The sequence below is a fragment of the Lontra canadensis genome, unplaced genomic scaffold (genome assembly GCF_010015895.1).
Source record: "Lontra canadensis isolate GAN:19392208 unplaced genomic scaffold, GSC_riverotter_1.0 scaffold56, whole genome shotgun sequence".
Taxonomy (NCBI): Eukaryota; Metazoa; Chordata; class Mammalia; order Carnivora; family Mustelidae; genus Lontra; species Lontra canadensis.
In genome coordinates this window covers 8352491-8405317 of record NW_022631050.1, presented here as the reverse complement: position 1 = coordinate 8405317, position 52827 = coordinate 8352491, and the positions used below count along the sequence as shown (strand labels likewise).

Here is a 52827-nt window from a genome sequence, read left to right as displayed (position 1 = left end):
ATACATACCTGGAGTCTAGAGTCCAGCAGCTTTATCAACATTCCCCATCAGTAACTTCTAATGACATCCAATTTATTTTCTAATGATACCACTTTTCCTTTTGTCGCTGCACTTTCATCTTGGTTGGACAATTTTCTTTCCATCACCCATTTTTGTAAAATGTTCTGTGGGTTTATTGCTGGGAATGTCCACTGTGATGTGTCCAGATCGGATGGGGGCCACCAAATATAGGGTGACCCCATCAGGTAGAAGCCAGCAGCAGGGTGATGAAAGGATTCATCCAAGGCCATGGTGGAGGGTTGGGAACAAAGGAGAGACCGTGTGCAATAAGGCAGGCAAGGGTGGGATGGGGGTGATATAGTCAAGCGGGGAGGGTGAGGAGGTATGGGAATGTGTGGAATTCTTTTTTGGTCAGGTGAAGTAACCCATTGGTTAGCTAGGGTTTATGGATATTTCGCAGTGGATCACCTAACAGGCCCATTTGTATTCTGCCAGGGAGCTGGGGGTCACTGTGGACACTTCTTTGTAAGGTTTCTTTTGTTCAAGTTGGTTGGCTAAAAAGAGCCTCTACAGCAACTACATGCTTGGCAGATTGCGTGAACTGCATAACAGACACACACTGACAACTTAGCAATAGACTCTGAAGGAAGATATTTGATTGGCCACTCATCAAGATGACTCTGATGGAAGAGATCTGATTGGCCATTCATCAGGATGCATATCTGTTATTTCCCTAGTGTTTCCAGGACCGCGAAATTTGCACTATGTGGTAACTGAAATTTGTACTACATTGTTGCAGTGCTGGTCTTCATTTAACTAAATTTGTAGAAAACAGAACCGAAATTTGTAGATACCAGAACCGTGCCAAGTAAGGATTGCCGGTACTCATTTTGGGTCCAGAAAGTGATCAAAGTGGTTTCTGGAAGAAGAGGTTATCAATAGAGAAGTTCTATGTTAATTACTTTGTCATCTTTGGAATCAGTTCACTCAGGTCAAAAGGTGGCTAAGGTCCAACCTTGGTGCATGGGAAGGTGAGTCAGTACTTACGAGAGACAAAGTACAAGGGCGCCTGGCTGGCTCAGTCTGTAGAGCATGGGACTCCTGGTCTTGGGGTTGTGAGCTTGAGTTCCCACTGGGCATGGACAGTACTTAAAAAAAAAAAAAATAGAATAAAGTTTGGATTTAAAAAAAGAAACAAAGTACATACAATCGAATTCCTGAGAAACAAGTCTGAAGAAAGACCTTTCTGTTAACAAACAGGCTGAATTGCCCATTGGGAATTTCTCTATTAGTTCTGTCTTTCCTTCTCTCCTCTCCCTTTAGTATCAAAACAATTCTTTTAATCAGATTCTTAATGTTTCCCCTTCAGCATTACCCAGGGCTCGCTCAAACACAGATTGCTGGATATTTCCATTTCCAGCAGGTTCCTAGGTAATGCTGACTTGCTGGTCCGAGGACCACACTTTGAGAACCACTGCTTTTGGTAGTAGACTCGGGAGTGGAATTGAATTTTTTTTCATAAATTGGATAATTAACAAAATATTTGACTAGTAAAATGTTGTGATCAAGTGATGAAACAGATGAACAGCTCCCTCAGGCCATAATTTAGGCAGTCCTTTAAGACAAACCCTCAATTCTCTAGCATGCCGCTTTTTACATTACAAATGCAAATGTACCTTCTCATACATACTTATGAAAATTTTAAAAATTTCAGAATACAACCTAGCTATTTTGAACATTTGCAAAAATACATGTGACAAAATGTTAAGACCTGAAGACAAACAAACAAACAAACAAAAAAGGAAAGAAAGAAAGAAAGAAAAAAAGACCAAAGTTTTGCTGTGAACAGAAAGAAACAGTATGGGGACTCCTGGGTGACTCAGTGGGTTAAGCCACTGCCTTCGGGTCAGGTCATGATCCAAGGATCCTGGAATCGAGTTCTGCATCAGGCTCTCTGCTCAGTGGGAAGCCTGCTTCTCTCTCTCTGCCTCTGCCTGCCACTCTGCCGGCTTGTGCTCTCTCTCTTTCTGGCAAATAAATAAATAAATAAAATCTTAAAAAAAAAAAAAAAAGAAAGAAAGAAACAGTATGTTCAGGTTCCTACTTATGGCTTGCTTTTTGAATCGAGGTTTTGAAACATCATTTAAAAGCTCACAGGAAATCAGAATAATGTGATAGTGTGGTTTGTAGTATTATATTATGTATTATACTGTATTATAGTCTATTATGTCCTCTATTGTATTATAGTATACAATGTTAATTTCTTAGTTTTATTAATTGCACTGTGATTATGTAAGATGTTAACATCAGGGGAAGCTGGGTGAAAGGTGGTATACAAGAGCCATCTTATTTTTGTAACTCCTCTGTCAGTCTAAAATCAGGCCACAATTTAAAAAATTTGGAGAAACTCATTGGAAGAAGAGAACTCTGATGTATGGATACTTGCACATTAAAAACAGTTTGTATCTGTGAAAAACTATAGGGTTTCCTCATTTATCTCTACAAAAGAGTTCAGTTACATGTTCTTTCTACTTCACACAATCTCAGGATACTTTCTGAGACAGTCTGAATGGACTTTACTGGGACACCAAGAGAACTTTGGTGGAGGTGTGGAAAGCATATACCACTGAGTTTTTTCGAAATCGGTAACATCTCACAATTATCTTTCTCTTCTAAAAATTTTTATTTCTATTTTGTGAATAGGTAACACATTTATAAGATTTAAAGTTTAGGGGCGCCTGGGTAGTTCAGTTGGTTAAGCATCTGACTCTTGGTTTTGGCTCAGGTCATGATCTCAGGATTGTGAGATAGAGCCCCATGTGAGGTTTTACAGTGAGCATGGAATCTGCTTGAAATTCTCTCTCTCCCTCTCCTTCTGTGCTTCCCCCTGCTCCCATGTGCACTCTAAATAAACACATAAATAAAATCCTTTTAAAAAGGATTTACAGTAAGTATATACAGTAAATAGTCACCTTCTCACTCTTGTCTCACTGCCACCTAATTATTCTCTTCAGAGTCAACCAACGATATTAATCCCTTCTGTGTTCTTTAGATATATACGTTAATGCATAAGCAAGGAAATCATGTCTAATTTACAGAAATGAGAGATACTTTATTTTTCTGAATCCCTCTCTCTCTCTTTTTTTTTTCTCTTAATATATTTTGAGATACCATTTCCATATGAGTACATAATCTTGATCCTTCCTTAGGTCTGCCTTGCATTCTACTGTACGGTTACACAGCTCCTTTCACAGATCCCCTTAATGGACATTTAGACATTTAGACATTTCCCATCTTTTGCTATTACACACAGCATTGCCATGAACAGCTTTGTACCATGATCATTTGCACATGTGCAGATATAACCGTAAGAAGTGTAATTCAAGGATTGGATATGTAAAATTGTGATTTAGAAGAGGGTTATTTTGTAATATGCACTTTTGGATAAGCAATGATACACACTGTACCAAATGCAAAGGAAAAGGGTAAGTGGTTAAAAGGAAGTCTTTCTCATACCCCTTTCCCCTCCGGCTGCTCTCCCCATAGGTAACCACTGCTACTTGCTTCCTTGCTATAAACAGTATTTCTGGCCACTTGAGTACAGTTTTTCCAAGATCCTTGGCCAGTGAGTGGGACAGCCTTTAGGGGCCTAAAGCTTCTGAATTTGGTGTCAAATTGTAGAAATGGATAATATATGAAAAAATAGCCTGAAGAGACTGCACAGTTGATAAAAATAATAGAAAAGGTGACCAAAAATTTTAAAAGAGTATTTTATAATAGCCATACAGAGGTTAACAGTGGAAAAAAATTCCTTTAAGCAGTGAAGAAATAGTGCTGTTTTTATGCTTGTGATTAATTATGAAGTACTCAAAAACATCACAAGGATCAGGATAAATATTGGCACACTTGTGAAAAGTGAGAGTATACATCCAGAGCCATGACAATTTTTGCCACCATGTCGGAACGTAGTTTAGGCAAAGAACTTTCACCTGCTTCACACTGACAGCAGACAACATATCCAGAGACCAATTTTCTTTTCCCAAACTGCAAGTCATCTCTCCTTTGTTAAACATAATTTAAAAAATTTGTTAACTTTGCTCTAGCTCTGATATGTACACATGCATACATATATACTTATGTAGTCAGCTAAATTTAAATGACAATACTTAAAGCTTTAAAACTCTAGGTTTTAAAACAGCTTTACCAAGTCTACCATAATTTGATGTTTATATTTATTTTGCCTTAATTGAGTATTCTGAAGGGAAAAAAGTATTCATGCATAAATAAGAATACATTCATGAAAACAAGCTTCAGTGCTGTGTAGGAACTGTACATTTTATTTTTTTATTTCTCTTTGTGTTGGGAGACAAGCCTCCATGGGTTTCTCATAATTCTACACATCTTTTTTTTTTTTAAGATTCCACTTATTTATTTGACAGACAAAGATCACAAGTAGGCAGAGAGGCAGGCAGAGAGAGAGAGGAAGGTAAGCAGACTCCCTGCTGAGCAGAGAGCCCTATGCGGGGCTCAATCCCAGGACCCTGGGATCATGACCTGAGCCAAAGGCAGAGGCTTTAACACACTGAGCCACCCAGGTGCCCCAATTCTGCACATCTTAAGAGGAGAGGCAATGGCTAACTTTGTTCTGCACTATCTTTCAAGGATGTTTGTACAATGAATAGCCCTGGGAGTAGAGATTGTGTCTCCTTTCTGAGTAAAGGACAATTTTATTTACTGTCCCTTATAATAAAGATAATGTCTCCTTCCAGCCCAAAGGTCAGGCAGGCTTATTGCTCATTAGAAAATATCTGTTTTCTTAAAACTCGGGGTTCCTCTCCTGCTATGCAATCCACCATGTGTGCAGTACAGGTCTTGGCTGACCCCCCGCCTTGGGTCACCCCGTGAAATGCTGGGATTGCAATATGCAATGTTGTCTTGGACTCAGGTGTCTTGTGTCTTCTGCCAGGATCATGAAACTGTGGGAGGCTAACTTGTTAGCTTGAGACTAGAGTAAAATATTAGATTATTCTTGGCACTCTGAACTTCAATAGTTCTAAAAGTCCCTAGGTAAATGTTGATTATTAACTAAGTATTAGTTACTAATCTATTAGTTCAAGGTTCCAAAGACAACTGTGGATTACAAAATATTAAGTTGGTATTAAAGTTCAATATAGGGGCACCTGAGTGGCTCAGTGGGTTAAAGCCTTTGCCTTCAGCTCAGGTCGTGATCCCAGGGTCCTGGGATCAAGCCCCAAATCTGGCTATGCACTCAGCAGGGAGACTGCTTCCTCCTCTCTCTCTGCCTGCTTCTCTGCCTACTTGTGATCTCTGTCTGTCAAATAAACAAATAAAATCTTTTTAAAAATTTTTTTAAAAGTTCAATATAATCCTGGGTTTCAACTTTTATCACAGAGACTTCACCTTTTCTAAGTTTACTCAGTGGGGCAAATGGAAGAACTCTGCAGGTTCTCCTAAGTTACAGTGTTATCCAAGGTTTATGAGACTAGTTTCCAATGACACTTGTTATTCAAGTAAAAACTAAATCCAGTTGTATGCCCATATTCATGTTTATAGACTTTAAAATATTAGTGTAAATCAATAATATGTTACATGTCAAGTGTTTAGAATCTTGAAACTTGCATTTAACATTTTGTAAAATACTAAACTTATCACATGAAATTACATGTTATATTTTTGAATTTTCATTTCTTGAATGGCAAAACCAGGACAAAATATATAGCTATCTTTCACAGCCAGAATATATAAAATGATTTATCAAAGTATTTGAGCAGTATCACATAAACTTGGCTTATATTTACTTTTTATTCATACATTTTAAAGGTAATATGAAAACACTATAAATCATGGTTAAAGGATTTCTTTTTTTTTTTTAAGATCTATTTATTTATTTTAGAGGGGGAGGAAGAGAGAATCTTAAGCAGACTCCCCACTGAGCACCTGAGCACAGAGCCCAATAGGTGCTCGATCTCAGGACCCTGAGATCACAATCTGAACTGAAACCAAGAGTCTAATGCTTAACCTACTGTGCCACACAGGTGCCTCTAAAAGAATTTCTTCTTTTTTAAAAAAGATTTTATTTATTTATTTGACAGACAGAGATCACAAGTAGGCAGAGAGGCAGGCAGAGAGAGAGAGGGAAGCAGGCTCCCCGCTGAGCAGAAAGCCTGATGCGGGACTTGATCCCAGGACCCTGAGATCATGACCTGAGGTGAAGGCAATGGCTTAACGCACTGAGCCACCACGTGCCCTCTAAAAGAATTTCTTAGAGTCTTTTCAATAGGAAGCTGTTTCTTTATAATTAATCATTTAACAAATGAATGGGCTCTCCTTCATTTGTCTCTTCATTTCCTTTTTATAACTATAAATTATGGGTAAGATGTCAATTTGCCTATCTCTACTTTTTATTTTAGAATTAAAAGGACATTCAATGAAAGCTAAATTTTCCTTTTCCTCATCTAAAAACATTTTTGAGAATGTTTATAAGAGAAAACACTAGCTATACTGTTTAAATTTTTATTAATACTTTAGTTATCTTAATATCATAATTGGTATATTTTAACTTTATTTTAATTATAGTATTAATTCTCATATAAATCTAAACTTTTCCTCTTGGAAGTCCCTAGGAGGAAAAAGTCCCTTTTTAAAAAAAGTTTTTTGTTTGTTTTGTTTGTTTTTATTTATTTGACAGAGATCACAAGTAGGTAGAGAGGCAGGCAGAGAGAGAGAGAGAGAGAGGAGGAAGCAGGTTCCTTGCAGAGCAGAGAGCCCGATGTGGGGCTTGATCCCAGGACACTGGGATCATTACCTGAACCAAAGGCAGAGGCTTTAACCCACTGAGCCACCCAGGTGCCCCGAAAAAGTCCCTTTTAAGTTGCTCTCTTCCATAGACTAACTTCAACATACTTGATGCATTTCTACAAGCTGCATGTGGTAATTTTTCTGCTGGGCACCCAGACATGGTGACAACATAGCATTTATTTGCCTTTCCTCCCAGCCTGGAGGACTTTTTTTTCTTCAGGCCTACTGTCTCACTTTTCTGGAGAAACTTTATGATTCTTTCTTTCAGATTCATATAAAGTCTAGTGGTCTTTTTTTTTTTAATTAAAGATTTTATTTATTTATTTGTGAGAGACAGAGAGAGAGGCGAAGGCAGAGGGAGAAGCAGGATCCCAGCAGAGCAGGGAACCTGATGTAGGACTTGATCCCAGAACCCCGGGATCATGACCTAAGTCCAAGGCAGATGGTTAACCAACTGAACCTCCCAAGCATCCCTTTGGTGGTCTTTTGAAACCAACTCTAGGAGCCCCACTAAACTTGAGGTATTTTACTGGACTTTATTTTTTAATTTCCTCCATGGCTAAGTTATCCTATATAATTCAAAGTCTTCTGCCATGGGAGGTTCTTGTTCTCTGGTGTTTGTTGCAGATCCACACTAGTTTCCTCCAGGAACAGAAAGCTTTCCCTGCCAAAGCTTCAGAAAGGCTGTGAATCCCACATCCTCCTGGGTACATAAGAACTTTCATACAGGAAAAAAAAAAAACCCACAGCCAGATAACAAAGAGTTAGTAAACTCTCAGGCAAATGGAAATTGTACAGCAACTCCATAAGAGCAAGGAAAAGAAAGGATGGAAATGTATTCATTAGGAAAAGAAAGTGGGACCTTGGGTAGTTCAGTTGGTTGGACAACGGGCTCTTGGTTTCCGCTCATGTTGTGATCTCATGAGTCATAATCTCTTGGGTGGTGATCTCATGAGTGGAGATCTCACGGGTCCTGAGATCCAGCCCTGCCTTGGGGCTCTGAGCTCCACAGGGAGTCTACTTGAAGAGTCTCTCCCTCTGCCCCTCTCCCCACTCGTGCAAGCACATGCATGTGCTCTCTTTCTCTCTCTCTCTCTCTCACAAATAAACAAATCTTAAAAAGAAGAAGAAGAAGAAGGAGAAGAGGAGGAGGAGGAGGAGGAGGAGGTGGAGGAGGAGAGAATTTTCTCCCAGCAGCTTTGAGTTTCCCAGAGAGACCTTCCCCTAAGCATTTATCCTCTGGGGGGCAGCAGTTCCCTGTAAAGGAGGAAAGATAACCTTGGAAAAGGAGCTTGGCCCCTCGCCCTCATTCATTCCACTTCTCATTTTATTAGTGAAGAGAAACTTGCTTCCTACCAAGGCTGGAATTTCACAAAAAATCCTCACTCACTGGACTAAGATTGAAGCTGAATCTCCTCTCAAGTGTAGAAACACGTATTCTAGAAGTAAAGACTGTTGGTCCTCCTTCTGGGTCATCTACTGACAGATGGCTCCCCACCTACTTCATGGACCCACCTTTTGTACTATGAGTCAAAGGGCAGGACAGTAAAAACAACAACAAATATCATGCTTACAAATTCTCTTAGCCACTTCAATGTTTTGGAAGGGCATCACAGTTAAAATGTATCCATAGGGACCTATATCAGCTCAGTCAGTTAAGCCTCCGACACTTGATTTCACCTCAGGTCTCAGGGTCCGGCATTCAAGCCCCACATGGGCTCCTTGCTGGGTGTTGAGCCTTCTTAAAAAACAAAGAACAAACAAAAAAAAAGGTATTCATATATTTGGGGTGCCTGGCTGGCTCAGTGGGTTGTGACTCACATGCTCAGTGGGCATGTGACTCCTGATCTTGGGGTTGTGAGTAGAGATTGATTGGGGTTGGGCATAGAAATTACTTAAAAATAAAAATTCTTTAAAAGGCATTCATATATTTATTATAATTATGAAAGAATTTATGGGAATCAAATCTAAGGACATAAAAAATGGTCATGATTTATGTTGAGGAAAAAAAATAGAGCTTATATACTACATTTATAGCATAAGTCCCTTTTTGGAATATGCACACCTAAAGATATTTGGAGAAAACATTTCTAGAAAGTTATAACCAAAATTTCCACAGTAGTTTCATTTGGCTAGTGAGATTACAATAGCTTTTATTTTCTGCTTTACATTATTCTGTATTTTCTAAAGTTCCCACATAAAACACTAAAGGATTATGTACTATAAAATACATAAAAAGAAAGAACACGGGGCGCCTAGGTGTCTAAGTTGGTTGAGCATCTGAATCTTGATTTTGGCTCAGGTCATGATCTCAGGATGGTGGGATGGAGGTGTCAGGCTCTGTGCTCAGCACGGAGTCTGCTTGAGATTCCCTCTCTCCCTCTCCTTCTGCCCCTCCCCTGCCTCAAGTAAATAGATAAATCTTGGGGCACCTGCGAGGCTCTGTCAGTTGAGTGTCTGACTCTTGATTTCAGCTCAGGTCATGACCTCAGGGTCATGTGATTGAGCCCCATGTCAGGTTCTGTGCTGGGTGCAGAGCCTGCATGAGATTCTCTCTCTCCGTCTCTATAAAAATAAAATAAATAAAATAAAATAAATCACCTTGAAAAAGTGGTTCATTAAAAAAAAGAAAGAACACACATACTAAGAACGTGAGAGAAACATTAATAAGGAATTTCACCATTTAAATGAATATTTAAATATAAATAACCTCAATCTTAGTCCTACATTTTCATGCCGAATGTTCGGGCTTTTACTTATTCATATTTATCTCGCCTGTATATGGAGCATAAAGTTGTTTTGGGATGGATACGTTTTCCAAACTAAGCAGTAGCAAATGTCCAAAATAGAGAGACTAAATGCAGGAAAGAGGCATCTGCTAAATAAACTTTTAGGGCAACTCTAAGCAAATTATTGCCCGTATGTTTTTCCTTCTCCTCTTGGTCTATCAGGTTCTAGATTGCTTCATCACATAATTCTAGACTCTTTGAGGAGGATGGGCCACAGCTTTCCTCTTGTCCTGTCCTTTTACCAACCTAGAAATCCTTCCCAGAATACCTCTGACTTCTGGCCTTGACATCTGTGCTTCTTTTCTTTCTTTTTTTTTTTTTTTAAAGATTTTATTTATTTATTTGACAGAGAGTGAGATCACAAGTAGGCAGAGAGGCAGGCAGAAAGAGAGGAGGAAACAGGCTCCCCACTGAGCAGAGAGCGAGCAGGGGGGAGGGGCAGAGGGAGAGAGAGAATCCTCAAGCTGACTCCCTGCTGAGCAGAAAGCCCAATGCAGGGCCCGATCCCAGGACCCTGACATCATGACCTGAGCTGAAACCAAGAGTCAGACGTTTAACTGACTGAGCCACCCAGCTGCCCCTATTTCATTATTTTTAATAGCCATGATAAAATAGTGTTATTTCCACCCACTCAATATGATACCATCTCCACATGCCAGATAAAGAAGACAAAAGTTAGGAAAACTGTTGTAACAAAGGTCTTTTGCTAGATTCAGGCTTCTGGCTCACTAGTAGAAATAGAAGCTGAGATTACTTTCAGAGAACAATTTCTTCCCTTTCAGTTCTTCCTGTTTTTTCTAATCCCTTCTTGTGATTACAGCGGCCACAAGCTTAATCCAGATATAGCTAATGATACTCACCTGGGTGTATGGTGGAGGTCACAGATAGCAGAAGAAATGAAATATTGAGTTGAGACAGAGGAGGGATGTATACTCCACTTGTACATTGATTTCCTATGTTCATCCAGCTATTGAAATATATGAAATGATGTGCCTTTTGGGTCAGTTTCTTTGCGAGTCACTGGAAAGCACAGACCAGCCCCCCCATTTCCTTGCTCATGTCACTCCATCCCCTTAGGCACACTAGACTGGAACACTTTCTGTCGTTTTTTATTTATTCCTGTCCTTCATTCTTCAAATGTAGTCATTTGTTTTTAAGTCTTTGAAATGCCATTTATACCCATTTTGTACTCTCGGTTCTTATTGGGACAATCCTGGTGCATATAATACTCACAGTCTCCGTCTGACCATCTATCCATCTTTTGTGAGTTTCATAACCTTCCTGTTTTCGAAAAGATTTAAAAGAGTTAATACAGTGGAACAATGTAAATCTGGATAATTAAGATTAAAAAGAGAACAGAGAGGGCCTAAATCAATTGTTCTCACTATTGGATGCATTACAAACAATGGAGAACTTAACGAAAAATAGTGATACTTGGGAGATTTGGATCTATATTTTCTAGAGCACCGTAGGTGATTTGAATGTGCAGCCAAGGTTCAGAACCTGTGGAATTGGACATGAAGGAGTAGACACTACCAGCCACTTTATGAGCTGATTACAACTTTTGAATCCTGAGTATGGCTGCAAAGGCAAAAAGGGACAGATGCTGTGTTCAACACCTCTCGTTATCTGACAAAACATTTTTTCCCCAGAGTTAGACTCTAAAAATAATATATTGTGTATGTCCTAATAATGCAATAGTTATCCTTTATTTTTTTTTATAGCAATCTCCACGCCCAATGTGAGGCTCAAACCCATGACCCTGAGGCCCGAGGACCGAGCCAGCCAGGAGCCCCTCATAGCTACCCATTGTTGACTGTTTGCCAAGGGCTAAACATTATGCCCATTGAAGGAATTAGCTGTTTTAAGTCTCAAACACGTCTATGATGTGAGCGCATTATCAACCTTATATTTCAGGTGAGGAAACTTGGGTCTTGAGGAATTAAATAAATTGCAGCTTTTGGATTAACTGTAGAATCTGATTCTTGACCACCTCCTATACTGCCTCTGGTAAGAATGCCCTGGGCAAAATCTCCAGTTAAAGTTGTGCAAAAGACAGAATGGTGTTCAAATGGAGATTCTTGTAAAATAAAGGCTGAAGGAAAATAATTTAACAAAAGACTCTGTGTAAGGTGTTGAGAAAATATTTGGCTTTCTGGTGGACTTATAGGGAAAGACACTGGGACTCCTCAAAGAGTGGGTTGATATCATGTCTGCATTTTCTCACAGGGGTCTTAGGGAGGTCTGGCCTGTCCCACAAGGCTAGCGCATGGAGCAGCAGCAGAAGGGAGCCAAGCTTGGGTGCAAGAGATCAGCAAGGATGATGAGATCAGCAAGCCTTAAGTCCCTTGGAACCAGGATTAGAGACAGGTAATGGTATATAGGGTAAAAAGCCAAGAAGGGCATCCTGCTTGAGCTGCCAGGCCTAGACAACGTGAGGAATGTCGGTTGGACTGGGCAAGAGGAAATTCCCACGCTGAAGAGAAGCATGAAGGGATCTAATGCGTGGTTCGAGAGCCAAATAAAAAATGTGGGTGTGCCTTTGGCTTAGGGGGAGAATATAGATATTAAAAAGAAAAAAGGAGTAAAATGTGGGTGCTGAGTGATAGGAAACTCATGATTATTTTACCTTAAAAAGGTCCGAAGTGGACCAAATCTTCATGTTCATGAACAACAACTTCATGTTGTTGAGTAAAGTGAGAACCGTAGGCTTTGGAGGCCAGACTCACGTAGTCATTCTTCCGTTAAGGTGTGATGGACCAGATATGCCTGGGACACTGCCTTGAGTCCAGTCGGTCTCATCTGACCCGTGCTCCCCAGAATCTTTCGAGTAATGGGTCTTAACACTCCTCCAGCACATCTTAGCTCAAGAAATGTAAAAGGCACTCCATGGCTTACTCTGATCTCAATTCCCAGCTGGGCTTCATTTTTTCTCTCCACCTTGGTCCCTCCACCTCTTCACATCTTCCTATCACATCAGACAGGTTCACTCACTGCTCCACAAGTGACCGTGGCTTGGATTAAATGTCTGTTCTATGTGCTTTAGTTCTTGACTGCCCAATGAGATTGCAAGTTCTTTGAGGGAAAGGATTTATGGCTTTTAAAATTTCTCTTCTACTCCGGATCTTGTACTAAGCAAATGGAAAAGAGCCAATCCTGCACCTGACTCAGGTACCCTGGGTAGTACCTAGGACAGCACCAGCCTCAATGAGCTATTTAACAAGGGTTTTCGGATTGAGAAAATGATTATCTTGGAATGATTATCTTGGAATTATCTTGATGTGTTTTTTGGTAATGACAACTTTGATAACAAAGCCTCATTATTATATGGCATAGTGTAGTTCAAAAGGTTTGAATTTCAGCTCTGTCCCATATTAATTCTGTGACTCTGGGCAGGGCACTGAGGGCTACAGTTTCCTCATTGTAAAAGAAAGGTGATCGTGGGGGACCTCTGAATGGTTGTGAGGATTAAGTTACACACCAAAAGGAAATTGTCTAGCACAGCAAATGGCTATCATATGCATTCAATACCTGTGTTTTGCTACAGAAAATTTAAAATCTCTATCACTTTCTCTTCTACTGGATTTCTAGTTTCTCCTCTACCCAGATCAGAAAGATATTTTAAAAAATTTTAAAGAACTTTGTTGTGGTTAGGTATTTTCTAATAATGGGAAGTTGGTAGGCATCCCATTAACAGAAGATTTTTTTCTCTTTGGTAAATATCTGGACCATAAAAAATAAGTATAAGACAAATTATTCTTCAGTTTAGGCTGGAATCAGAAGGAGAGAGAAGGAAAGGTGGAGAGTCCTTAGATTGCTGGTAGAAACATGACCCACTAAGTGTTAATGTAGACCCCATGATGCAGTCTTGATGGTAAGGTAGCCTTGCCCAAGGGACTCCTGCCTTGGTTAGGATGAACACTCTAGAGCTGGGCTAGGAGTTTCCATGACAGAGCCACAGCACCACCATGAATTCACCAGGAATGAGAGCATCAAGACTGAACTTTATTTCACCCAGCAACAGAACAGTAGAATGGCATTCTTCTTTTTAACTTTTATCCCATCTTCTTGTCCTTCGAGCCAGGGCTGGTGATAGAGGTTGCTGGGGTTATTGTGCCAGGCGTGACGATTCTGCCCACTGGTCAAGAGACCTCGCTCTCAGATGCTGGCTCTGCCCCTGCCTCCTGAGCTCGGCCCTTGTACTCGCAGGGCCTTAGGTGCCTCTGTAAGTATAGTAAAACTCTGTTAATCTGTTGTTATCATTCAACAAAAGAAGAGTGAAGCAACCATTTGACAAGATGAGACTTTTTCCTGACATCATTGGTTCTTTATTTAAAAGTGCAGATAATATCGGAAATGAAATAAAAACCCAGAGGTTCAAATGCATCCCATACACTGAAGTAGCGGTGGCATTCATCCGCAGGGAAGTGTAGCTGTTTAAAGCCCTATCTTATTTCCCTGGGCCACAAGCACAGCAAGGGTTGTAAAATATATGCCTCCCGCATGTTATAAGGCAATTAAAGACAATCGTATTATTCTCTCTTGCAAAAACCAGTGCTCTTCAGCGTCACAGCAAAAAGATGAGGTGATCATAAAGTGAGGCTAGAGGGGAATTCCCTCATGAAATTTCTGAATGAACTTTGCATCCCATCTCAGGATATACCCTTGTCAATTATTGAAAAAACATCTTCCTTGGCAAGACTGCCTCGATATTACTTCCTCTGCTTTCTGTCCTTATCGTTAAACTCAGAGTTGCTGAAAGCCCAGGATTACTCAGTGTAGCCAAGGCAACAAATAAACAAACAAAACTTCCATGTGAAAGCCCTGTTGCAGAGGGTACTTCATGAGCAAACAGAAATGACTGACTTACAAGAAACCCTCTCACCCAGAAAGAGAATTACCAGGATGGCTTTGTCAAGTGGGAGTGACTATTTGACATACTAGTCATTCTGGAAACTGAAAGTCAATCAATTTACTTCCCCCTGTCCTCTCTTGGGCAGATCTGTCTTTCTTTCTTGTCCCTTTAACCTCTGGAGGTTTTATTGTTATTTTTTTTCCCATTAAGAAGTGCAGCATTTAGTCTCTTGACTTCCCTTATTTTCACACGTGTTCAGGGACCACATGCCACAGTTTATTCAGAATGTCAAGAATCTTTGTATGAAAGTCGATGACATACATTTTAAGGTACACATTTGTTAAGGTACACATTTGTTGTACCAATTGCGGTAGGCCATAAGGCACATGAGTTTGTCCATTTTCGGTGTTAGTAAAGAAGTCTTGGGAGGAAGACCCAGAGGGGATTTCGGATTCTGTACACAGCTTTATGTTGTCCACAGAGATTGACAGTATCCCACTGGGCATCTCACCCCTTCTCTCTAGGCTGTTCTGAAGCTTCGGGGCTTTTGGTGCATCATATCAGGGTATTTAGATAATGGGGAGGAGGAATGATCAAGTGACTCATGTCAAATAGACTCATGTCTACATAAATTAATACAAAGCATCAGTGAGATCGAAATCATGAAATTCTTTCACTTCCACAGCTGGATTCAATCCATTAACTGGCTTCCAAGGGCGTCCAGGACATTTGGGGGAGGTTTTTTCTGGCAAGTCAGATATCAGGTTAAATGAAAGGCTATTTGGGTGTATCTGAATGTCAGGGATCCAATCATCATCTGTCTCTGTGGGAGATGGTGGGTTAGGCATCAGGGCTGCAGTGAGATCTGAGTTCTGAAAGTCAGGCACGGTAATTGCTATCCCTGGCTGGGCTAGGGAAGGGAGGGGTTTCGGCTCTTCTGTCTTCTCTTGTGTCTCTGCAGAAGAGGTGGTACGATCTTCAGAAGAACTTGCCAAATGCTCTGTTTTCCAACCATTATGCTTTCCATTGTCTTTTCTTTTATTTTTATGTTTTCCATGGCCTTGGCCATGCTCATGTGTATGTCCCTGGGCTAGGCCATGTGCCCTGTGATGTCCATGGCCAAGGCCATGTCTCCCTTGGTGTTCAGGGTCATAGTCAAGTTCCCGTTGATGTCCATGACCAAGGCCATGTTGCTTTTGTTGTCCATGGCCATGACCATGTTGCTTCTGATGTCCATGGCCAAGGTCATGTCCCCTGTGGTACCCATGGCCTTGGTCATGCTCATGTTTATGCGCATGGCCAAAGCCATGTTTTATTTGCTTTCTATGGCCCCAGCCATGCCCCTGGGTAGGTCCTTGTTCTTTTCCTGAATCCCGCTCTTCATCTTGTACAGATGCCATGGAAGTGTGGGGTGGACTTACAGTTGTTCCTTCTTCTATTTTCTTCATGGGTACTGATCGGAAAGGTGAAAAACCTGGAGGCCTTTTCATCAATATGATCTAAACAGGAAATATTAAGATGAATGCGTTACTGTGAAAACCATACTATCCATGAAGAAAGAAGGGACTGAGTCCTGGCAATGCTATCTTAGTTTACAATGGGACCTATCTACCAGACTTTAAATACTCCATTAATATTCCAGAGAGGATGATAATGAATATCTTTTCCTCTTTTGATTGATTTTATAATTTGTGGGTATAGATTATTGTTCTTAGTACTCTAAACTGGAGAGTTTTTTCCTTTGTGGGGAAACATTGGGTGGTGGTACTGAACAATGTATAGGGTACCTTCTAAGTCAATGGTTACATAAAACCATGACATATTATTTATTCATTGATACTGTTTCTATTAGCACAATTATTGTTTTTATCCTAAAAGGCCCTAAATGGCTTTATGAGCTGAATATCTAGGGAGCGTATATCCGCAACTACTTAGTTGGATTAAAACACATTAGCAGTGCAGTGTTACCAGCTTGAAACTCAGTCTTTGTATAATGTTTCAGCTGGACTATAACATACTGACACATGGCAAAATCCTAAATCAGAAAAAAGTAAAAAGAGGCAAATTGCACTGAAGATATGATCTTGTGGGTTATTTCCTCTACACTTTCACTACTGTGAGAATGTGCTGGTCAGAGGCAGTGTTTGGTGGCACAAAGGGCATGGTTTGGGGAGGCAAACAAGTCAGAACCTGCTAGGAATCAGCATCATAGTGAACAGGGTGGGCTCTGATTTGATCTAGATTTGAATCCAAGCATCACCAGCTTCACTTTTCTTATCTGTAAATAGGATAACAACAGCACCTGCCTCACAGAGGGGTCATGAGAGAAATATGTGTGAAGCTCTCAGTACAGGGCCTGTGATAGAGAGTGCACTTGGTGCACTCTTAGCATCTTTGTAATTTTTAGTATGCCATCCTTGAAAACGGGGAAAGTCTTACTTACCTCCCAGGGATCTTTTAAAAATTAAAAAAAAAAAAAGATGCAAAGTAATGCTTCCTGAATTTGAACATGGGTATGACTTCCCCCCACCCAGCGATCATGTCAAAAATGCAGATTTTGAGTCAATAGATGTGGAGAGGGGGCTGAGATCTGCATTTCTCCAGAGCTCCTTGGCTGTAAGCAGTGGGCATGGGAGAGCTGGGGCTCCTCTCAGGCACACCTTGAAAGTGCACAACTATGGCATAACCCCTCCACAGTAGCATCTGCCCTTCCCCAAAAGAGGGCCCCCTGGCTGTGGGATGCTGACAAGGCACGGCAAGTAATTATGAGGACAGCTGCTCTCATGTCTCAGGCCATAAAGAGGTCAGCACAGAAATGTGAACCTTCTCCCTCATTTTAAGAAGATAGTCTCCCAGTTCATTTAAATAATGGTTCATATTCAACATCTATATATGACTTTTCAGAATGAGAAAAATTGACCTGAGCTGACTGTGATTAGAATCATACCTTTGTCAGAGGCCGACAGTTGACAGTAGGGTAAATTTTTTTCTCCCAAGGTATCACAAAAATTTCAGCTTTACACTCTAGGGTTTGCTATCCATGAAAACAGAAGCCAAAAGGGAGAACAGTGTTATTCATGAGATGCTTAAACAAGTATAAAACATCAAAAAGTTTTCCAGGGAACAGGTATATAGTTGCATTATTACTCACTCCATATTTATTGATCTGGCAACTTTCTGTCAACTCTTCATTACTTTCCTTGGAACACATGGTTTCCCTGGCTGTGAACTCAACTGAAAATTTCTCTCCAGCTACCACCTGGATAATTAATTAGCACAAAGTAGGAGCTTAATTAATACTATATAATAAATCATATGTTTTCACCCTAAGAACTTTTGGGGGAGAATATTGACATTTTAATTATATACTGAACAAATGAGAGTTACACAGAAAAGTACAAATGCTTGACAACAGAACTTTCAATTTGTATGCATGTGAAAAATATTTGGCTAATGACTGGTCTCATTTCCCTTTCTAAATGGGGAGGTGGGGAAGCAAGCTATAATTTCTATTTTTATATTTTCCTGAGTTTTATTGACAGCTGCAAAATTCATGAATAATTCAAGGGCTCAAGTTGTAATAGAATCTAAGAAAAGTAGGAAGAAAAACTTAAATATTTTCTTTGAAATGCCTTATCATCCTGCCAAATCTTATGTCAGAGAAATACTGAGTTGTTATCACTATAGAATTATTTGATTAGAAAAATATTTGGATTTTCGAGCTTTCTTCTCTTCCTTTTTTATGTTAAGAATATATTTTAATCTCTAGCAACAACTTTAATCATTTGTCTTTAATCATGTTGTCTTCCTTTAAGCAGTTTGTGTGGGGGTTTTTTTGTTTGTTTTGGTCTAGAAGAGGCACACCTCATTTATTTATTTAAGAAATGAATCTCATGTTTTTTAACTACTCTGACTTCAATAAAAATCCCAGGGATGGCTTTTTAAGTCATTTTAAAATGCCATATCTTATATTTCTTCTACCCTGAGAAATACACTTGATAAAAATGTTTCTAAATTATATGTTAAGAAGTTGATGTGGTTTCTAGACCAAGTTATTTGGTATTTAATTCTAGGATTTAAGTGTGTGTGTATGTCATGAACTGACTATGTCCCCCACCAAACTTGTATATTGAAGTCCTGACCTCCAATGTGATGGTATTAGAAGGTAGATATTTTGGGAGGCAGTTAGATTTAGATGAGGTCATGTTGGTACCCTCATAATGGGCTTAGTATCCTTAAAGAAGTGTCTTTAGAAGGGTCTCATAAGACCAGAGCTCACTCGCTCTCTCTGAAGTTGACACAGCAAGAAGGTGGCCATCTGCAAGCCAGGAAGAGAGCCCTCACCAGGGAACCGAATTGGTTGACTTTTAGACTCCTAAGCTCCTAGCACTATGAGAAACAAACTCCTATTGTTTAAATCACCCAAACTTTGCTATTTTTCTATGGTAGTCTAAGCAGACTATGTGCATGTGCATGCATGTGTGTGTGTTTGTGTGTGTGTGTGTGTGTGTGTGTGTGTGAGAGAGAGAGAGAGAGAGAGATTATGTAGCTGTCAAGAGAATACATTATACATATCTGTTGACCTAGAAGAAAGACCAGTTTTGGAAAAAATAAAGTTATAGGGTGATAGTACAATCCCATCTTTGTAAAAGCAAAACTTAACATCTTCTCTATCTCTTTATATTTTGTAGAAACATGGGAAAAGCAAGATGGGAGGCAAGTGAGGAAGGCAGAGTTGTAGGAAGAACTAAGCTCCTCTTCCTTCTTTCTTGGCATTGTCTCACTGGGTAAGTATAGTTAAAATTTTAAGAGAAATATAATAATTAACTTTTAAAACTCCAAATGTATGTGTAAGTAAGGAGGAAGTTTCAAAGAGGGTTTTAACATCTATACTTTGGTGATCATAAATTTTCTGGCTCATTTCAGGGAATACTTTAATCCAGTTTTTTGGCCTTAGAGTTGATCAATATGATGTTGCCTAAGAAAGTTGACAACACATAATTAAATGACAGCTGGAAGCTTAGTTGTATTCAGGGTCCAGAGGAGAGGAATGGAGACCTAATGCCATCTTCTGTTTGAGGGCCTCAAGGTCACGTCCTTTATCACCATCATCACCAGGTATCATTCTTACCAGTAGTCTTCCCTGCTAAAATCCATCCTGTCCAAGTTTTATTTGTTTTTAAAATAGAGAATGCTATATACATAGCAATATAAGTTCTAGTGATGTTTGAAAATTAAAATTAATGAGCTGAATGGATATAAATATTCATCATATCTAGGGATGAGGAAGCCCTTTCTTAGGTGAAGAGCAGAAGAAGGAAACCTAAAGGAAGGGGAAAATGTCTAAATTTGACTCAACAAAAATGAAAACTGATTCTCAAAATTACAGTAAGCAAAGTAGCAAGGCAATTGGGGAAAAACATAATGTAGGATCAATAAAAAGCCCAATGCCAAAACAAATGTGGAAAGGACATGAACAGGTATTTCAGGGAAGAAGTTAAAATGATCATTTATCCTGGAAAAAAAAAGTTTACTTCATTAATAACCAAGGATATGCACATTTAAAAAGCAATGCAACATCCTTTTTAATCTTCCATGTTGGCAGAGATGGAAGCCAGTGATGATGCCTGCTGTTGGCCAGGGCTGGGGAACATGCAGCTTCGATCACCAGTGGGAGAAGTAGAATTCGAGATCATCAGTGTCTTATACCCAGTTGGTGTGAATGTCCTTTAGCATCATTGCAAATAATTTTGTAATTCGGCCATTTGCATTCAGTCTTAGACATATACCTATACCTATTCCTTGACGTTTCCAAGATTTGTCCAAGGAGAACCTCCTCAGTGTACACACACGGATCCTTGAGGTATATTCATCTGAGCAGAGGCAGGGAGGAATGCTGATGGGGCGGTGGGGTGGGGGTGGTGGTCAGCAGCAGCAGAGTGAGGCAAAATAAGGGGCATGTGACAGAAATCACAACCATTCACAAGCGAAAAATGGAGGATTTAAGAAGTTCTCGGTTTCTGAAATATGAATAGATATGCACCCACACAGGACTAAACATGCAAAGCCAAGGCAAGACTAAAACTGTAAAAGAAATCTCTAGCAATCTGGCAGATTGGTCATATGGAGCTTGGCTCTTAACAAAATCATCTTATGATAAATTGAGTTTTTTAGTAAAGGGGCTGCTTCCACCAACGCTGCCCTGCATATCTATCCTCGAGCAGTTAAATTGCTCTCTCTTTAAACACAGGCATCAGTAAAGATCCATCCCTGAAAAGTACGTTTGAAATCTTCACAATATTCCAGCTCGATCTGGCAATGGAGGGCTGTCAGTTGCTTTCCATTCACACAGCATTACCTACGGTGGTTCCCTGGCATTCTTAGCGTAAACAAACACGCATACACGCTGGAGAGCGCATTGGCTACCTTACAGACAGAACTAGAGCGACCGAGAGGACTAGACCGTCACGCTTGGGAATGAGCGGTTCTCCTCCTGACAGCAAATCTTGGACCCGAAAGAAATGGCGGGCACTGCACGACTCCTGCAAAGGGATGGTCCGAGCAACGCGGAGAGGTGGAGCGCCAGAGAGAGCTGACAAACAGAAATGGCCGGGATTCTCTCTCGTCTTCCCGGAGCGAACCTGGTGCCAGGCACGTGCTGGTGAGACCAGGAGGAGGGGGCCGGCCTTGGGGACAGGAGCAAGCGCCTGAGTAGGGGACAAAGGGTCAGGTTTGGTTTACTTTCATGCTGTTTGTTTAGAGGTTTTTCTTTCAGTCTTAAAATTGGAATAGGAGGGGCGCCTGGGTGGCTCAGTGGGTTAAGCCTCTGCCTTCCGCTCCGGTCATGATCTCAGGGTCCTAGGATCGAGCCCCGCATTGGGCTCTCTGCTCAGCAGGGAGCCTGCTTACCCCTCTCTCTCTGCCTGCCTCTCTGCCTACTTGTGATAAATAAAATCTTTTACAAAGCAAAACAAAAAAACTAGAACAGGAAATTGGAAAGATGAACATAAATAGCCCATTGTCCTGGCACCTAAAAAAAAAAAAAACCAGAAAAACAAAAAAACTACCACTGTGAATAGTCTGCGAGCTTTGTCTCTTTTCAGTATTGTCTTCTGTACTTTTTAATAACACAGTTGAGGACAGAATGTATGTTCAGTTTATGGCCTCTTGTTTTTCCCTGCATATTTTAGCACTAGTCATTGCCCACACCAAGAATGCCTCACAAAGATGCTTTCAAATTGCTGCTAAAAAATACTCTATTGTAAGGATATGTCAGACATAGTGAATCATTTCTAGATTATTGATCGTTTTGACAGTTTATCTTTTTTGGGGGGGTGTTACTGTTAAAGCTACCATGAATATCGCTGTATATAAATACTCCTAGTTTATATTTCTAGAAATTAGAAATTTGGCTTAGTACTGAGCCAAAGTATGAATTTTTTTAGAGCTATTTCTTTCACCAGATTATAAAGATCATGTTGGCTTGCTCTAACAGTTTGGTTCTATTTTGATTATTTTTCTTTAGCTTGCATTTAGGGAAGCCAGTTTTGAGGTGTATCATAGGACTCTCTCCCGGAATACATTGGTTATAGACTTCTGGAGTGGAAGGAATCTGTGTTCTATTAATCCAGCCACTCATTTTTTCAGATGGGGCCATAGGGCTGAGTGAGTCTGGGTGACTCCAGGGTCACCCAGGACAGTGGTGGTGCTGTGGTAGAGCTGGGTCTCTCCTGACCCCTGGAATAGGACACCCCTCAGCCTCTCCTGACAGGGCATGGAAAGAGAGATGAATCCCCAGAGAGTACATCTGAAAGAGGGAAGGGTACCCAAGGCAGGGGAGAAATGACATGCAGATGAGTCTGAAGAATCTGGACAAAGACAGAACAATGGGGCCAAGCCCAAGGCATTAAGTGATGCTACAAGAATGAATCTAGAAAGGCAGAGAGTAAGTCTTGCTTTTCCAGGCACTGCATTTTGCTAATTATGTAATAGTTGCAAATATTCATAGAGCACTTTGGAGTTTGAAAACTGATTGACATATGTTCGTATTTGATCCTCACCCCATCCTTTACAGACAGAAAATGGAGAACATGTTATAAATGGCTTTTCCAAGATCATCACAAAGAATGCAGGGAGGTTGGCACTTGAAATCCAGATCTCCCAAATCCTATTTCCTGGGTATACTGGTTCCCAATGCAGATCCAAGGACAATGGCAAAATTAGTGAGCAAGTCACACTTAGGCTATAATATAACTCTTTTTGTAGCATACTTTACAGACCTGTACAGTTGCACTTTTCACTCTGTCAACCTTGAAATAGAAAGTTCCGTTATTCTCTGCATTAAGCTTTGCGATGGAATGATTCAGAGGCACCTCCAGCTCCGGGCTGTTGACAGGTATGTCTTTGGGGCAGCCAGCGCAAATCTTGGAAGGTTGTACAAAATCCTCCCCTGAAAGAAACAGGTTTTAAATTAGCGTGTGCAGAAGAAGGAAAAGTCTAGCTGAGTAGCTCTCCTGCACATGACCTAGCATCTATTTGTAGAGGGCCACGTGTCAGCCTGAGGCTCAGCAGTGAGCGTGCTGAAGTTGTCTGCACACCTTCTGGCCTCTCCTCTTTTTCTCTTCTCAGAGCCAAGTGTGTTTAGGAAAACATTCAACCAGTAGGTGTTAGTGGCGCAATCAATATGCTATATTTTTCCCAAGTTTTTGCATCTTGGATGGAACCACCTATGAAGAACAATCCTTAACTTAAAGGAATGACTCTCTAAGGGGGAAACTTTAAGTCCTATGATTCTGGTGAGCAGGCAGTTTCTGTAATGCTTCTCACCATGAAATGCACGCGACTAACTTCCAAGAGTGAGAAAAGCCAACTCTTGCTATTGTACCCAGAGGCCACACATTTCCCCTTGTCATCACCATATTCCCTCTGGCTACTTACAGAGCAGTGTCACCTGCACCTGTCGCTGCCCAACTGGGCAGAGACAGGGTTAGTTGTTCTTGGGAAGGTCTGCTGATCTTACAGACTTGGTGGCAGATCATGGAAACCAAAACACAATTCCTGTGAGACGACCTAGCCCGTTGTCAGGGGCCAACAGGCACTAGTAGAGCACTAACATGTATCCTGTCATACCTGGATAGAGGTCACACTTCTGCGAGAAAGAAGCAATTCTCAGCTGAGGGTCCACGTGTGCCTCGTCTGTACATTCACCGATATCCTGGTTTTTAGAAAAAGTATATGGGTCCAGAAAGTAAGAACATTTTTAAGAACCTTTAAAGTAATCGACTAGTAAAACTAAAGATAGGATGTTGACTATACAAATCATCATGTAGAAAATGAAAACAAAACATAGTCTGATTGTGAAGAGGGAATAGAAGACAGCTAAGAGCATCAACAACAAACACAGAGGCACAAACCCACAGAAACATGAAACAAGATGAGAATACCCAGTGTAGAAATAATAACCATAAAAGTGAACAGATAAAATTTTCTTTAAGAAAGGTAATGAATTTTAGATTAAGCTAAAAACAAAATTAAGGTATTACATCTTCAAATATGCTATCTTCTAATAAAAAAGATAAAGTTTAAATATAATGGGTGAGCAAAGCTATATGAGGCAAATACGACAAAAAAGTTATACTGGAAAAAGTAAAATTCAAGGTAACAAAAACTCATAAAGGTAGTATGAAGATTATTTTATTTATATAAAAGATATAGTCTAGAAGCCCAGAATCAAGATACATAAAGCAGGAAACATACAGGAATAGAAATGGATAGAAATCATTGTGGTGGGAAATAAAACATACAACTATAAATTGAAGATAGGCCAGATGGATTAAAAAATAAATAAGGTAATTTGAATAATGAACAGTCTTCAGGAATGTCAGAAGGAGAAAACAATGAAGGTAAAAGCAATACTGAGAAGTTAGAAAACAGCATTAGCACTAAAAAATAAACTCAAAAGATCGCTCTTGGGGTGAGGAAAAAATCAAGCACAAAAAAAGGCAACAGAGCAAAGTGTACAGAGAAGTATAAAAATAGAATATTATGAACAAGTGTGTAATAATTTAAATTCCAAAGAAATAGATAATTTTCTGAAAATTATAATTAACCAACTGACTTAAAAATAAGAAAACCTGAATAGATGAATGACTGGAAGGAGAGGATGTTATTCCTCTAAACTTCATTCCACTTCTCACCTCCAAACAATATAAATTTTTATGGATGGATCTTTAAAAATTAAAGAAGTATATATATTTCCATGTTGTATAAGCTGTTTCTGAATATAGAAAATAGTGGCAGAAGTGCCTGGTTGGCTCAGTGGGTAGAACATGTGACTCTTGATTTCAGGGTCTTGGGTTTGAGCCCCATGTTGAATGTAGAGATTACTAAAAAAATAAACTTAAAAAACTAAAATACTGGCAAACTGTTTTCATTCTATAAAATTTTAATCCTGATATCAAAACCTGAAAAAATAGAATGCACATACACACACCGAGAAAACTGTTAAAGCCCTTTCACTTATAAATATAGTTGTCAAATTCCTAAATTAGAAATAGAATCCAAACATATATCTAAAGAATAATTAAACTAAACAAATAGAGTTTAGTTTGGGAACCCAAATATTACTTTAGGAAAGCTGTCAAAACAACATAACAGATTAAATTAGGAAAATAGGGGCTTCTGGGTGGCTCAGATGGTTAAGCTTCTGCCTTTGGCTCAAGTCATGATCTCAGGGTCCTGGGACTGAGCCCCTGTGTCGGACTCCATACTCAGCAGGGAGTCTGCTTCTCCCACTCCCACTGCCTCTCCCTTTGCTTGTGCGCATGCTCTCTCTCTCTCTCTCAAATGAATAAAAAATCTTTAAAAAATAAATTAGGAAAACATAATATGACGTTTTAATATCTGTTCTAAACCATTTGCTGAATTCAATACCAATTCCTTATATAAGAACAAAACTCTTTAAAGAACAGGAATGTAAGGATGCTTCCTTAACATGACAAAGAATGTCTACCTGGAACCCACAGCACATATAATACATAATGACAAACACTTTGAGGCTTTCCCAATAAAATCAGGAATAAAACATGATGGTGTGGGATCACTGTTACTTCAAAAATTATGTCTGTCTGTTTGGGTCAATTCATTAAGACATCGAACAAAAAAATGAGCATCAGAAAAGAAAATAAAAGTATTTTTTGCATAAGATATTATTGTATATCTAGAACAATCAAAAGAATCAATGAAAAGCTCTTAAAGCTAGTGAGAATTCAGCGGAGTTGCTGGATGTAAGAAAAATGCATAAATGTGTACATTTCTTTCTAACAATAATTTATTTAAAAGAGAAGAAAATAAAAACAAAAGGATCTAATTCCTCATTGCAATAACCAAAAACAAAAAAAACCCAAAATGAAAGCTAGAAATAGCCTTAGTGAGCAATATTCTGGAGATATATATATATATATATGTATATATATATATATATACATAGAAAATCCCACAACTTTAGAAATATAAAATGAAACTTTGTCTAAATAGAGATGTATACCAAATTCTGGACTAAAAAGACTAAATGAGAGTACATATGGGTCCTTCTCAAATTAATTTAGACAAATAATGGAATCCCAATCTATGTGACAATGTAAGTTTTTCTCACAAATTTTTTCTAAGGTTGGTTTTGAAGATATAAACACTGGATAATAAATCACATATTTAAACTTTCTATGAACCTATAGCTGTTTAAACATGGTAGTTTGGTACAAAAACAGAGAACACATTTTTTTGGACAAGACTATTATGGAATAAAAGTTGTCATTAATTTATGTAGCAGGAAAGACTGTTGCAACATCTAGTTATTCTCTTAAAAAATTGAAAAAAAATCACGAGATACATCAAAATTAATTCCAGATAGGACTGAAAGTTACATTATAAAATACTGACCATAGACAAACTAGAAGAAAAAAAATAAAGTGACTGCTGTGCAAATAGTGGAAAATTTCAAATGAAAATATTGGTAGATTTGGCCAACTGTAAAAAAAATCTATTTATAAGTCAGAAATACTATAATGAAAACTAAAAAGTAAACACCTGAGAAGATATGACAAAGCACTGATACATTTACTATAGAAATATGATTTTCCAAATCTTTAAGATTTATTCCAAAGACAAATGGGCAAAGAATATAGAAGACAATTTATAAATTCAACCCATAAATTTCCAACAAATCTATGAAGACATATTGGCTAAATAAATGCATATTAACTACATTGTTTGATAAAATGAAAACTAAAAAGGTTTTTGTCTATGAAATCAGCTAAGTTTTTTTTAACCTTCATGACTTTTTAATTCACATTTTTTTTTTTTTTAAGTAAACTCTGCTCCAAGGTGGGGCCTGAACTCATGACCCCAAAATCAAGAGTCTCATGCTCTACCAATTGATCCAGCCAGGTTTTTTGTTTTGTTTTGTTTTGTTTTTTAATACTGAATTCTATCAGGAGTATACATTGCTGATAGAATTTAAATTGATGCATTCAGCAAACAATTTATATATATCAAGAGTTTTAAGAGCTTTTGGGAAAAAATTGAAGTATAATTATAATATCCTATTAGTTTCAGGTGTACATCATAGTGATTCAATATTTTTTAAAAGATACTGTTTTCCATAGCAGCTGTACCAATTTACATCCCCACCCACAGTGCACCAAGGTTCCCCTTTCTCCTCAGCAATAACACTTGTTATTTTTTGTCTTTTTGATACTAGTGAATCTGACAGGTGTGAGATAGCTCATTGTGGTTTTATTTGCACTTTCCTGATGATGAGTGATGTGAGGCTGAGCTTCTTTTCATGTATGTGTTGGCCATCTGTGTGTCTTCTTTGGAAAAATGTCGGTTTCGGTCCTCTGCTTATTTTTAAATTGGATTATGTCTTTTTTTGGTGTTGATTTGTGTCAATTCTTTATATATTTTGGACACTAACCCACTAACAGATGTGTGATTTGCCAATATCTTCTTCCATTCAGTAGCCTACTTTTTTTTGTTGATGATTTCCTTCACTGTGCAGAAGCTTTTAATTTCGATGTAATCTCATTTGCTTATTTTAGTTCTGTTGCCCCTGCCTGAGGAGACTGATCCAAAAAGGCATTTCTAAAACGGATATCAAAGAGCGGTCTCTGTTTTCTTCTACAAGCATAATGGTTTCAGGTCTCACATTCAACTCTTTAGTCCATTTTGAATTTATTTTGTTTATGGCATAAGGCAGTGATCCAATTTTATTCTTTTACTTGTTGCTGTCCAGTTTTCCCAACACCATTAGTTGAAGAGACTGTCTTTTCCCCATTGTATATTTTTATCTCCTTTGTCAGAGATCACCATATAAGCGTGGTTCATTCTGGGCTCTCTATTCTGCTCGATTGGTCTCTGTGTCTGTTTTCATGCCAGTACCATACTACTTTGATTACTATAGCTTTATAGTAAAGCTCTGTAGTAAATCAGGAACTATCATACTTCCATCTTTGTTCTTTCTCTAGATAAGAGTTTTAAGAGCTTCTATACAATCTTATACTATGTGTAAAGCTGAGAGTTTATTCTGAGGGAAAAAAATACCAAATACAGATATAACTTTATTCTAAAAAATGTTTGGTGAGTTATTAATTATAATAAAAATAGGAAGAAACCAAATGTCCAGAAAAAGGAAAGTAATTAGAAAATAATCTATGGTATACTCACTAGAATATTCCATGGTTATTTAAAAAGAAGTTCATCGAGAGTTTTAAAGGCATAGGAAAATATTTAGGTGAAAAAAATGTAGCATGTAAAATAAATACAACTATTAAAAGACAAAAAAAATTACCAAAAATTGTCTGTATGCCCTACAAAAATGAAAGGAGGAGAAATACTCCAGGATATCTTTGGATGTTTGGGCATGTGTGGGTCAGTATTACTTTTTTCTATTTTTTTCTCGGTTTTTGCATTTCCTTAAAGTTTTCTATGCATGTATATTTCCAAAATAGGAATATATATATGTGTGTATATAATATGTATATGTACATGCACATACATATACATATTATATACATATATATAATGTCATATTTTTGAAAGATACAGGGAACATCAGACTTAGAATACCTTAATTTCAGATGCGGAGAGGATGCTGGAAGTAGCCCAAAGGTTCTGAATTCTATCAGTATATTTGGTTCACCTGAGAAGCTTCTAGATCATTCTGATTCCAGGGACCCACCCCAGACCAATTACATCAGAATGTCTGGGTGAATGACCTGGGAATAGGTGTTTTTTAAAGCTAGCGGAGTGATTTTAGTAGGCAACAGGGCCCGAGAATTATTTATGAAACCTCTCAAATCAGTGCTTTTCAGACAAATAAATCACCAGAGAATCTTGTTAATATGCAGATTCTGCATCAGCTGGAGTGGAGTTGAGCTCCTGCTTTTCCAACAGCCTCCCTGGTGATGCTGTTTCTGCCACTCACTGTCACGCACTTTGCATAGCAAGGCCTTAAACTATATCAGTTGTGGGCAAAACATTTCATTTCTGTTTCATGCCATTGAACTACGCTAAGCCATCTGTGAGACAGGTGTCGATATTCTTCACTCTTTTGCAAACGAGGACATGGAAGCTCAGAGAAGCTATTCCAAAAGTCTGATTGGCTTTGTGACCCCCACCTGTCCTTGCGTCTCTCTGGGGGGCGAAGAGAAAACTAAACTGAGGTTCTAACAAGCCAATGCAGAAAAATTGAGGCTAGAGAGCACTGTAGGCTCCTGTCACTTCACACCACTAACTACACATAGAAGCACGAGGTGTTCATAGATGCTTGAAAGGCCGGGCTTGAATCAAACTGACAAAGTGAAACAGTAGTGAGAGCTTATGCTTTTAGAGGATTCCTCTCCTTTTCATTTTATACTATGCTTTTTATTATGCTAAAATACATACAACATAAAATTTGCTATTTTAGCCATTTAAAAATGTATAATTCAGGGCATTAAGTACATTCATAGTGGTGTGCTGCCCTTGCCACTAATAATTTGCAAACACAAATTCTGTACCCATTAAACAATAAATCCCCATTCTCCCTCCTCCAGCCCCTGATAAACTCTAATCCACCTTCTGTCTCTGTGAATTTGCATAGGTTAGATATTACGTAAGTGGAATCACACAACGTGCATCTTCTTGTGTCTGGCTTCTTTCACTTAGCATAACGTTTTCCAGGTTTAGCCATGTTGTAGTGTGTGTTGGGATTTCTTTCTATGATTAAGAATTTTCCATTGTTTTATATATATATCCCATTTTGTTTACCCATTCATCTGTTGATGGGTCTTTGTGTTGTTTCCACCTTTCTGCTAGTGTGAATAATGCTGTAGTGAATGTTGCCAGGCAAGTATCTGTTTGTGTCTCCATTTTCAATTTGTTTGGGTACATACACCTAGGCGTGCAGTTGCTGGATCATATGGTAATTCTGTGTTTAACTTTTTGAGGAAGCACCAAATTGTTTCTCACAGTGGCTACATCATTTTATGTTCCCATTGGCAATATATAAGATTCCTAATTTTTCCACATCCTCCCCAATACATGCTATTTCCCAATTATTAAAAATGAGAAATGATTTCCCAATTTATTAAAAATGATAACCATCCTCTGAGTGTCAAGTGGCAGCTCAGTGTGGTTCATATTTACGTCCCCCTGATAGCTGACCGTGTTGAGTACCTTTTCATTTGCTTATTGGCCATTTGTATGTCTTCTTTTTTTTTTTTTAAGATTTTATTTATTTATTTTCAGAGAGAGATTACAAGTAGGCAGAGAGGCAGGCAGAGAGAGGGAGAGAGGAGGAAGCAGGCTCCCCACCAAGCAGAGAGCCTGATGCAGGACTCGATCCCAGGACCCTGAGATCAAGATCTGAGCCGAAGGCAGAGGCTTAACCCACTGAGCCACCCAGGAGCCCCCATTTGTATGTCTTCTTGAAAGAAACATCTATTGAGTCCTTTTGCCCATTTTTAAATTGGGTGGTCTTTTTGTTGTTGCAATGTAAGGGCTTTTAATAATATATTCTTCATACTAAACCCTTATCAAATAAGGGATTATTGTGTCCCACTCTGTGGATTGTCTTTTCACTCTCTTAATGCTGTCTTTTTAATTTTTTCCCAATTATGAAATAAATACATACTTCATCAGAGACCTTAAAAAGTACTGAAGAGTTCCAAAAAGTATGAAGAATTAGAAAAAGCTCCAAAATTTCCAACTCAAAGTTAACTATATTTTATGTTTTGGCATATTAGTTTTTCGTCACTTTTTAAAAAAGATTTTATTCATTTATTTGTCAGAGAAAGAGAGAGAGAAAGCACAAGCAGGGAGAGCAGAAGGGAGAGGGAGAAGCAGGCTCCCCACTGAGCAAGGAGTCCGATGCGGGCCTCGATCCTGAGCCTAAGGCAGACACTTAACCAACTGAGCCACCCAGGAGCCCCAGCTTCTCATCATTTTTTATACTTATGTTTACTTTATAGATTTGAGTGACTCTGTATGTATAGTTTTGTACCCTACTTTTCTGTTTTTTATTTAACATATTATAGTCATTTTTACTAAGTCACTAAAGACTAGAAATGTAATTTGAATAGCTGCATATATTCTACTATACAGATAGGCTGTAATTTACTTAACCATTCCTTACTGTTGAGGATATAAATCACTTCCAGTGTTGTTCTATTAATAATAATGCTGAAATTATTGCTATCTGGATTTCTCATTTTCTTGCCCATGTAATGGAATTCTAGAAGTCAAATTCCTAGGTTAAAGGGCTTGCTTAAAGCACGGTCTCCTACTACCATGCCCGTATCCCCAAGGAAGCCATGCCTTGGCTATCTTAACATGCATCTCGACATACTCTCCTTTAACATAGTTTTGGTTCAGACAACAGGATATCATCCCAGAAAGGGTCACTAAGGGATAGAGACTCAGGATGTGTTTATTAGAGATAAAGGCAGGGAAGGAAAGGTAAGAAAACAAGCAGAGACAAGTTGGAAGTGAGGGACTGTTCTGAGTAGAGCTTGGGAGGAAGGATGTACAGCACATGGGGAAGAAAAAGACACAGGAGACGGAGGGCATGAAAAGACAAACTTGATCATGGCATCATCTGGTCTCAGGCTCTCCTAGTCCCCGCTTACATCTGTAAGTGCTCTGCTAGACATGTAGATTCTTGAACTAGGTGGCTAAAGCAGCGTGACCAGTGTGTGAGCTTCGGAGTTCCCAGGGGAATGTGGATCAGTGAATGTCACCTAACATTTTAGTGACTGACACTTCCTACACAGCTGAGTGTTCCCCCACCTGGAAAGACTGGACGCAAGGTGCTGAGAATTTCATAATCAGAGTTTTGCCTACTTACACCATTCAAAAGGGACTTGCAGTCTGGAGTTAAGAACAGAAAATTCTCCTTGGAACAATTCGTTTGTGCAATTGAGTAAGTAATTTCATAGTTCCATCCAGACACCACCTGAAACAATTTGGGAGCAAATATTTAAAAGGCAGTTTAAACATCATCGACAGCATTATGGGGCACAGAGAAGGCTGCCTGGCATATCGTAAGTGGTGGATGATATGAACGATGATTATGAGTAGGCAGAAGTCATTTCTGAATAAACAGCAAACTGATACCTCTCACTCCGTCCACACCACCCCCGCCCGCTACACTCCTACCCATCTAACAACAGAATGCAACGTACATATGGAATTACTCTAGTTCCCTAAGACCTAGCAGTACTTCCCAGCTAGGCAGAAGGAAGAAAAGCTTCCATCAACTTTGTGAAATATTAGTAATGCTATTCTAGATCAAGAAAGAAGACTTTGGTACTGGTAGGGCCTCAGTTTTCCAAACTGCCAGGCCGGGAAAATTTCTCCTGCTTCACCCTGGGCTAGTTGCATCCTGATACAGCTGGATATGGACATAATGGAGCAGAACACAGGTCTTGCTTGTGAAAGCAAACCGGAAGGTCTATTAAAAGCAGGGCATATTACTGACCAAAATGAGTCCTTCATAATTAGAGGCTGAAATACAAAGGAAATAGTCAACTGTCAGTAGAGGCTTAGTGAACTGAGGCAACGAAAAGACCAGTTTTACAAGTATTTACTGCCCCCCCACCCCGCAATGATATGGGACCTAGAATTTAAAGGATATCCAGAAAACTATGCCAACTTTTTAGGTACAATTTAATTTGGGGAGCCATGTTTGACTCATGAATGCTGGGTAATGATATAGTTTTCTTAAAGCCTTATGGACAGAAGAACTTTTCTCTTTCGCTGTCTCTACAAAGAACACGTAATACTGATTACTGTTTGCAATCAAAAATTAAAGAACAAACCTGTCGGTTGGCCCTTTTCACTTCTTTAAGAGCAAAGAGGTGGGAATGATCCGTGTTGTTGTTGAAATGTTCAATGGCATGTCTTAGAATGGGTTCCAGGTCAGGGCTTGCGGTCGAGATGGGGTGCACACAGCCAAGGCAGTCAAACTGGGCTCTCACCACTGGGCCCGAGGCTTGACAAAGAGCAGGTAAAGGGGCAGCATTAATGAGTGAAACCTGCGTTCAGATGCACTGACCTAAATGAGATAATTTGGAAAGCCCTCATAAACCTTCCAGTGAATCCTAGTATGCACTAAAAAAGAGAATGCAAGACTGCTTTCTAGCCAAAACAATAAACCTCTCATTCACTTAGGAACATCTTACACGTGTAGTACTGTGCATAGTTATTTTAAATTTACTTAAAAGTAATTTTAAATTATAGAAGCAACTTGGATTTATCCTCTTATAAAAAGTAAAACATTGGGGCGCCTGGGTGACTTGGTCGGTTAAGCATATGACTCTTGATTTCAGCTCAGGTCATGGTCTCAGGGTCATGAGATGGAGCCCCTGTGTCAGGCTCCCAGCTCAGCACAGAGTCCGCTTGAGATTCACTCTGTCCCTCTGCCCCTCCGTGTCCTTTCCCACCCCGCACTCTCTCCCTCTCTCTAAAATAAATAAATAAATCTTTTTTAAAAAAGTAAAACAAAATAGATACATTATAGTTTATTTATTTATTTATTTATTTATTTGCATGAACTAAAGCTCCTTGAGGCCTGGTCCAGAGCACAATATATTTTCTATCGATTCAGTCCAAACAACATGTTTTGCATCTGCTGTAATGAGCCAGGTGCTGAGCTTGGCTCCGTGGATACGTTAATGCATCAATAATCGTCACCGGTCACCGGTGTGAAGCAGTTGGGCAGAAGTCAAGCAAGAGAGACAGGCTGCCCATGGGTCTGCCGTTTTCGGAAAGGAGTCAGTAAGTAGCTGTATCTGTTGATAAGTGGCTCCATACTTAAATGCCAACGGAATTGTGTTTAGTCAGCATCTACAATACCAACTCTGATAATTAGTAGCTGTGGGATCTTGGGCAAGGTAACTAACCGTGGTGGACCTCAGTTTCTCACCTGTGAAGTGAGGATTTAATGCCTGCCTCATAGAGTTGTGAGGATTAAGTACGTTAATATACGTGAAGCATTTAGAACTGTGGCTGGCTGTAAGTGCTCAGGAATCGTTAGCTCTTATGACCCTTATCCTGGCTATCATTACTAGATTATGACGGTAGGACCTTCAGGCATCTCTTCCATCTGAGTCTACAACAAGCCTCTGAGGTAGGAATCATTGTTACCCCTTACTCCCTTTCAGAGATAAGGAAGAGAAAACCGATAAGGTGAGGAATTTGGAAAGATTCCAGGCCAAGTCTGACCTCAAAGCCTGTGCTTCTCTCCCTCCCTCTTGGCCTACAATTGAAGATAGTTCTCGTGTCTTCTGGTCCCTTCTCAGAGCCTTTGCACAGGCCCCATACACTGGAGCAGTCAGGAGGGGAGCCCAGAGAGAGCTGAAGGGATGATCGGCAGGAGCCTTGCCCAGACCTAGGACTCTGCCCTTCCACCATCCCACCCCCAATGGGTCGCTGGTGCCACTGAGGGAGGGGGCTTCGTCGAGGCTGTGCTCCTGACACCACAGAGAACCGGTTCCTTTTCCGCCAGATACATTAGCTACCTGGAGTGATCTGGCAGGTCTGTGTAGCCACTGAGAATTTCATATTCCCTCTCTTCCCCACTGTGGCGGAGCATTCTCCTGTGGCCTAAAAAGAAAAGAAAAAAAAGAAAGAGACCATTTATCTTCATCTTTCAGATGGAGAAGCCCACCTAGTACTATAGCTCAATATAGCTTTTCCTTTTTTTTATTTTTTTGAACTTGCCAACATTTTTTCAAACAGAGTTTTGACATGCCGGAGTGAAAGTTTTTGTAGCCTCGTGATTATTTTTGCCAGCCACTGATTTCACCAGACGTTGGAGGAGAGGTAGTATAAAAGGAGAGGTTTTAAAGCAAGTTTCCTTTTCACCAAAATTGGTGCATGGGCCTGCTAAACCCTCCTTGTGACTTTCCCTTCAATTTCGGTGTTGAAACTGCAAGTAGGGCATGACAGGCATGGGTTCCTGGAAGGGGGAAAGAGCGACTTGCTGGGGCAGTGGGGGTGGTCGCAAGCACTGTTGAAGGGGAGCAAACACTGTCCCCATGCCCCCCTCATTAAGGCAACAATCAGCCCGGCTGTGCCAAGCAGGCGTTAGGCATTTGGTTAAGATAGTCATTGTTATCCAAAAAAAGGTTCTTTGCATATCCTGCCTCATTTCGTCCTCCAACAGCCTAAAAAGGTCAATGTCTTCTCCCCTTTAGGAAGCAGCATCCAGGTTCTGGGGGGTCAGCTAGTGGGAGGCAGAGGCATGCTGTCCCCTCACCAGCCCTCAGTCTTGGCCCAAATGTTGCTCTGTGGTCTCTTTGGGGCCATGTCCTCTGTCCCAATGCGTCATTAGAGTCCCCTTCTCATGGGAGGGCTTCTCTATGTTACACTGCTGTCTTCTCCGTGTTCTGACACACAGAAGGAGAACACGGACACCAAGGCTTTGGCTTTTCCACACGTTTGAGGGTTTATCTGCATGACTTACAAAGAGGCCTGACAGTACTAACCATCTCCGGCTCTAGTGAAAATATCTGACAGTCTCGACAGAGAACACCAGGGGCTCAGGAACCACGGCCCACTTACAGCTTGAGCAGATTCTAGGTAGTCACAATCCTGCCAGGTTTTGCCGCTTTGAACAGAACAGTTTCCTTCCTTAATTTCGTACTTGAAGGAATAAAACGTGTCAGGGTTATCCTGAAAAAAAGCAACCAGAAACACATAACTGACCCAACAGCAAATAACTCTGAGTGGGAGCTAATGCTGATATGAGTATGTGATCTTGATTTAATTCAGGGAGACCAAAACACTTATTAAAAATACTGAAAGCTGACACCAGCTCAGTCAGTTAAGCACCTGCCTTTGGCTCAGGTCATGATCTCAGAATCCTGAGATCAAGCCTCCTGTGAGGTTTCCTGCTCAGCCAGGAGTCTGCTTCTCCCTTTGCCTCTGCCCCTCCCCCTACTTGTGAGCACACACGCACAAACTTGCACGTGCTCTCTCTCACGCACGTGCTCCCTCTCTCTCTCTCTCTCTCTCTCAAATAAATAAAATCTTAAAAAAATAAAAATACTGAAAGTTATAAATATTTACTTGAAGAATGTCCACAATATATTTACAATTATATATTTGTAAGTTACAAAGTGGTATCCTAGTATTAGCCCATTTCTGTAGATACCAATTTGTAGGTACATATATGATTCTTTAAAGTCTGGAAAGTTATGAAGCAAAGCTATTAAAATGTTTGTCTTTCAGTAGTAGGAGTACAGCTGTCTCACTTCTTTAATCAAGTGTTTGTGAGTTGTCTTTTTAAAAAATAAACATTTCTTTTACAGTGAGGAAACAAATAAGAAGCCAATTTTCATTTTTAAAAAATTAAGTTATCGCTGGATGGCAGATTAATTTTTGGTGACTTTACTATTTTTATTTGCCTCATTTTTTCTATTTTTTCTACCATGACATGAGATAATAAATAAAACTTTTAAAGTGCAAAGACATTTTAAAGACCTGTGAGACCTGAAAATATAAAACTCCTAGAAGAAAGCATAGGCAGTAATTTCTCTGACATTGGGCTTGGCAACATCTTTCTAGATATGTCTTCTCAGGCAAAGGGAACAAAAGCAGAAATAAATGATCAGAACTGCACCAAAATGAAAAGCTCTTGTATAGCAAAACCATCAACAAAATGAAAAGGCAACCAACTTACTGAATGGGAGAAGATAATTGCATATGATATATTTGGTAAAGGGTCAGCATCCAAAATATATAATGAACTTACACAACTCAACATCAAATAAAACAAATAATCCGATTAAAAAATGGGCAGAGGACCTGAATAGACGTTTTTTCTAAAGAAGACATCCAGATGGCCAACTGACACATGAAAAGATGCTCAGCACCACTCAGCATCAGGGAAATGCAACTTAAAACCACAATGAGGTACCACCTCACACCTGTCAGAATGACTAGAATCAAAAAGACAAGAAATAACAAGCGGTGAGGACATGGAGAAAAAGGAACCCTCTTGCACTGTCAGTGGGAATGTAAATTGGTGCAGGCACCATGAAAAATAGTATGAAGCTTCCTTAAACAATTAAAAATAGAAATACTATATGATCCAGCAATCAACTACTGTGTATTTACCCAAAGAAAACAAAAACGCTACTGTGAAAAGACACATGCATCCATATGTTTACTGCAGCATTATTTACAGTAGCCAAGATAGACAACGCCGATGTCCATCAATAGATGAATGGATAAAGAATACGTGTGTGTGTGTGTGTGTATACATATACATGCATATATATATGGTAGGCAAACCTTGCTGTATACATATATGTAATGGAATATTACACAGCCATACAAAAGAATGAGATCTTGCCATTTATGACAACATGGATGGACCTAGAGGGTATTATATTAAGTAAAACAGATCAGCCAGGGAAAGATAAATATCTTATCATTTCACTTATATGAGGAATCTAAAAAATGAAGCAAATGAACAAATAAAAAGTTGAAACAGATCCCTAAATACAGAGAACAAAACTCTGCCAGGGCAGAGGAGGGTGGGGGATGGGTAAAATGGGTGAAGGGGAGTGGGAGGTACAAGCTTCTAGTTATGGAATGAGTAAGTCACAGGGAAGAAAGGCAATGATACAGTCATAGCGTTGAATGGTGACAGATGGTAGCTATGCCTGTAGTGAGCAGAGCATAGCACAGAGAATTGTCAAACCATTATGTTACACACCTGAAACTAGTGTAACGTGTGTCAACTATACTTCAACTAAAAAAAGAAAGTGCAAAGGTGCTGAGTTAGGTGAGCTTTCATAATGGAAAAGCCTGACACATCTAACAGCAAGAGACCGGAGAGGTGATGTTGTCCAGCCCCTCACTTTGTAGGTGAGAGAAAGGAGGCCCTGAGCTGATGGGAAGGGCTGAGGCAGCCCCCACACCTTGAAAAAGCAGAGCCGGCCCTATATCCCAAGTCTCCTGACTCTCAGACCCTGCTTGCATCACTCTATTTGCATCTGGGATGATGGAGTCAAACAAGATAGTCTCCCAAGTTCCTTCCAGGTCTCAGATTTTGATAAGGAAATAAACAGTAGTGTATAGATGGGACCCATACAGCAGAGTAAAGACAAAGCATGATTCCATGGACATTTTAGAACAAAAAAGTGCATTTGTCATGGATGTCAGCTAATGAAGAGAACACCAGTCAACTGTTGCTTGTGAGGACCAGGACCAAATGTCTACATCACTACACGAGTTTGTAAAACAGGAAGGTCCAATTTTACTTTCAGAAAATAAAAATAATAATCATGCCCCCTGGGCTTTTTTCTTTACCCTGATCATGTCAGATGACTGGACTTTTCTCCTCCACCAAAGTAAACAGTTACTTAACTATGATAGGCACAGAGTTTTATAGTGAAATTCATTTAAACAAACTATTGAAAGATTTGTGTTTTTTGAAATCACATCTACTGTCAGAATTTGTCTCCAACCTGAATGCATCAATTAGCTATAAAAAAGTATTAAAAACCGGGGATGCCTGGGTGGCTCAGTGGGTTAAGCCTCTGCCTTCAGCTCAGGTTATGATCTCAGGGTCCTGGGATCGAGTCCCACATCGGCTCTCTGCTAGGCAGGGAGCCTGCTTCCTCCTCCCTCTCTCTCTTTCTCTCCCTCTCTACCTACTTGTGATCTCTCTCTGTCAAATAAATAAAATCTTTAAAAAATATATTAAAAACCATTTAGAACATTGCTGTTACCCTTGATGCATTCAGCTATACAGACTGGTAGACATTTTGTCTAATGCATGTTAATCTCATTTTTACCTCCTCTTAGATGTAACTCTGCCTTCCCCCTAGCTTTCTTGCGGTATAATTGATAAATGAAAATTGCATATATTTGAAGTGTGCAATACGATGATATATATGCACAGATACACACATACACCATGAACTAGTTGTCACAAACAGGCTGATCCACATGTCCATCACCTGATATACTTACCTTTTTGGGGTACGTCTGGTGTGTATGTCTGGTGAGAACACTTAAAATCTAGTCTCCTAGCAAATTTCAAGTATACGATACAGTATTCTTAACTATAGTCACCATGTTTTATATTAGATCCCCAGGACTTACTCATCTCAAAACTGGAAAGTTTGTACCCTTGGATCAGCATCTTCCATTTTCCCCTAGCCTGGGCCCCTGGCAACCACCACTGTACTTTCTGCCTTAGTGAGTTAGACTTTTCTTTTTAAAATTCTACATGTAAGTGAGATCATACATTATTTGTTAAACATAAGCATCCCCTCCCCACCTGGGGTCTGGAGGTCTCCCTATTTTAGTCTAAAGGCTGGTCACCCTGTAAGTCTTTTTGCTGCGGTCCCGTTGAGTTCCTGGATTCTCCTACCCTGAATGGTTTCCTTCAAATGACTCCATCTACATTTGTCTTGTGGCACTTTGGTTTCCTGATCACCCAGGAAGCCAAGCTTGGCTGCCCAAGGACTAGTCATACCCTGCCCTGCACCCCTGGGGCCAAAGAGTGGTGTTGATCTTTTCTAAGAGATGTAAGCTTCTACCTTTGCTCCTGGGTTCTTGGGTGATGGTTGGTGTTGTTATTGTTGGGGTGTGGGGTGGTGGGATTGGGGGAGGGGCTGGGCTGGGAAGGACAGCACACATCTCAAAAGGCCTCAAGGTAAAACACAGCTCACTTACCGTCCTGACGACCTCAGTTACACGGTACAACACAAACTGGTTGCCGCTTTGGCTTCTACTGTTATATTTCTTCAGCGCAGTGTCCACTGCCTTAAATAAGTCTTCATCATCGCAGTCGATTTCTTGTGAGGACTCCTGGGTTAAACTTGGTAGCAGCCTGGAGCAGAGAAAAAGCAAGGCAAGTAATTTCATAATTTAGCAGTGGGACAGGAGCAGAGGGACAGGTTCACCAAGAATCAAGAATCGGGCGCCAACTTTGATGCTGATTTTAGCTATTCCCAGGCCTTTATCTCTGTACACGCATCTCTCTGCCTCAGGGCTCCGGGTCCTGGTGGGTTCCTGCCACCATACACCATTCACCCTATTTCCAAAGGACAAATGGCTCTGTTGGGTTATCCAGGCAGATTTCAGGCTGAAACGTTACAACACTGGGGTCATTAACCTGCTTGTTTGCATTCAGGAAGCACGTAGGAGCACAGAGCACATTTCCAGATGATTGCACAAGGTTGTATAACAAATCAGAAACTATTAAAGGAGGAGGAAAAAAAAAACACCAGTCACCTGTTATTCCCTTTCCCAGGTGACTTTCGTAAAACCCTTCCTGAAGGTCACTATGTGGCACAACAGTGCAACAATGAGTACAACATACAGATATCTTTTAATCATTTATTTGCAAGATATCTAGCAAATGTGGGCTGCTACTGGTCACGTTGCATGCCTGGGGAGCCTGTGCACGGGGACGTAGTGCATGCCGGGAGTCCCACACCAGGACGCTGGGGCAACCAAAAATAAAATATGGGCATCCTCTCCGGTCTCTGGTCAAGTCAGTCTCTCTTCACTCAGTTGCATTGGTTCTAGAAAGTAAAATGCTCCCCAGGGTGGAGAAGACAGTAGAGAAGCATAAGAAGAAATGGGTTGAATGAGGTCCTGTTTCCCCGCTCCTTGCATCTTGTTTCCAGTGTGGTGGATTTGGGTGTCTACTCACCAAACCTAAGGAAACTTTCTAATAAACCCCACGTTCTGATTCCAACTCCTCCTGCACTGTGTGCTGTTAGACCTCTCTTCTCTCTCCCAGTTTCAGCTTCTGCCTCTTTGTGGGCCTCTCTTTTTTCCCAGCCTAACAACCAACTTACCCACATCTCCTTTAGCATTTAGGTTTTTTTTCCCCCTATACCTCCCTCCCCTGCCCAGACACACACACACACACACACACACACACACACACACATATCTACCTCCTGCCATCACTATGTACCTACAAGTGCTTCCAGTAATTCAGGTAGCAAACCCAAAGTCTTATTAGCCTATGTCTAAATGCTTGAGCTTTGATTTGGGAAGAAGGGAAAAGAAAGAGGATTTAATTATGGAGAAAGAGTCCTCTGGTACCAAAACTGAATAAAGAGAGGTTACCTGAGCCTAGAACACCCCTAGCCTAGGGGGAAAATATGAGCAGAACAAAGGTTTCTGGGGGTCCTAAGCGGAGAACATGTCTGCCCTGCTTTCTGGGCATGTAGCCTGGAAGGCAGCAAGACCTCAGGAAGAGAATAGCCCAGGGCAGACAAGTTCATTAGCAGTCTTGCAGAGATTCTTTTACCTTCAGTTTGATACAGCAGTAGCTGATAAGCTCAACCCAAGGAGGGAGGCGTATAGGGTAGTAAGCATCCCTCAGCAGGAGGGAAGCTAGTGGACCAGTGAAGGAGACTCAGACCTCCTTTCTCATGCCCACCACCCAAACACCTTGGCATTACATGAAATTCTAGAACTGCGGCACAACATTGTGTGGGGAGTAGCAGGGTGAGGGAACTCTAAGAAGAACTGAGGTTAAGTCTCCTCTTAATCTACCAGGATGGCAGCCTGAAATGGAAATTAATTTCTTCTGAAAATGAAGTGATATTTCTTGTGCACCTGAACTCATGGTTATGATTTGTTCCTGCAACATTCTTTGTAGTTCATAGCCGAAGCCTTGATTGCATCAAATTGAGTTTAGAACTTACTTTTTTCCAAAGGGAAACTTAGAGGACTAGAAATAACAAGTAGGAGGGAATTTGAATTTTGGGTTAGAAGAATAATCCCTTGACTGATAAAACATACTTTCTTGGTATGCCCAGCTACAACCTAACTACTCAGTGAGGAAAGACTCTAGACTTAAAGGAGTTATTAAATCCAGGAAAGAAAGAGGATCAGAGATTTGCTGCAAGGACTTCGTGGTCAGTGACAGACTTGTAGCATTGACATCTTTCCTCTCCTTTCCTTTCGTCTCTCTCTTCTCATGCCATCTCCTCCCCCACCAACATTTGCCCTACTGTGAATATGTAAGTAAGGCTAAAGTACATGAATTTTGTATTCATTATTGATCATATTTTATTTGTGGTTCTAAGTCAGAACATTAATTTTTCTCCATAGAGGAAATCAGATTTTATTTTGGAAGTGAGTATGCAAAAAACTTCAAGACATGTGAAAACTCACTCTTAAATGTCCCTGGGCATGATTCAGAAACTGATTGAGGGAAGAGCTGAATTTCTGGCTTTTTAGGATTGTTGAGGTCTGGCAATGAGAAGCTGGGAAAATTGGCTTCTGGAAGAGGAAGAACTTCACCGTCCTTTAGTGGAGGTAGCCGGTGAACATATCCCATTTGTCTCCAGTGGAAGGGAAAGTGTCTTTTACCTAGACCTCTTTCTTCTGAGTGCCTAGATGGTGGGCCATGGCCCCGGCGATGGTGATCTTCGGGACCCTGGCTTTGGGGTGGTGGATCACAAGGCCCATGGTCAAAGAAATCATGGCTTTGGGGATGGTGTCCATGGGGATGGTGCCCATGGGGATGATGCTTATGGGGATGGTGTCCATGGGGATGGTGCCCATGGGGATGATGCTTATGGGGATGGTCTCCATGGGGATGGTGACCATGGGGATGATGCCTATGAGGACGGTATCCGTGGGGATGGTGCTCACTGGAACTATGATTATGAGGGTGTCCATGGGTCCCACTGAGGCCAAAATGGGGGTGATGACATCCTGGTCCTGGAGGGGGCCATCGTGGAGGAGCTCCTGCCTGAAATGGTGGTCTGTCTTCTAGGAGAGGTGGGCATCCAAATTTATGTGGCTTGTGGGGTTGATGGTGATCTCTAAATTCATCAGGCTTAAATGGAGGCTTCCCAGCAAGAGAATGCTCATGCCTACCAGAGTGGTGAGGATGGCCAAAATGGTGTGGTATACCACTGATGTTTCTACATTCCTGGTAAAGGATACAGACAAGTGAGTGTTATTGCAGAACACAAAAGGAGTAGTTAGATGTGAAAGTCAGTTTAGACCAATGGATTTCAGACTTCCAGATTCCACAAATCAATTTTAAAAATAGGATAGCAGTCTCAAACTTTTATCCATCCAAACTGACATTTAAAATGCAAACAATGGGGCACCTGGGTGGCTCAGTCAATTAAGCATCCGGTCATGGTTTCCACTCAGGTCAAGATCTCAGAGTTCTGAGTTAAGCCTTACATCCATCTCCATACTCAGCAGGGAATCCGCTTAGGATTCTTTCTCTCTCTCTCCTTTTGCTCTTCTCCCTGCTTGAGCACTCTCTCTCTCTCTCTCTCTCTCTCTTTAAAATAAATAAATAAATCTTAAATAAAATAAAATAAAATAAAATACAAACAAAACTGTCATCTGCTACCATCATTTCACAATCAGAATATTTTGATAATACAAGAGTCAGAAAGATATCTCAGAGTAAAGGTGGTTCTTCAGAGGCAATAAATATTGTATTATGAAAAACTTTACTTATCATCCCTATTTTCTCATTTCAACATCAAATGGTGAAATTACATTGTAGAATGTTACTTATACAGTATAAGCATCTCTTACTCCTTAAGGGTGACCATTTCATTTCTTCACTCTCCTTCTTGTCGAGATTTTAATTAAAAAAAAAAATCTGTGGAGCCTTGCTCCTGGTGACCAACCTGCCTTGCCCCCCACCTTTGTTTTATGGTTTGGCACATAGACGTTTGGATTATTTTCAGTTTTTGCTGACATGAAAAATACTGTGATGACTATCTTGGTACGGAGCAAAGCTTTCCGGGACAGATGTGAAACATTGCTTTGTGCCTTATTTTATGTATCTTTATGTAATGTGTTTGAGGTTTATTCATTCCCCTTAGGTTCTAGGCTTGATGACGAAAATGAAGATTTGAGTCTCAGGACTGGAGCTTTGGCTACAAGGACCATTTTCAAATTCATTAGACATTCATTGAATTGGTTATGATTTTACTTTACAAAGCTTACTTCTTCCCAATTGGGGTATCATATCAGCAATTGTACCCCATTTGTTCCCTGGGGGCCTATTCCCTCTGTATTCCTTTTCAGCCCCCTCTTATCTCTCTGCCTCTATCCCTATCTCCCCACCACCCCCAGAGTTAAAGAACAAAATACACTATATGTCATGACAAAGGCACGGCCCATTACAAAGATGACTTAAGCAACCCACCTCAAAATTGAAGACTTCACAGTTTATGGCAATGTGTTCTGGTGTTTCTAAGTCAGAGACTTCTACATCGTAGGACAAATCTGCTCTGCAGAATCCCAAGACCTATAAAGAAGAGAGAAGCCTGTTAGTGTGTATACGTATGTATTTGCATGTGTATGTGTGTGTGCAGGTCGTAAGAAGGTGCACAGCTAGAGCTGTAAACTTTTATACGTTTGGGAAAGACGAGCTTTAGAAAAATCAGGGTAATATTGTCAAATATCTCTGCTAGTTATTTAACAATCTTTCCCAGCCAATACTTGGAGAAAGTGCAGTTTCCTAAGTGGTTCACTTCAAGTTGCTGTGGTTCTCTTCCCTGAGGGGTCACACCAGGGTCACACCAGGGTCACCCCATGGGGGATCGTGAGGGATAACCCATCATTGATGCCTTGCCTTTCGTCCAACCCTTCTGCACTGGGACACCCAATTTCCTGTGCCTAGAGAGAATGAAGAGAGGTGCCGAAGAGGGATTTGTACAACTTTACTCTGACCCTTGAAGGAAAGTGCTGGAAAGGAGGGAACCAGTATGAAAATGGGTTTGCTGGACCCTGTCAAAGTGATTTAGGGCCATACCCTGAGTACAGAGACTATGACTGGCTGGCATCCCTATGCCACAGAGGTTCCTAAACCCAGCTGTCAAAATTAGACTAGGACAAGAAGACAATGCTTTTCTAGATGTGACAGTTAAGCACTGAGGTTCTGAGAACAGTTCTGGAGTCAGACGGAGCTATGTGAATTCTGGCTTTACCATTTACCAGTTGTGTGAGTTTAGGCAAGTTACTTGAAATTTCTAACTACCTTCAGGTTGTGGGAGGGCTTAATTAAATGAGATCATGCTGCAAAACCCTTAGGACTGAGACTCCTCTTCTCCAGCTGCCAAGTTTCTGCACTGGGTTGTTAAGGATTTATTGAAGAAGGGACTGAGAGAGAGAGGTATCTTTTCTGGGGGCAGGATTCTAGAACTGCTTCAGGTGGGAACACTGACCAGCCAGAAGGGAACTAACGAATGTTTCCTCTCTTCTGGAGAATATGCTGGAGAATATGCTGTTAAACATCAGAATTATCCTGAACTTGAAATCAGAATCCCACTGTTAAAATCCTATGTCCTAACACTGTCTAGCTAAGTGCACTTGGGCAACTGGTCAAACTTCTGGGTCCTTCTGTCCCAGAGAAATGAAGGCAGACATTTGCTTCTCCTCAGCACAGTTATCACAGGGATCCAACAAGGCAATAACATCAGTGGAGGTGTTTTGGAAATTCTAAGTCGCCCTACAAATGCTGAGTTTCACTAATAAAAGCTTTCTACAGATGTGTGAGTATCCATTTATAAATGATTGGGGGGAAAATTGCACTGGACTGAACATTATGAGAACTGGATTCTAATCTCAGCTTGGATATGAACCTTGGGCAGGCCCCCTTGCTGGTCCTCAGGTACGTCCATATTTGTCACAGGGGGTCACTGTGAAGGGCAAATGAGATGAAGTGAACGAAGGCACCCATGGTGTAGGCTCTTAATTCTTTAGCTAAGTCTTTAATCCTAGTGAGTTCAAGTTCAATCTCAGTGTCAAGTTTAGGTATTTATTGTGCATATTATAAAATTGTACTCTTATGATTCATTTAACTTCCCTGTGCCTCAGTTTCTCCATCTCTAAGAGAGACAAAAATAATATCTTCCTCACAGGGTAGTGGCGGGGCTAACCCTGGAGGGGTGCCTGACGCATGGGGGGTGGTCTCTGAATGTTACCTGGTATTTCAGAGACATTTATTATACTCACATTATGGTGCCTGGGAAAATGGTGGCTCCTGGAGCAGTTCCTCACAGAGAAGTCCACGTAGTAGTTGGTTCTTTCCCCTCCTCTCTAGAACAAATTGGATCAAAGCAGTTTCGGGCACATAAGCAGTTAGAATAAAGGAAAAGGCCATAGATGCCTACTACCCAATGGACTGTAAAGCACCATGGTGATTCAAATCGCTAATACGTGCCCTTTTTCTCATGGCCACTGTCTTTTAAAAATTTACCACATAAGTGATAAGGTAAATACTATTTCATTGAAAAGGTCAAATAATATAGACATAACCAAGCAGTGTGAAAACTCACCCTTCCTGCTTCTGATCTCTTCTTTCCAGAGGTACCCCTACGTATCTGATGTGTTTCTCCTAGCTTTTTCCTAAATATGTTGCCCATATACACACATATCTAATTAACACAAATGGGCTCAGGGTCTAAGTTTCATTCTCTAACCTGCTTTTCCCCCTAGGGACTCTTCCCAGTGAATACAGACCCAAAACATTCTCTCTAGTAACTGTGCTGTATTCATTCCATCACAAGTACACACTGTAATTAATTTAACTTGGCATTTTCAAAATGCAAGACATTCATCAGAGAACCACTTTACAACATCCCTCTGGGTGGGAGGCAATGGGAGCCCTGGACTGGAATGGAAGGCAGGGGAACTGTCTTGCACCAGCCACACCCCTGGTTGTGCTGAGACGGTGTCTCTGTGCCTCAATTTCCCATCATCATACAAGGAGGTTAGGACTGGGTGATTTTCAATGACTCATGTAACCCCAATATGCTCTTCTGTCTTTCCCTCCTTCCTGTCTGAGTTTTCCCTCCTCTTCAGTAGATACTTATACTCCCCACAACTCCCCAACATTAAAAAACTGCAGGGGAACAGTTTCTTCGTTATCTCTTGCCTTTCGGTTGAGGCTGCAAAAGGACCCTCAGTTAGAAAGGAGGTGGACATGTGAGGCAGTGGAGAGGGCCAGTGCCATCGAGTCTGGACCTGCCAGGTTGGAGCTGGGCCCTCAGAAGCCAGCTGACGTGAGCAGAGACTCACCGCTCTGACAACTCTCTCCACTCGGTCCACTCTGAAAGCAGCAAAATCTCCATTCTCCTGTTTGTACTTCTCAAGGGCTTTGTTGGCTAGTTCCCTGTAAAGCTCAGTTTCTTCTAAGAAGTCGAAGAGTACAGGGCTATCTTTAGTATTGGTCAGTGCCGAAGAGACTGGGGAAAGAAGATGGCAATTTTGTAGTATTGGTTTGGAAACAGCAATGTCAATGCTGGGACTTAATACACCTAAGTATGGTAGCAAGAGGAATGATAGCTCCCATTTTACAGATGGGCAAATTGGGGGTTGGAGAAGCTAAGTGATTTGCTTGAGATCAAATCAGCCAGTCAGCAGCAAACCTAAACTTAAATCCAGATCTTTCTGATGCTTTAGTCTCTGTTGTGAACCCATTGAGACACACCTCCCATCACTCACAAAGGGTTAATATTTCACTAAACTCCTGTCTCTCGGAGGAGGCAGAGGCATTATTAACAGAGTTTTGCCCAGAGAGAGAAGATACAGGTCAACCTTTCTTCAAGGTGACTTCCTGAAGGAGTTGTTTGGCTATTAAATGTAGTAAGTTGAATCATGTTGCAATGGACAATTTTTAAAGGAATTCTGTAATGATTCTTTTGGAAACAACAACAAAAAAGAGGATGGCACTCAGAGTCAACAGTCCTGAAATAGGATCATGTCTTTACCACATTTTGGCAGTGTTCCCAAGGCCAAGTCACTGAACCTCTTTGAGCCTCAGTTATTTTATCTCTAAAGTAGAAAGTATCATAATCTTTACCTCGTATGGTCTTGTTGTAAGATGAGAAATGGGATAAACTATAACCGCTTTGGGAACTCTACAGTAATACACAACTTTTAGATGCTGAAATCAGTAATGGAGTGCTAAGTAGTCTGCAAAGTATGTTACATAGAGCATCTTACTTAATTCTAAGAAGGATCTGGAAGGCTAATACTATTATGATCCTTATTTTACAAAGGAGGAAAGCATAAGAGGTTAAGTAACTTGCCCTTAAGATGGTACAACTATTAAGAGAGGAAGCTGGGATTCAAACTCAAATGTGACCTCAGAGCACATGTTCTCTGCAATAATACTGTACCACCTCTTACAGATTTCTATTCTATATCGAATTTCTTTAAGGGAAGGTATACCAGTAACAGAAGAAAACCCTGTCCCTTCTCCTATGAAGACAGCAAATAATAATTGAGTCTATGAGGGCAGGAACCATTTCTTAGCATTATATGATGAATACCATGGTGTAATTGTTAATCCAGAATTAGCATTTTAACAGATGAACATACCAGAACTCGTGGTGCAGTTATAGTCATTCACTCTGAAATGCTGGGAGTCATTCAAACATTGTGTAGCTATTACCTTACACTGTCCGATCACCTGTAAGAGAAAAGGATTTGTGTCACTGCATACTGCTTTCCCTGGGTTGAATGTGAGGGGACAAAAAGTGAGGTCACTAACCCTACTATCCACTGAGAATTCAGCTATGTTTTCTCTCACCAAATCCTCTTTCAAAACTTGTATTGTCTTAGTCTATATCCTGGAGCTGGACGCTGTAGGCTTCCAAAACCTTCATGAGAGCCAGGGAGAAACTGTTTAAACAGATCATGACCATATCCCAAACATTTTCAAGGGAAAAAAGTACTAAAAGTTCTACGTATGCAAACATCTTATTTTCTAGAAGTGAAATCTTGTATATGTGCTTAATCTTCTTTGTGTTCGCTTCCCATGGTGGAGAGTCTGGTACCTGAGTGCCCATGTACAATGTGTAGAACAAGACCCTATTCCTCAAGGTCACTGCAGTTAATCCCTTTGGCTATTCCTGCCGATGGGGCCAGTCTTTACAGGACACACTCACAAGTTCATAGGTACTTAGACCCATGGAGTGGACCCTAGGGTCCAGCTACTCCAAACCCCTCCTCTTCTTTGAGGAGGCAAAATTCTAACGTCTGTAGTGATTTGCCCAAGGTCTCACAGCTGGGCTTGTTATCCCATGAGATCGTAATCCCCAGGATCCCGGATCCCAGGTATGGCTCTCAAGAGACTATTCCTCAAGGTCAACATAGTCTTCATGAGTCAAGAGGCAGAATCTGCTCTTCCTTTCTCATTGTGTTATCCACCAGGCATGCAGCCACCCTGCATAAGCAGAGTAGACAGAGGTCAAGGTCAAGAACGATAAAAGAAGGAGAATGATACCTTGCTTACTTACTATCTCAGGTACACGTTTAGAAAGAGCTGGCTCACAGTCATCCCAGCGTTTCCTGGATAGGACCGAACAGTCAGATTCTTTCACATCCAAGACTAAGTAATAGACAGCCACAGATTCCTGAGGAATGCCAAGAGAGCAACAGGTGAAGAGCATGTGGGAGCCCAGTGCTTTTTCGAGAAAAGCAGTCTCTTTATTTCTGAAACAGAAGTCCTGCTCCTCTCCAAACCCTCACGGATGTCCTACCTTTGTGTCATTTGATCTACTTATTTTGAATAAATAGCTTCAAAGAGTTGCTTCCAAATGTTCTTTTTAACTGGTCATGATGCTGCTTCTGCCCACGAGCTTTAAAAAGCAACCACTAAATAGCAGTGTGGGTTTGGGTGGAGGTGGTGAAGGTGCAAGCCCAGAATTATAAGTGATGACAGCCTCCAATCTGTACGCGCAGTCATGTCCTCTCTCCCAGCTCTATTCCTGAACTTGGATTGCTTGCCTTGATTTCAACTTTCCCAAAGCTGAAACCACTCTCTTCTCCTACAAACCAGCTCCCTCTCCCAACTCCCCTTGTCTTTCAGCAGAGGCATCATTAATTACTGATCACCTTAGTCTCTGGCTTAGAATCAGAACCGGGAGATCAACTTTGACTTCTTTCCTTTGCTTTCACTATCCAGGCACCAGGCTTGCCCATGGTCTTTCTTTGAAATGTCGCCTGTCTTTCCTTCATTCTTCCTGTTCTGATTCCCACTGCCTGAGGCTGGTCCTCATTTCCTCCCTCCTGAACACATGAAAGAGCTTCCTGGTTCATGTCACCTGCCTCCATCTCTCCAGGCACACTGTGGACCTGCCTTACTCACCCACATAACTTCTCACCACCACTCAGAGGTAGCACTGTCCCAAGCCATCCTATGCTCTGCACATGGAACCAACAGTCGCTGAATTGCTGCTTGGATCTTAAAGTCCAGCAATCGGTCTTGGTCTCTGCAGCCTGTAATGTCTCCGTCTCTAATACTGGTAACAAGTAGAATTTCTCTGCTTGTCTTCTGCACAGCTCTATAGTCTGGCCTCGTTGATTTTAGCAGTTCCACCAAAGGAAGCATGTGGGGAAGCCCAGTGCTTATTTTGGGGGTGGGGTGGGGTGGGGAGGGAAGCCTCCTTCCAGAATCTCTATCAAGCCCTCAAATGTACTCCAAATGAGCATTTAATCTTATTATTATGTGAAAGCAGTAGGCTCTCTTTGCTTCAAGATAAGCCTAGTTTCTCTTCCAACCTGATAGCTGCTCCAAAGCCCACATAAATCTTCTGGAATCACCCCCCCCCCATCCCTTGGCTTATGTGGAATTACTCCCTGACACCCTCCTTCCTGATTCCCTACCCACACCCCTCTCCCACCCAATTTTAATCTCCTTTCCTTTAGATTGTTTCAGTGCCTATACCACTCACTTGGCTACTGAAGTGTGCCCTATCTTACACAGTTTGCCTGTGTGTGTCTGTGAGCCAACGATTCTTTCCTTGAGGACCCCGGCCACGCTTTGCTCTAAGTCTTCTCTTACAGTACTTATAATTTGATTTGGCTCAGAATAAATGCTTATAGGGACTTAGAGACTGATTCACAATTAACGACATACGAATAACAGATGTGAGTTCGAAGGAAAGAAGAACAATGTAGAGCAGCAGCAGACACTAAACTGGAAGCCCTAGGCAAAGCCACTGCATAGTGCAAAGCAGCAAGATTTGGGCCCAGAACCACTTTCCCCCTCGGGGCTCCTGGTCTCCCAGCTCAGCTCTGGCCCTGCCGATTCCTCACCACTTGGTCCACATGGGCATCAGCGACCCGCAGCAACTGGAAAAGGTAGCCATGCCGCCGTCCCTTATTGATCACGTCTAGCACGTTCCCAGCAAAGGGCTCAGTAGCATCGCAGTCTGTGGGACTCACGGTGGCAGTGCAGTTATGCAGCGCGACCAAGGGGAGCAGGAGCAGTGTTGCCCTGAAGGCTCTCATTTCCCACACATGTAAAACCACCCCTTGCTATAGTTTTATCCCAGCAGAGAATTTTATACAGACTTTCTAAAACACATACAAACACACACACACAATTGATTAAACAAAGTCTTTATGCATTTCTGTTATGTAACCGGGAAGAGTCACCTTGACCCCTGGTTAAAACATCTGTCAACATGCTGTAAATGATTAGTGGGTCCCTGGGGACAGAAAGTCAAGACATGCCTCTGGTGAGTGGGTAGACCCGTGATCAGCACGAAATCTGGATTTTTCTAGTAGTAGCAGATCCAGAGTGTGTTTTTGACCTTAATTAAGCACAGCCTACATTGGGGTGTAGGATGGGGTTAGAAGTAGAGCAGTTCTCTGCCATCTGCCTGCCTGTCTTCACCAGGAATCTCCATCATCACGCCCCCCCAACTCATTATGACACCCAAAGTCCTCAGTAGGATGTAGCTGCATTGCCTAAGGGAGGGAACACATTAAATGGTTAGCACCATAAAAGGAACTGAGTTCTGAGTAAAATAGAAGGATTAAAAGCCTGTGGCTTTGAAGTCTGATCTGAATTTCAAACCTGCCCTGTTCTCCTACTGTGTGATGCTGGGTAAACTACAAAACTTCTCTCATTCTTAATTTTCTCATTTACAAAATGGAGACTCACAACTCTTGGCAGGATTGGGTGATGCTTAAATAAGAAAACACATAGAAAGTAACTAGCGCAATGCTCGGCATGCATTCAGGTGTTGACTAAGGGATGTGTAGTCTTGTTATCATTGTGATCACTACGGTATCTGAGAAGAATTGGGGACACCCCATGTCATTTCAGTTCTCTGTGGCCCCTAAAGTATGCTAAAGAGAATTGGTTTATGCAGAAGAGAATGGTGGTAAGGGTAGGAGTCAAGCAATTTGATGTCCCTCCCAGAAAAGGGGTTGGGAGGACTAATCCCCCCCAGGAGGGGCTCAGCATGGGAGGCAGACCTCGGGTTAAATTGATACCCCACCCCACCCTTTTAGAGAAACAATATACCTGTACACACTCTTCCCACCAGAGGCAGCCAGCATCAGACAGGACCGGAGGGAATCATCCCAGATTCCCTCCCATGACCAGTCCCTTGAACAGCAGCTCCCCTCTTCCTGCTCTCTCTCTGCAGTGAGTTGTTTCTAAAGGCCAAAGCAGTGGTTCTCATACTACTGGGAATCACCTTGTTGGGTCCCCAATGTTGGGTCCCCCAATAATGGGTCCGTGATTAAAGGAGCGAGACTGATACAAAGCGAAGGTTAAGCAAAGCTTTATTTTGTGCCAAGCATCAAGAATCAAACTGAACGTTTGGGGCCGCACCTCTTACAGACAGGGTGACCCCTCTCTGCTTCACAGACTAGCTTTTAAGGGCAAAGGCCATGCGGTTGGGCTTGGCCATGCACAGGTGGCCAATGAAATTGTAACACACAGAGAAAGCTGCACAATCATGCTAGGTGACCAATTGAATTACAATTTACCCTAGTAGATATCTGAACCAGCCTATCACCTTGGTCAGAATTGGCACCCAAAGGGCACCC

At 40.9% G+C, this 52827-nt stretch overlaps 2 protein-coding genes across 3 annotated transcripts; both read right to left on the bottom strand.

Annotated features, from left to right (window-relative positions):
- Positions 1-1759: 1759 nt before the first annotated feature.
- KNG1 (kininogen 1) lies at positions 1760-39906 on the bottom strand. Of its 2 annotated transcripts, none has more exons than XM_032875597.1 (11): positions 39697-39906; positions 35566-35676; positions 34521-34605; positions 32820-32992; positions 31847-31954; positions 23593-23677; positions 22743-22912; positions 17615-17722; positions 17411-17497; positions 15081-15962; positions 1760-1771 (listed from the first exon to the last, which is right to left on the bottom strand). In XM_032875597.1, exons 1-10 carry the CDS (start codon positions 39886-39888, stop codon positions 15096-15098), a joined length of 1986 nt encoding a protein of 661 aa, XP_032731488.1. In that variant the 5' UTR covers positions 39889-39906; the 3' UTR covers positions 1760-1771; positions 15081-15095. The 2 variants fall into 2 exon arrangements, with proteins under 2 accessions (XP_032731488.1, XP_032731489.1); XM_032875598.1 differs by lacking the exon at positions 1760-1771 and adding an exon at positions 13593-13831 and having other exon boundaries at positions 15885-15962.
- Positions 39907-42034: 2128 nt separating this feature from the next.
- On the bottom strand, positions 42035-51352 carry HRG (histidine rich glycoprotein). The gene is made up of 7 exons (XM_032875596.1): positions 51079-51352; positions 49278-49394; positions 48358-48448; positions 47053-47219; positions 45988-46071; positions 44177-44278; positions 42035-42928 (listed from the first exon to the last, which is right to left on the bottom strand). The coding sequence occupies exons 1-7, from the start codon at positions 51271-51273 to the stop codon at positions 42113-42115; spliced, it is 1572 nt and encodes a 523-aa protein (XP_032731487.1). The 5' UTR covers positions 51274-51352; the 3' UTR covers positions 42035-42112.
- Between the last annotated feature and the right edge of the window lie 1475 nt (positions 51353-52827).

Coding starts and splice junctions, on each gene's coding strand:
- KNG1 (XM_032875597.1), bottom strand. CDS start 39,888: ATGAAATTACTTGCCTTGCTTTTTCTCTGCTCCAGGCTGCTACCAAGT. Junction 35,677..39,696: donor TAACTGAGGTCGTCAGGACG/GTAAGTGAGCTG, acceptor GCTTTTTTTCAG/GATAACCCTGACACGTTTTA. Junction 17,723..22,742: donor TGAAAAGTGCAACTGTACAG/GTCTGTAAAGTA, acceptor TTAATTATCCAG/GTGGTAGCTGGAGAGAAATT.
- HRG (XM_032875596.1), bottom strand. CDS start 51,273: ATGAGAGCCTTCAGGGCAACACTGCTCCTGCTCCCCTTGGTCGCGCTG. Junction 48,449..49,277: donor CTAAACGTGTACCTGAGATA/GTAAGTAAGCAA, acceptor TTTCTCTTACAG/GTGATCGGACAGTGTAAGGT. Junction 47,220..48,357: donor TAACTGCACCACGAGTTCTG/GTATGTTCATCT, acceptor TTCTTTCCCCAG/TCTCTTCGGCACTGACCAAT.